The sequence below is a fragment of the Panicum virgatum genome, chromosome 6N (assembly GCF_016808335.1).
Source record: "Panicum virgatum strain AP13 chromosome 6N, P.virgatum_v5, whole genome shotgun sequence".
Classification (NCBI taxonomy): Eukaryota; Viridiplantae; Streptophyta; class Magnoliopsida; order Poales; family Poaceae; genus Panicum; species Panicum virgatum.
The window spans coordinates 37,652,704-37,708,065 of NC_053150.1; the positions used below are offsets into that span (position 1 = coordinate 37,652,704).

At 44.4% G+C, this 55,362-nt stretch overlaps 2 protein-coding genes across 2 annotated transcripts; one reads left to right on the top strand and one right to left on the bottom strand.

Moving 5' to 3' along the window:
• Positions 1 to 28,294: 28,294 nt before the first annotated feature.
• Positions 28,295 to 30,084, top strand: LOC120678719 (annexin D5-like). Its single transcript, XM_039960034.1, has 3 exons — positions 28,295 to 28,821; positions 28,944 to 29,620; positions 29,699 to 30,084. Exons 1-3 carry the CDS (start codon positions 28,746 to 28,748, stop codon positions 29,909 to 29,911), a joined length of 966 nt encoding a protein of 321 aa, XP_039815968.1. The 5' UTR covers positions 28,295 to 28,745; the 3' UTR covers positions 29,912 to 30,084.
• A 6-nt stretch (positions 30,085 to 30,090) lies between these two features.
• Positions 30,091 to 34,857, bottom strand: LOC120678720. The gene is made up of 3 exons (XM_039960035.1): positions 34,460 to 34,857; positions 32,043 to 32,280; positions 30,091 to 30,581 (listed from the first exon to the last, which is right to left on the bottom strand). Exons 1-3 carry the CDS (start codon positions 34,766 to 34,768, stop codon positions 30,442 to 30,444), a joined length of 687 nt encoding a protein of 228 aa, XP_039815969.1. The 5' UTR covers positions 34,769 to 34,857; the 3' UTR covers positions 30,091 to 30,441.
• Positions 34,858 to 55,362: the final 20,505 nt, after the last annotated feature.

Genomic DNA, 55,362 nt, shown 5'->3' on the forward strand with positions numbered 1-55,362 from the left:
GACGACACTGAGCTCGAGCTCAGCTCGGCGTGCACGCGAGGAAGGTTGGAGAAGGGAATGGTTCGGATAGGGACGGGCACTGGAAGTGGATAAGACGGCTCATGGGGAACGAGGTTTGCCGCGACGGCCGACGCGTGGCGACGCCAACGTCGAGGGCCGGCGGTGCACTGAGCACAAACAGGGGAGTCCCAGTTGACCGAGATTGAGTGATTTTTAGCCGACTTTGACCATCCAAATCTCGAAATTTGATATAAGAACTTGAAATTTGGCCAAAATAGAAGTTGTAGAGAACGATAAGAGCTACAACTTTTGTTTTGGGCGAAAGTTGCTTCGAAGCTCGGATCAGAGACAAAAATGCGATCGAACACTGCTAAATCGATGTTTACCGCGCGAACACGATTTACGCTAACGACAAGATTAACTCCTAATTAGCGAATCTAAGCTCATGATTAGCGCTCAGTAACACTGGGGTGTTACAGCCTTCCCCCCTTAAAGGAATCTCGTCCCGAGATTCACGCGCGTAAGTGACAGATAATGAGGGAAGATATTCGTTAACCAAGGATATTAGCACTATCCTAATCTTACCTTCCCCAAACTGACTTACCTTCGGAAACTTTCTTAGGGGTAGCGCATTCAGCGTGAACCATCCCTTCTCGATGGTACCATGTGCCGGACTTGTTTCTATCGCATTGCTTATTTGACCTCTGACCTTGTGTAGATGGTTCATACTGTGCAGCTAACATCCGAAGCAGATTGCTTGAGTCGCCTCCTGACATACGAACACTGGATAGTATCTTTGCCCAGTTCAGATTATTAGAGGTGCTAACCGAATTCAGTGGATCTTTCCAAGTGGATGAACGGCAGTCCCGGATAAAATGGCCGTATTCGCCACACTTGAAACAAGGTTGACACCCGGTGCAACGACATTTCTTCTTTGATCTCATTGAACTCCGAACCGGTGAACGAGTTCTTGCTCTTATAGCTAGGTCGACATCAGTAGTACTCCTAACTTGCCTTCTACCACGTGGAGAGAAGTCTGTGCATGTAATTTCCCATCCACTCAAGTCTATACTGCCTGCGCTGAGCTTGGGAGTCCGACAATTTACCTGGTGATCTTTAAATCCCATCGGAAGTCGCGATGGTGGCATTAAGGAGTCCGAATAAACATTCTGCGTCTTTTCTTGCTTCCAATTTATTTCCGGTCTGGGGTGAGTATATTCTTCAAGTTCTTCGCTGTGCTCACTTTTCTTTTCTTTGGAGCTGCTTCGTAGACAAGGGCGGTCGTACATCTTGCAACAGTGGCAAGGCTCAAATTGCCTCATTGGTGCTTCGGTTATCACGACTTCGGAGGGTAGAAGGTTGATGTGCCCCTGACCAGGGTCCTTCCTACTACTTCCCGCTGCATACTCCATTATTCACTTGAGAAACAGAATAAAGTGGAGGCATCTTTAGCAGTAGGACAACTTCTATTTCGGGAGGACCCACACAACCTCATACACATAAATAGCTATACACAACATTGCATACACGAGTTTCTAGCCCAAGTAAGCAAGGTCGTTTAGGGAACTCAAGATTACACATGCAGTCCAAAACCAGAATTTCCTACTAAGGTGAAAGGAACTTTCTCTAGCCAGAATTCGCACTTGCTGAGTTTAGCATATAGCTGATGTTCCCTAAGACGCTGGAGTACTATATGAAGATACTGAGCATGTCCTTCTTCTGTCTTGGAATAGATTAAGATATCATCAATGAATACTACGACGAATTTATCCAACTCTGGCATGAACACCGAATTTATGAGATACAGGAAGTAGGCTGGAGCATTGGTTAATCCAAGGGACATGACCATATACTCATAAAGACCATAACGAGTGGAGAATGCTGTTTTTTTTGGAATATCCACCGGTCCGATTTTTATTTGATGATAACCAGATCGTAGATCTATTTTTGAGAATATATTAGCTCCAGCTAGTTGATCATCTCGGTAAATTAACCAAGGTCCTTTGTCTACCACATCTTGTAGTCTTCTAGCATTTTCGTCCATTAGTAGTTCTTTGAAAGATCAAACCCCTTGGTAACTTCGGAAGAAAGACTCACTAGATTTAGGTCCGGTATAGAGATTTTTAGGCAAAACGGCGAACGATAGATGCGGGAAATGCCCATGAGGAAATATCACACCAACACAGTGGTATAAGGGATCATAATCAGCAATCTCCATACCAGCGTGTGTCGAGTAGTATAAGCATGTGTTGATTGCTCAGAGTAGGCTCTTGGTTTCATTGTGGCGCCGTCAGGCATACTTTCAACGAGCATCTCTTGTAGAACATATAGATCGTGCATGTATAAGCATTACAAGATGGAGGGATAGCAAGGAGGTGATCCAAAAACGGGGCATAACAAGAGAGCAACAGGGATTAGCTGCCACAGACTGCAGAGAATAAGATTCTTGCTTAAGCGTCACATACAGCTTGCGTCCACCGATGAGATTACCTGATTACCGATCAACAGGGGATTCGGTCTGGTTGGACAGTAACATGAGATCAAGTCCGCTAACCATTCAGGAACCTACGGAAACTATAAACGAAACCAGCAGACACCTGGAACAAAACTGATGTACCTTCCAGAGACTTACCTGATAAAGCAAAGGCGTGATTTACCACGGAACGATTTTGACGCTAAAGGAGAAAAGGAGATTAGCATTACACAAAACCATTCTTTACATGCAGTCAGGGACGCCTCCTGATGACGACAAAGATTTTAAGAAACAACCGGACTCAATTTCTGCGAGACTCTTCGAGTAGAATAGATAATTGAGTGATGTAAGATTTTCTGTTCAAGAAGAAAAGGTCAAACAAAGCAAGGAATGATGCTGAGACAAGGTAATCAAGCCATCGTAGCGCAGAGATCGCAACACGAGGAGAGCAAATGTCATTGAGATTCATCACAAGGCTCATGAATAACAAGTGAGGGTAAAACGGAAGGATGGCTTAGGAGGTGTTTTCGGAATATCCTTGCTCAGGATTATATTATCTGATGAATTACACAAAACATGCTCCTTTATGCCAGTACAATGCCACCATACCAAGGAATAAAGATAAAATGTTTCACCCATAGTGCAAGGCTTGATGGCTCGGATAATGATGCACTTTGGAATGCATGATTGCAATGCTGGTGCAACACGAGGATAAAATGTTCCATGCACAATGGAATGGTGTATATGAATTGATGCATTAGTTATGATGCTGGCCCAATGATGCATATACCATGGTGCAAAGACGATGATGCCCATGTTTTATGCATATAGAGGTGCATAAAATATGATGCATACACGCATGAGTTTGCGATGCACACAATACAACACGCGTCTTAGGACCGTTCTCTTGCGCGAAACTAACCTCTCGTTAACCCTATACCCTTGAGAGGGATTAGAAGTTAGGACACTAGTAAGGTTGCATAAAAGGGGATTGCAGTGAGTTATGTCACATATACCTTGGCACCAGCGCGCTCCTAGTGGTTCAATCATGTGGCTGCAGCACACATGAGACCCTAGGTTCCGTCGTGGCATCAGGGTTATGTAACTAAACACAACTGCAAGAGAAATCGATAGTAGCAACCCAACAGTGCCAACAGCAAGATAAATTAACGAAACCGAAGACACCCGAAGTGTACTCGGACGCATATCCATTAATCAGCCTACGCATTCCCGATCATGATGCAACACAATGCACTGACCAATGAGGTGATGCAGGATGTTACAATGACTCTACCCAAGAGTTATCATTGTCATAAATCTTTGTAATTTCTCCAAAAATTAACTGAGCAAGAACGAAGGTACACGATTTCAAATGTTGGAATCAAAATGCCCAACATTGAGAGATACTAAAAGATCCATTGGAACATGGATCGAAAGGTTTTGTTGACCGACATCAAAGTTTAGACAGCCAAAAGAGAAAGCAACAACACTTTTGCTGGAATAGATTCAAGGTACAGATCCAGAGTTTGGATTTGAACGACAAGCTAGACTACTGGTAAGGTTCTCACAAAAACTCGAATCCCCTAACTTACAAAAGACCTTCCCAACTCAAGATTAAACTAGCAGATTACGTTGGCCTACTACCACAACACGAACCTAGGAAGACATTCAAGTAAAAACAACACATTTTAGTAAAACAATGTAACAAGCAAGGTGATCAACCAACCAAAGATGAGATGATGCATGCACGTGCTATCGTTTCTCACCCAAGCAAGTACCAAATATGGTATACGAATACGACTAGTGGCACGAATACGTACTCTCCTTATATATACTAGTCGTTCCTACGATCAAGGATTTCATAACACGCTTAACGAAGTTAGTGTTCCTGCAGACAAACCAAAACAACAAGAGAGATATAAATATCCATTTCTGGACCCTTCGTGCCAGCACACACGAACGGCCCCCATGTGTTCTACGCCACACGGGTAACGCATATGCAGTTTCCCACATATTCACCCATACATTACCGTCCACTATAGAGACGGCACCCAAACGTTCGACGCTGAATGGGCAGCGCTGCATACGTCATAACAACGTATTCACTTCCCGTACACTCGCCTTACGGGACATCCAAGGGTAGACGTGTCCCAAGGGTCACGGTCATGGCCAACCGCATGACAGGTTTACATCTCGTAACATTGCCTTACGAAATGGCCGTGATTACAATCACACGATAAGAAATCCGCACTCCATATCAGGCGGCAGATAGCGACAGGCTCGTTTGAATTGAGCCTTATCACCTCCTCGTATGCTCATCATACGGGACCCGCGCACGTATGAAACACGTGGGCTATTCTAAGGACTACCAGAATGCTTACATTGCTTACCTCAGCGTAGGTGCGTCGTTACAATATAGTAGTTGTGCACAAAAGTAAAGTTTAACGGGAAGTAATTGCTGGAAGTGCTGGAATAAATAGATACTTAGATGCCACCTAATTTACAACACATAATTAGGGCATACGAACTATCTATCCTATTCCTTAGCGCATCTAGCGTCAACTTTTCGAAAAAAACCCAAAAGTTTTGTAGTTAAGCACTCAAGTAATCACCCCCCAGTGCAATTAGCTCTGATGCCAGCTGTCACAAAACAGTCCAAATAATACCGATCAAGTGCACTAATTAACCTTTTAACTTAAACCTCCGCTACTGCACTTCACCAGTACACCCAGACTGCCTGCTTTAACCAGGATCGATTGCACAGGAACTCTCGCCAAAAGACGAGCACAGGTGATTACAAGCAACAACAGTTTTCAAAATTAACTTACAACCATAGTTAAACAAAAGTCTTCAAAAATTAATTTACAAAAAAATTTTACAAGCCAGGGTTACATATCACAAACAGAGTTCACACGCAGCGGAAAGTACAACTAGTTTGAAACAAGCTTCAAAATACAGTACGATAAATAACGTCGATGACCAAAAGACGAACTTCACATCTTGCCCACTGATGTGAGGCTCACCTGCCTGCACTTCACGGAGAAGACGGAACCCACTCGACTGTCCAACCTGGAGGAAGAGGCTGACCACTCCAGGACGCACTGATTTCCTCGAAGTCTTCCGGAATATAGCCCGCTAAAAAGGGTTACAACCAAACCCTGAGTATTCTAATACTCAGCAAGGCTTACCCGTCTATGGGTATACTTAGCCCATTACCTAGACATGCATAGCTCTTTGGCTCTGGGTTATTTTGCTGAAAAGCTACTAACACTGGATCCTTACTTTCAATATTTTACCTCCAATTGTGTTGATAGCTAGAAACTAGGTTTGCCTAATTCTCTATAGCACAAATGGTTAATCATATTATCTTTTCGAGAACATCAACAAAAGTCCAATTTTTCTCTTTCTGTCCATTCAATCCTTACTACGATGCGACGCATTGACCAAGGCTCTCATATCCGCGAGTCACGGCGAATCGATCCGATTTAACCTTGCAAGGTGGACCTAACCAACACGGCACATATATGCCCCGTCGGGCTATACACACCAACCCTTCACATATGCACACCGAATAGGCGAACTGCCCTGCGACCCGGGACTGCTAGCCCCACCGATACCAACGAAGGGTCAGCCATGAGTTTCTGTACTAGCTCCACTGGTGAAGACAGTATCAAGTCCGCCTACCAGTGCGCATATGGTACTGAGCTTACCGGTTTCGACTACCTCCTACTTCCGGCATGCGGTTAGTACTGTTCAATCCTCAGTCAAAGGGCCAACAACAGAACGGTCCTCAATCGACACAGGCGGAGGCTTACTTTCCATAACTTCCATATCCATAACCAATCCATCTCCGCCCGGTCTCCATGTTTCCTTTCTTTTTCTCAAAGATTCATGCTCCAGTAACTTTTTCATAAGTAAGAAGACCTAATTCTCGCGAGTGACAGGAATCACTCGTCTTCTACCGAATCCTAATTAAGCATTGCAGTACTAACGACCTGTATACTAGCAGAGACACTGAGGAACCCTAGGGATCATGCATCTAAGGTTTCAATCAACTCCTAGAAACTTAAATGCACAATAATTATATAACAAAAATTGAATACTGAAATTAAGGGTTATGCACCGGGGCTTGCCTTGCAGGTCAGCAGGGTTAGTGGTTTCTCCGGGAGCTTGATTAACGACTTCTCCTGGCTGCGGTTCTCCTGCGAAAGGCTCCTGGACCGGCCCGGCAATCAGCTCGTAGACGACGTCGGTTTCAGCGTCTACACGAATAAAATATGCCATGCATGAAACTCATGAAAAGGTACAATGAAATGCAACACACACAGTTAAGGGCATAGGCAAGACTGGTAAACAACATTCCAAAACTATGGTTCAAAGGAAAGGTGCCGTGCTGAAATGGGGTTTCGGTTGCTAATTCCTTTTAGCCCGAAGTGTTTTCCTTCGAAACAACCACTATTAAACTCGCTTAGAGCAGCAGGGATTAAAATAGAAACTTGCTTTGATGAGGTTACACATGCATGAAAATTAAATTAGCTAACATCATTTATTGACGATCGAGAGCATTCATTTTAACCCTAGAAAAGAAATTAAACAGCAACAGATCCACGAACATGCACATAGGTTATGCACCTGCAAATTTTTCAGTGGACCACACGTGCAAAGAGTAAGATAACATAAAATTTTCATGATTTATAGACAAACCAACAACCGATACAAAATAACCTAGCTTAAACGCAAACCCTAAATTTAGCAGGGGTAAAAGTGACATTTCACCTGCACAAGTATTTTTCATATGAAGATCTTGATTTTAGAAACCTAACAAAATTTGGATTGCATTTTTAGGATTTTTCCTTGATTTATTAAGCAATTACAAAGTTTCAGCCGAAAATAACAAAGAAATAAATAACCCCACCCCTAATCCTCTGACCCGTGGGCCCCACTTGTCATTGGAACAGAGGGAGCAAAAGGGGGCGCTCCCCTGCTTTGCCTCGCACGTGCGCCAGGGCCGTGGCCACAGCCAGGCTCGGCGGTGGTGCGGCTCCCGCCCGACGGCGGCGGCCGGGCAGCGGCGCGGCCTGGCCGGGCCGCGGTCAGGGCGGGCCAGCGGAGCGAGGGCGCCCGCGGGGCGGCGCAGGGGCGAGCGCACAGGCGGCCCGCGGCGGCGCCAAGGCCAGGGGCGACGGCGGCTCGCGGCGGCGCGCGGTGGCCGGGCCGTTCCGGCCATGGCGAAGCAAGGCGCCAGCGGGAGGGGGCGGCGCAACGACGAGGGGTGCTCGGCGACCTCGGGGCGCTCGGCGGCAACGAGCAGGCCCACGCAGGGGTGGCGCGCGGCGTGCGCCGGCGGTGCGGGATTCAAGCGGGGATGGGGTTGGGAAGGGAGAGGAGAGCACGGAGAAGCTCACCGGCGACTCGATTTGAGCGGAAGGAGGCCGGAGAGGGGAGTTCGACGGCGAGGGCGAAGTTCGGCGGGCTCGGTGATGACGGCCGGCGGTTGGAAGGCCGATTCAGCCGCGGAGCGGGTCGGTCGGCTCGGGGAAGAGGCGTTGGAGGTGCGGGGTGAGGCGAAGAGGGTTGGGGTGTGGGGAATCGAGAAGGGGCGCGAAGAACAGCGGCGCAGGACGGCCGGAGGACGCCGGCGACGACACTGAGCTCGAGCTCAGCTCGGCGTGCACGCGAGGAAGGTTGGAGAAGGGAATGGTTCGGATAGGGACGGGCACTGGAAGTGGATAAGACGGCTCATGGGGAACGAGGTTTGCCGCGACGGCCGACGCGTGGCGACGCCAACGTCGAGGGCCGGCGGTGCACTGAGCACAAACAGGGGAGTCCCAGTTGACCGAGATTGAGTGATTTTTAGCCGACTTTGACCATCCAAATCTCGAAATTTGATATAAGAACTTGAAATTTGGCCAAAATAGAAGTTGTAGAGAACGATAAGAGCTACAACTTTTGTTTTGGGCGAAAGTTGCTTCGAAGCTCGGATCAGAGACAAAAATGCGATCGAACACTGCTAAATCGATGTTTACCGCGCGAACACGATTTACGCTAACGACAAGATTAACTCCTAATTAGCGAATCTAAGCTCATGATTAGCGCTCAGTAACACTGGGGTGTTACACATACATATTCAAATTTTGAGATACTTTATGTCAATATATCATGTGCTATATCTGAAAGAACATCTAGACTCACTTAGTGGTTGGTTGATTAATGACATATGCTTTAATAAGAATGATTAGAAGGTATCACAGCTGATATATACATGAGCTAAGTCAAGGATATGAAAGTTGAAAAGCGGCTATTCATTTAATATTTTATCTTTTCAAATTGAGTTTAGGAATGTCATACTATCAAGAGGGATATGAACTCTTACAATTTTCTCAAGATGTAATCCTATGTCCATTTTTTTTTTGCAGAATCAATCGATTGGGGGTCAAATGAGCCTCCGGACGAGAATTCACCAGCACCGGCGGCGTCGCAGTGGCCACCTAGCTGATTTAGAGTTGTTCATGATATTTGTTCTACAGACTTGTGCTTGTTGGACTAGACTTGTTTAATTTGTTGGACTTGTGCTTGTTGAATGTTAAAATTATGGCATCGATGTTGGACTTGTGCTATTTGTGATATTCGTGCGATGTAGCGTGAGATATTTGTGTTATTATGTGATATTTGTGGTGGACGTGCCTTATATATGCTGTATTAAATGTCCGGAATGTACATATGTTGTATTTGTGATGATGAATGTGGTTATTACACAATAAACAAAATAAATAAAAAAACAGCAAGCTTTGCCGAGTGTGTTTTTACCCAGACACTCGGCAAAGCAACTATTTTTCTATTTACTAGAAAAAGGGTTCGCCGAGTGCATTTACTTAGGCACTCGGCGAAGTTTGAAACTTTGCCGAGTGCCAGAAGCGTGGCACTCCGCCAAGAGCCAAACTTCGCCGAGTGCCAGTGTGGCAGCACTTGGCAAAGCTCGAAACTTCGCCGAGTGCTGCTAGCTTGGCACTCGGCGAAGTTTGAATCTTTGCCGAGTGCCACGCGTCTGGCACTCGGCAAAGTTTTCGACCCCGTCCCGTTCGTCCCGTTCGCCCGTTCCATTCGCCAGTTTGCCTGTTCGTCCGTCCCGTTTTAACTTTTTTTGCCGAGTGCGGCTTGGCACACGGCAAAGGTTTGCCGAGTGCCTTTCCGGCTTCGCCGGTAGAAGAAATGCCGTGTGCGCTTCGACGAGTGCTACACTCGGCAAAGAAGTTGCCGAGTGTTTTTCGGCCTTTGCCGAGTGTCTGACACTTGGCAAAGTACGCGAGTCCGGTAGTGTATGGTCACAAATACTCCACATGGATGTATATATTTTGCCACATTGGCACATGGTGTGGACGGTTTTATCCATGTAACTCCCTATCCTCTTCACTCTCATCTAAATTTTAGCCATGCATTTCCTGTATCTTTGACATCAATGAAAATATTTAAAAACTTTAACAATGGGTGACAAAGTGTATCAGTTTCTTAAGCCAAGTTATGTGCTAATCTAACTTTGACGAGTGAATTATATGTGCATAATAACAGTAAAGTCTAAAATTTTTGCAATTTCTCTGGCTTTACATATGGTTGATTACGGTAATTAGATAAACCTAGTACTAGTATATTAATACTATTTTTACTTTTTTTTCATTTCTAGTGTTGTTGATATTTTTTTTTCTTGAAGTGCATAGTAAATCATTGGAAAGTACCAAGCAAAGCCGCAAATGTTTCTTTTAATCCTTTTACTTCCAAAACCAGAACTAATGAAGTGTGTATAGTAGAAACAACGACTCTAGCATGATCTTGTCGCCAAACTTTGATTAAAAAAATATATACTTAGTTCATTAAGCTTTTATAATCTTCTCATTGATATTAAAGAATTAAAAGTTGCACGCTGGTGAAGACTTACATGGGCCGTGTTTGGATCGCACTAGGATCCTAGCGCGCACGTTTTCCGAAAAGGGAATCTTGCTTGAATTGGAGTACTAAATGAAGGCTATTTGCAAAAAATTTTCAGAGATGGATGTAACTTTTCGCGACGAATCTAATGATGGTAATTAATTGGTGATTGACTACAGTGATGCTACAGTAATCATCCTCTAATCACGCGGCCAAAGGCCTCATTAATTTCTTCAAGGTTCCTATAGCGCAGGGGTTCTGGAGTTGGTTCTACAAACTGACTTTGTTTGACACCGTAATTAGCGGTCAAAGTTACTACATTTCCTAGTATAGTCCAAACCAAACAACAAGGCCATGAGAAGGGGGGTAAACATAGAGGGTTACGTGCATAAAACCATCCACATCACTTGCTAAGTTGGCAAAATACATCTACGCAGAGTACATGTGACCTTATATGCACACATTTGACATGGTTGGGTAACAGTATGCACGTTTTTCTACTTGTTGGACCAAAGTGATTCATGCATACAAATTATTGTATTGTAGGTGTAATTTACTCTAATTTCTAGTACATAAGAGTGAATGAGGTGGCTTCTTCTTTATTAACATTGATTCGATTTTTTTCATTTTTTTTGATTTTTTGCTCCCAGTCAGCTATATTTTACATGGACTACTCTTAAGTATTCCTTTCCCAATGCATAGGGAGTCAAATTTATTATTTATTGAAAACTTAGTTATATAATTTGTACTTGACCTACAGACTCCTTATTTTGGTACTTCACTTTTCACGATCATACGAAGATGGAATGGCAATTTTTCTTTATTTTAATTCCAAATTTGGGTATGAAGGTAATATCTAGAACTTGAGAGCAAAATTTTTCAATTGGTAATTTTAAATTTAGGTTCTAATTAACTGTATTTCACACATACCCCTTTTTTAGTATTTTAGTGTCTAATGCATATAGAAGTCAAAGTATTATTATTATTATTATTATTATTATTATTATTATTATTATTATTATTATTATTATTAATTCCAAATGTTCCTATTTCATAGGTGTATTTAACTGGACCCTATATTTACATACTTTACTTCCAAGTTCGTTTGGAACCAAACTGCTAATTTTCTTTTATTTGAAGTCTAAATTTAGTAATAGTTATCAATAGTGTTCACATGTGAGGATCCTCAGAGTTGACAGAAACCTGCAACTTGTAGGCTTGAATTTTGCCAGAAGCCCAGAACTTGGTTGACCCTTGCGCACGGATGTCTTAGCATGCTACCGCTGACAGTTTTATTTTTTTCATTACTACAAATATTTTTCCTTTCCATGGTCTTCTTCAGAAACATGATTGGCAATGGTACTACTTAATTCTCCAGTCAATAGTAGCTCATCTAGTGATCTTTCGACCTTTTTTTTAAATCTTTGCTTCAGTCCCCTGTCGTCTCCCCCCGCACGCACTAGGTTCTGGAGCTAGCCCAGCGGGGGCACCGGCCATGCATGCAGCCGTGGGTCTGTGGCTGGGGTGGGGCGGTGGACGGTGGTTGTTGCTCAAAGCTAGCTCACCTAAGATCCTGTCTGGTATACATCGATCGTACCTCCACTGTGATTCGGTTGCAAAGCTCTCTTCCACCGGAATGCATGCATATGGAAGCGTCTAGAACCGAGACCCGATCGACGGGGTGATCATGGCGGCCGGCGGCCCCAACCTAGGTACCTCAGCTCCGAATTGTTTCTTCAAGCCGCACCATCGTTCTGCTAACCTACCGTAAGGGGACCCGGCCTCCTAGGACCATGGGTGCTGGGTGGTAGTGGTAGGGTACCTAGGCATCGCATCAGGCAGCACCCATCTTGTGCACGACGCGTGTGCGCACTGGATCTCAGCAGGGATTCGCCACGCGTGTCCTCCCGGGATCTATCGCTGCCGATTCAGCTACTCGGGCTGATGAAAGCTACCAGGCAACATGGATGAGGATGACACGGATCATCGGAGCCTCGGAGGTCGCCGCCCATGATGATTTGTGCGTTGATGGTCATGGTAGCAGCAGTGACACGTTGCTAATTGCTTGGGCAGTTGCTTCCAATGCGCAGATGGCGTCGCCGTCGTCTGTGGGACGTGTTCTGCTGAACATTCGATCCGGCCGCTGAAGCAGTGATTGCGAACTCTGCAAGGTCGTGGTGCCGCCTGCCTTAATTACAAAATTCACGTAGGAGTGGTAAAGGACTTTAATTTTTAGTTTAAATAATCTAAAGGCCGGGCTTTAAAAAGGTCGGGCTCTAATTTTATTATAATTTTAAGCTAAAAATTTAAGGGTCAAGTTGGATTGTTGTGAAGAGAGCGTTAGAGCTATGATCCATTACCAACCCTAAATCCAGGAGGCAAAGTAGGAGAACCTAGGGGTTGGCTAGTTTACAGTCGACTGTAGTGAGAGGTTCCCTACGGTCAATTTTCAAACTTTTTTTTCATTTTTGGTAACTTTTTGTCGTTTTTTGTTTAAAAAAAAGTTTAACAAAAATTTCATTTTTTTTTGGAGAGATATAAAATAATTTCAAGAAAAAAATTGGGAGAGATGGAAAAAAATTTAAGAAAATTTTTGAAGAGAGACAAAAAGAAAAAATAATGAGAAAAAATTGATAAAAAAGTTTTGCGAAACGAATTGAAAAGATTTGAAGAAAAAAAATTACATCAAAAAAATTGAGCTAGAAAACTTTTTGTTCAGATTGTAAAAAATAAAGAAAAAAACAACCGGCACCGCCGCCGCCTCCCCGCCATCGGCCTCGCCGCGCCGCTTCGCCTCCGGTCATCGCCACCACCGCCGTCGCCGGCCCTCGCCGTGCCTCTTCCCCAGCGCCGCCGCCGTGCCGCTCGCCCTGGGGGACGGAGCTCCCCTAGCGCCGCCGCCGCACCGCTCGTCTGGGGGACGGAGCTCCCCAAGCGCCGCCGCCGCGCCGGTTGCCCTGGGGGCCACACACTAGTAGGGAATCTCACAAATATGACAATTCATTTTTGTCACAGTAGGCTATCGAAACATCACTGAAGATGTTTTGTGACGAATTAGTGACGAAAACTCATTCGTCATGCATATGCCGTCACATTTATCCCACCGTGACGAAATTGACAAATTCGTCATAGAAGTGAACTTTTTAATGACGAAACGGCCTTTGTCATCGAACAGACGATCTTCAGTGACAAAATATTTACGTAATAGTTGATGACCAGATCCGTCATTAAAGGCTATGCCACGTGGCATGGCCACGCCTGCAGCTGAGGTGGCATGTGATGACACGCTGGCGGGTGACGTGGCGCCACCTTGGATGCTGACATGGCACCACCATGGATGCTGATGTGGCACCACACTGTTCAGCCACATGTCACATTTTTATTGGGCCACGTGTCTTTTTTTTATAATTATATTGGGAAATGTATTGCTTTTCATTATTATACCACGTGTCACTTTTTCTTCATCACAGAGGGCATTGCAAAAACGTCACCGAAGGCAATGCAAATTCGTCATAGAAGCCACAACCAATTCATCACAAATTTTGTCAAATCACTTATTAGCATAGATCTCAGATTTCAACACCTCCGGTACATCACAATGAGCTACAAAAGTACAACTTCACATAACTTTGTTCATCATACATAATTGACTCATCATAAATCAAGTTCACTAGAAACAGCTTGTGCACTAGATCTTGGTGCCTCACCATCAGCTACAGTTGCAGCTTTCAAAGTCTCCATATTAGACTGAAAAAATACAAGGAATATTAGGTGTGATATAGAGTAGCAAGTGGATGTGCTATACAGGCTGTGAGATGTGCAACAATAATATAATGCATACATTTCTGATGACCACATCTGATTATCAATACAACACTCGAGTACAACTATTAGTTTGATCAGATATATGAAGAGGAAACTAATGGAAAAATAGTACATATTTGCTAAGCAATGCTCATGCAGTTAAATTACAGAGCCCATTGCATAGATAAATTTTTTTACAAGATGGATTAGAGCAAGATCTAATTTATACCAGTACCAAATAACTGGTGGCGTTGACACAGCTTGACAGAAAAGTAAGGCACAACCCCAACTCACATTTACAATTTCAGGCATTTTGATTACGACTATCCACAAGTCCAGTATAAAGTGTTGCAAGATAGTACAGTTAATACTAGAAAAGTTTTCCCAAGCCTAGGAAAGTGCCTACAGGAAAGACAGGGAACACTAGATTTAAGGAACAAAACTTTCATGTGCACACAACATAACATACAAATTGTCCTATGTTACTTGTTGGAACTAGTTATTAGGGTCCAAACAAAGGCAATAGATATGGCCAACTAATCCCAATATAAGTTGTGGAAGGAAACTTCTTAACACCAAAAATTTCAATGATTAAAATGTTGACATGTGGTGATAACTACTAACCCATGTGCACAGATGAACTATAGATAAAACATGGTTCATGTGCATAGCAGAAATAAAAAAATGGTCATACCATTCCATTCCAGAATGCATTGAAGGTGGAACTCATGTTTGCATACAGTCAACTAGATAGAAAAAGAACAACAAAATGGTTAAGAAGAATATCCACAAAATAGAAGGGTCACTCTCATAGAAAGCTTGAAGGCGAATGTTACATGCATCCTAAATGCCACCCTCCACAAAAATAGCACATACCTAATGCTCTGCCATGAAACCATAGCACTTTAGCTTAGCCTGCAATCACAACAAAACCACAGCTCCTAACTGAATTCTTGCAGACTTGCAATAAAACCAACTTTGCACACGAGCTATTTCTGCAAATGTTCTGCAACCTAATGCTCTGTCACGTTCTTATGTGCATATATACCGAAATTAGTATCATGAATCAGGGGGGAGGTTGATGAGTTAATTAGTGAGCTTACCTGATTAGAGATTCTGCCATGGCTCGTGTTGTCTCTGCAGCAGTACAATGGTCAGCTCAGCAACAGCAAGCATGACATTGACCTAGCAGCAGTTGAGCACAAATTAGAATAGAAAGCCGAGAGGGAGAGAAGGGGATTAGAGAGAGGAAGTAACCTAGAAATCTAGAAAGATGGGATGCAGTGTGATCCATCCCGGAGGAGAGCGCCTCCTGGAGCTCCTCGACGAAGGGCCCGAGGAGCCGAATTCGGCGCGACTTGCGCAGGCACGAGCGGAGCCCGGCCGCGGGGCCAGCTACAGCAGCACGGTCGGCGGCAAAGTGCGACCCGAGGAAGGGCCGGTGGCAGAGGAGGAGGCGCGAGGTGGACGAGGTGGAGAGGACTGCGCCGCATTGAGAGCCACCACACGGAGCCTCCGCACGGAGGCGCCACCGCACGGAGAGTCTGGGAGGGGCAAGGGCGCAGCGGGGTGAGGCGAGGACGGTGATGGATCTAAGGCGGAGAGGAGGTGCTGGTGCTGGATCTGAGCAGGAAAAGAGGGGATGCGGCGGCTGATCTGGGAACGAATGGGATAAAGGAGGTAGGGTTTCTGGCTGGCTAGGTCTTTTATACATCCAACTATCAATACGAATCGTTGGTTCGGAGATGGACGATCAAGATGAGTTGGGCCTTAGCAGAAAACGGCCCAGGAATGTTTTTTTTGACCCGTTAAACTAAATCGTTAATTATTTTTAATGCTAATCTATGTTTAAAATGATCTAAATGTACACCTTATAAGATTCAAAAATTTTGAAAAAATTTATATTTAGGCTCATATGTTTCCCTGCAGCCCATGTTCTAAAGATAGATGAAAAATTCAATTGTTTGTTATTGGTAATTCAATCATCAATCTCCAAATTATCATAGGATAATTGTAATAATATCTAAATTTGTTCAAAATATTCTACAAATTGACATGGAAACATATTTTAAGTCTATAATCTTGCTATAAAAAAAGATGGTTTTGACAAAGTAAGATTATAGATTGTTCACAAATTGGTACATCTCTCACATAGTTTCTTATAACTTAAGTCAAACTTTGAGATTTGAATACTTCACAATACTTTTAAACTCGTGGGAACTTGAAATTTGAACACAACCTTACCTTAACCTTACTAATCATAAGTGTGATTTTACTTTGCCAGTTGTGATGTAGAAAAGTTGGTTTTCTATTTCTACTTTAGAGGAACAAATCAAGCCATATGCAAAAGAATCATGAAATAGCAATTAACATACAAATAAATAGATTTAAATGAAGGGTCATAATTTTAGAAGAAAGTAGGAACAAAAACCATCAAATTTAGAGTTACTATGAGGCAGAAATACTAGTTAGAAATTGTAATTTCGGATTAAAATGAGAAATACGAACTATTTGTGTGTTCTTCATCTTAGATCTGCCATGTGGCATAGCCTGATTGGTCTAACCGGCCGCACGCGGATCACCCCCGGCGGGTTCGATTCCTTCCATCGTTAATTTTTTTTTCTCATTTTAACTCATGGCCCCCGGGCCCCTGCCTCCTCCGCACCCGTGCCTCCCCCGCCGCCGCGCCACTAGGCCACACCAGACCAAACCCACCCCGCCCCCGCCGCCGCTGTGCGCCTCGTGGTCTTCCTTTTCGCCGCCCGCGTCGTGCTCGTGGCCCTCGCCACCGCGGTTCTCGCTGTCGAGATCACCGTGGATGGCTCCACCCCCGCCTCCTCCCCGCTCCGCCGCTTCAGGACACAGCTCCACGGACGCCACGCACCAGCCGGGGACTCCTCCACAGGCGCCGACCTCGGCCTCTCCAGATTCGGCGTGTTCCCCACTGGCGCTGCCTCGATCTGGCCAGGCCCGGCCCTCGCCTAGCTCTGGCCTGGCCGGGCCCTCCCACGACGACGCACGCCGCACCGGCCCTCCTTTAACGCCAGGGACATGGCGCCGTCGATGTTGCCGGTGTCGGCCAGGTCGTCCTCCTCCTCCGTTCAATGGGCCACCCCGTCCATGGGCGACGGTCTAGGCTGGGCAGAGGCGATCTCAGAGTGCACGTCCACGCCATGCCTCGCCGCCACCTCCCTCGGGCCAGGACGACTTTAAGTTCGCCGCCACCGCACTCCAGACACACAGCCATCCAGCCCTCCGGTCATGCTACCGTGGATTGGAGTGTGATGCTGCAAATTGATTTGTTGCAGTCCATGTATTAGAAAGAAAAAAGATTGCAGGTTGATCATTTTCTTTGTTGGCTATCGTCGGATTGCGTTTGCTGGATGTCCAGCTCATTGGGAGACAGTCAAGTTGATCATGGCAGATCGCTCATTCACAACAAAAAAGGACCTCTGCAACTGGTGCCCTGAGGTATAATGGCGAATGGCTTCTAAATTGTTCAGAATCATTCTTGCTGTTAGATTAATATTGATGAATTACATCCCATTGTCCATATGTTGTATGCACAATACACGTAGTTTCCTCATTTTCTTCTCAGTTAATGACCGCGCTGCAGGAGAGATCTCAAACTGTACTACTAACTATCTTCTGCCATTTAAGAAAGATCTTGCTGCAGTAAGATTTTGTTTAAGTTGAAACAGAACTGAATTGCAGAGCATGAGTTCAGCTTGGTTTCTGTAATTAATGGCACGTGATTATCCTGAAATACAGTAGTTGTTTAAGAATATTACCCTTCCAGAAGAACCATTTTGTTTATGAATATTTCTAGCTAGCAAGGAGCTACTTGTTCAGGCTACTCTAGGTAGCATGTTCAAGAAGGCAGAATATTAAAAAAATTAAGATGCAAAACAAAGACAAAGTAATCTTTTCTCTGACTTTGATTGGATACAAAGATAAATTACAAAATCAACTTTTACATCTTGCAGACACACATTGACATGAACAAATGTAAGAAGAGAAGAAGGGGGAAATGAAATGAAGCAAGCTGCTTTCGATCTCCCTGACGGCAAAAGGAGTGAGCAGCCGCTTGCTGCTACCTGGAGTAGTGGTCACTGAACCGCTTCCTCATGGATCTCTGCAATGAATATCTGTGTTCTTTACATTTCTCTATTTTTTTGTCTTTCCAGATTGGTTTACCAGATTAAGTGTTTGTCACTATGTAATTTGATCAGAAGAAGAAATTCATGTCATCTTGAGTAGAGCAGTGGTGTTACATGACCTGTTTCTCTTTTTTTTGGTTTTCTAAATCATCATCAGAGATGTGTCTGACTGATATGCGTCACTTTGACGGTGCTGTACTGCAATAAAAAAAGATCATTTGCTGTGATGTTAGGGTCCACGTACTCATGCTTTTGTTCACAAGCTAAATGGCTCGTATGATCTATGACGAATGAATTCGTTGTTTTGTGACGATGCGTTGCCTTTCGTCATAATTTTTTAGTGCCTGAGCTCCGTCACCAATGATTTATGACAAACTCTAAAATTTCATCATTGATAGACTATGTTTCATGACAAAATATGTGAACGTCACGAGGTAATCGTCATAGATAAGCAGATTTCTACTAGTGACAGCTCTCCAGCGCCGCCGTCGCGGTGCTCGCCCTGGGGGCGGAGCTCCCCCAGCGATGCCGCCGCGTCAGTCGCCCCTGGGTGGCGCCGCCCGCCCCTGCCCGAGAAGGTGCGCTAGATCCAGAGAAGAAGAAAGTGAAAAGAGATAGAGAGGAAAGGGAATGGAGAAAGAGGCGGTCCGCTGTCGGCAGAGGAATTGATAACATCATGTGGTTGTGGGGTCCACCGCATTGATGAAAATTGACTGTGCCTCTCCAAACTTGCGGTCACCCGCAAAAACAGCTTTGGGGAGAACCTCGTTGACTCCATTGCATGTTATTATATTTCTGACTTCTGATGGCCGTTTGGAACTTTGGATGTGGACTACTCTGAACTGTTTGTCCGGTTGTTTGTTCACGTCAATCTTTTTTTTTTTTTGGTCACGTCAAATTACATAGCTCGGCAGAGGCGGAGCTCCCCATTAGTCACGGTGGGGCAGCTGCCCCACCTATCGCAGGCGGGAAGCCCCTAGTACACCTCTCTTGTTTCTCAGGTATGTGGTCGCGAGGAGCAGAGACACTGCATCCCAGCCTCTGGCGGCACTACATCCAACATCGTTTTTGGGAGATGGATGTGCGTGCGAAGGCCAATGGCCCGGTAGGAGAGAGCTCACCAGCCCAACAAATGCCCACGGCATCTGGGAATAATCACTGGCCGATCTAACTCTTGATCCCTAATTTGTCTTGCGGCTGTCTAAGCTATGCGGGTGACGGACAACAGCGAACACGACCCTGTCACCGTCACCGCGTCGCACATCACGGCATCAAGCTACAGCCCTACGCCTGTGTGCCCCTAGAGCGTCGTCGCCGCCGCCATCCTAGCTGCAGCATGCCGAAGCCCGTTGCTGCCGCCCACTGGTACCCTTTGCTAGCTGCACCTCTTTCTGCCGGCTGCCTGGTGCCGCCAACGCGCCAGGCGCCTGCAGCGCCGGCTACTGCAGGCCGGTGCTCTATGGCTGTTCGATCTGTCGGAACTTGTGCTAGTCCATAATCGTCCTAGACATGATGGTCCTAGAACAATCAAGGCACTGTCGCCGATCTCATCACCGGCCCGTCCAGTGACCTGTGAGGAGCCAAATATTTTTAGAGGTATCTTGTGCCCCACCTAAATTTTTGGGCGAGCTCCGCCACTGTAGCTCGGCATACAAATATACAATTGAATCGAATTTGCAGTTTCCCGTTGCTTTTAGTCTCATTGAAAAAGAAGTCTGTAAGGTTCCAATAGCCCTGCTCACTCTCTGACTTGGCTTGTGCTATAGTATGGCTTATTTAGGGAACGGTATAAGATTAGCGAGGTCGAAACTGGATTTACGAGTCCAAAAAAAATACACCGCGGAATTAAACTATGATAGAAATTTGTTAAGTTGGTTTAGGTAAAATTGCCAGCAAACATGAAGTCATGGTGAGTGCTACCTGACATGCCTAATTGACCTTCTTGGCCCCATGCTAAAGCCAGAGGTTGAGAGTAGCTACAATTATTGCAAAATATCTCTCAGCTTCATAATCACTCTCAATCTGATATGTGGCTGATGTTTTTTGTGGGCAGAGCTGATGTCATCATGCTTTAGGGAAGGTTGTATTTGGAGTGTATTTTAATGTCATAATGGTTTTTTTAGTTCTTCAGCACATTTACATGGTTTTGTAGCTCATGGAATCTAAGCAATAAGTTGAGGGCATCAATGGCTAAAAGGATAATCTCTTAATGCATCATTCAACCTTGTTTTAGCCAAAGAGTACAGGTAGTTTTTTTTTTTAAGAAAGCAGGAGGGGCGAGCCCCAGATAGGTTGGAAGGAAAAAAAAAGGAAGAAGTCCATTTCACTGTGCGGAACAATATACTTTGCATGTTTTACCCCCCTATAAACAAAAAATTGGCTCAGTTCACGGTTCCAAATAACCGTAATTGATCAAATGTAGTCCCCAATGAGACTTGTCTTGAAGTTAACTATCAAGTTTAAATTCTTGGGATGGCGGAGTATACCAACTTACAACGAGTTCTCAAGCATTTAATATCAAATCATCCCTAGAGATACAAAGTTGCATGGAAATGATGATGGCAATGTTCTTAAAAAAAAAAAATTCGAACATATGCTACATGCCCTGTAGGGCTGTATCAGCCCGAATTTACCGACTAAGTTAGCAGGCCATCGTGGTCATTTGAACCTTCGCCTTCATTGGTAACTGAGATACGGAGAAAGTGTTTGTTGTTAGACGGATTTAAAAATAATTAAAATTTTAAGTCCACATATTTTGCCCACTCGTACTGGCTTCTGTAGAGCAGTTTACTAACCTCTTTACCACTAAATCTATACATGTAATCTGTGCAGATCAAACCATGGACAAAAATTGAATGTACAAAGCAGTTCTCGATGTCAAGGAAATCTACCCTGTGTATGAGACATGAACTAAAATGCACACTAAGCAATACACAGAAATGAAGACGAAATTTGAGAAATATTGGAAAATATCATACTCAAATTGCATACTAGTTATACTTGATCCTCGATTCAAGTTTGGAATTGTTGAGTTTCGATTAAACAAGGCTTTTGGAGACATAGCTAGTTTTCATATTGATTAAGTAGGTACAACTATAAGAAGTTTGTACAACGGATACTCATCTCATTTGAAATGGGAGAGTCTTTTAATTCTTTTGCTCAAGAAGGTGAGATTGCAAGTTGAGAAAAAGTTCACTCGTATGGCAATTTATTCCTGTGTGATAATGATAACTTTGACATTTTACACTGGTAGAAGATGCATGCACTAAAATATCCAATTCTAGCTGGTATGGCCCGTGATGTATTGCCTGTAACAGCATCTACTGTTGCAGCCGAGTCTGCATTCAGTACGGGTGGGCGAATCATCACTGACCATTAGTTGAGTCGCGCCACGCCGCACGGCGCGACTCCCTGGAGAGTCGCGCCACGCCAGACGGCACGACTCCTTCAAGAGTTGCGCCACGCCGCATGGCACGACTCGCTGAAGAGTCACGCCAAAGCATGTGGCACGACTCAGCCTTGCCAGGTCAGCTGAGCTGCCAGCGTGGCAGGTTGGTCGACCCATCAGCGAGTCGCGCCATGAGTTTTGGCATGACCAAAAGGGTTAGTTTTTGAAAATTTAGATCCAGACAGATTATTATTAAAATTTTAGATTAAAAAGAATTAAAATTAAAAAAAATCCCTTACCTAGTGAAAAAAAGACGTCTGCTGGGGATACTAACTTACTAGGACTGCATAAAGGGAAGCTATACAGAGCTCAAGAGAGCGTCCAAAATTGAAATGAAAACATCTTCAGTCCTTTGTCGCCTGGCTTCAAACGAGAAATGTTGTACCCAATCCCTTATACGCCTTTTGGTCACCTCCATCTTCTTACGATCGCCTTCCAGTAGCAATATCCCTCATCTCTGCCTTCAGCTAGCAGTATCCCTCATTTCGGCAACAACATATCGATTTGGTACAGCATATTAATAGGAGATGTAGGAAATTTGTGTTTGATTGTAATTTTATTCCTGTTGGTCCAAAACCCCCCAGCAACAATTGCAAAATGAGACATCTTCAAATCAAAATCCGGATAGTGCAAAGGAATCCAGCCCACAAGGAAGTCATACACATTATTTGGCGCCCTTTCCCACCCAAAGGCTTCTTTAAAATGCCCCCACACAAATTTAGCCATCACGCATTCAAACAAAATGTGGTCAACCGTTTCTAGACGCCCACAAATGAAACATCTGTCATCTCCATTCCATTGTCTCTTTTTTTAGAGCCTCCCCAGTTTGCAGTCTGTTTGAAATGCTAACTAGAGAAGAAAAAAAATTCAGTGGCATTTTATTTCTCCAGAGTTTTTCAATCTCTCGCTGTTAATCCACATAACGGAGGGTAGTCTGTACATTGATTTTGTAGAGGATGTTAGAAGCGACGGCGAGAAAATGACGAAGAACAGAAAGATCAAACCACAGAACACACGAGGATTTAACGTGGAAAACCACTCCAATGCGAAGGGTAAAAACCACGGACGCCAGCCAGCAAGAACTTCACTGTATCGGGTGTTTGTGTACAACGCCTAGCAGCGGCTTACAAGAGGAATCAATGAACTGTGGAGCAAACCGTCGGAAGTTGTCCTTTTTCTTATACAAAATTTGGATCACATATAACATACTCCACCTTGAGATAAATTTCTTCTTGTAGCATATCAAATCATCACCTGAACACAACAAAGAACAAAACTCCTGGCGCCAAATAGCCTCTTAGGCTAAGCTGTCAAACCAACTAAGCTTGAGCAAAGCTCAAACTTAGCTACATGAACTGGTTTAGTCATTAAATCAGCTGGATTATCATGAGTACTAATCTTGCCTACCTTCAGTTTACCTTGTGAAATAACATCACGAACATAATGGTACTTGACATCAATATGCTTTGTCCTCTCATGAAACATCTGATCTTTGGTGAGGCATATAGCACTTTGATTGTCACAGAATTGATCAATGCAAGAATCAACTCCACACAGCTCAACAAACAAATCTTTCAGCCAAACTGACTCCTTGCACGCTTCAGCAATAGCCATATATTCTGCTTCTGTGGTAGACATAGCAACAACAGGCTGCAAAATAGCCTTCTAACTCACAGCACAACTGCCAACAGTGAACATATATCATGTGAGTGACCTACGCCTATCCAAATTAGCAGCATAATCTGAATCCACATAACCAATGAGTTCCTGATCAGTTCTCCCAAACTTCAAACAAGAATCTGCTGTCCGTCTGAGGTATCTGAAAGTCCAGTGTTCTTTACCAGAATTAGACATGTATCTGCTAACCAAACTCATAGCATATGATAAATCTGGGCGAGAGCAAACCATGGCATACATCAAAGACCAACAGTACTAGAATATGAGACTTTTGACATGTGTTCAACATCCTCATCAGAACTAGGACACTGAGCGACTGACAATTTTAAGTGAGGTGCAATAGGAGTACTAACTGGCTTTGCATCATGCATATTGAAACGATGAAGAACCTTGTTAATGTAATTATGCTGACTAAGAAATAATAAACCAGATTTTTTGTCTCTAGTAATCTCCATACCTAGAATTTTCTTAGCAGCACCAAGATCCTTCATATCAAACTCACTACTCAACAATTTCTTTAATGTAGTGATTTCTTTTCTGCTCTTGGCAGCAATAAGCATGTCATCAACATATAGCAGCAAGTATATAGGTGATCCATCAACAATTTTAATGTAAACACAACTATCATATTCAGATCTTTTAAAGCTATGTAACAACATAAATGAATCAAACCTCTTATACCACTGACGAGGAGATTGTTTCAAACCATACAAGGACTTCTTTAATTTGCAAACATAATTCTCCTTGCCTGGCACTATGAATCCTTCTGGCTGATCCTTATAAATTTCCTCATCAAGCTCTCTATGCAAAAATCCAGTCTTCACATCTAACTGCTCAAGCTCAAGATCATGCATAGCAATAATACTAAAGAAAGTCCGAATTGAACTATGCTTCACAACTGGATAGAACACATCATTATAATCAACACCAAAAATCTAACTGAAGTCTTTTACAACTAACCTTGCCTTAAATCTTGGAGGCTCACTAGGAGACAAATCCTCCTTTCTTTTGAAGACCATTTGCAGCGAACAGACTTCTTTTGCTTAGGCAAGCTCACAATCTCACATGTGTCATTCTTCTCAAGAGACTGCATCTCCTCCTGCATAGCTGAGATCAACTTCTCCTTATCAACAGAATCAATGGCTTCAGAATATGTTGCTGGCTCACTAGCATCCTCCACCTATTCAGCACAACTCAAAGCATAATAAGTCAGATTACACTCCTCAATTAAACGGTTTGAAGGTCCACAACTCCTCTTTGATCTGCGAAGAGCAATAGTTAAATCTAGATCCTCCTTTTGCTGCAAAACAGACTGTGAAACTGGAGGTGAGTGCTGAACAGTATCAGGAACACTATCTGGAACATCATTACCAACAACTTCATTTTCCTGATCATCCATAAGCTCCACCTGCACACTAACTTGTGGTTGCAATTTCTCAACTAAAGCATCATCTGTGGACAAACTGTTAGTAAATATCACAGACTCATTGAAGACAACACTTCTGCTCATGAAAGTCTTTCTAGTTTCAGAATTCCACAATTTATAATCTTTGATTCCGGAACCATAACCAAGAAACAGACATTTAATAGCTCTAGGCTCTAATTTTCCATTATCAACATGATCATAAGCAGTGCAGCCAAAAACTCTTAAGTGTAAATAATCTGCAGGTGTACCAGACCATACCTCAATAGGAGTCTTCTTGTTGAGTGGAATAGAAGGCGACCTGTTGATCAAATAGCATGCAGTATTAGCAGCCTTAGCCCAAAAATGTTTGTTCATATGGGCATTGGACAGCATGCAATGAGCCTTCGAGATGATGGTCCTATTCATGCGCTCGCCCACACCATTCTGTTGCGGAGTGTATGGGATGGTGTGATGCCTAACAATGCCTTCTTTTATGCAATAATCATCAAAAGCATCCGAACAGAACTCTCCACCATTATCAGTCCGAAGCACTTTGACCTTCTTCTCAGTTTGTCTTTCTATCATGACTTTCCACTCTGTAAAAGCAGCAAAAGTATCATCTTTGTTTTTCAGAAAATAAGGACAGACTCTTCTAGAGTAATCATCAATAATGGTAAGCATATAACGAGCACCACCATATGAAGGCTTACGAGAAGGACCCCATAAATCAGCATGAACATAATCAAGTGTACCTTTTGTGGTATGAACAGAGGTATTGAATTTGACCCTCTTGTGCTTACCAAATACACAATGCTCACAGAACTTCTTGCCACTCAGAATGCAGCCATCCAGCAGGTTTCTCTTCATCAATTCTGCCATACCGAGTTCACTCATGTGTCCAAGACGCATATACCAAAGGTCAGTCTTACTAGGTCCAGCATTAGTAATAGTAGCAGCAGCAGAAACAGAACCATGTAAAGTACAACCTCTGAGAACATATAAATTTGAAAGATTTGAGATTACCCAGCAAACATACAAGAGAACCTTTAGATACCTTCACGACTCCACCTGAACCGGTGTATTTGAGTCTTTCTTTATCAAGTGTACTCAACGAGATAAGATTTCTTTTCATCCCTAGTATGTGCCTCACATTCTTCAGTGTGCGAATCATGCCATCATGGGTCTTGATCTGAACAAAGCCGATGCCAACAATCTCACACGGGTTATCATCTCCAATGCGCACAAAATCACCGTTCTGCAAAGACTCATAGGAACTGAACCAATCTCTGTTAGTGCAGATATGAAAGGAACATGCAGAATCAAGTATCCACTCATCATGACCAGCAACACAACCAGCAAAGACAACCAAATAATCTGACTCAGAGTTTTCACCAGCCCAAGCCTCCTGGCGACGGGCCTCCGCTCTGCTCTGTCGGAAGTTGGCCTTTTTCTTGTACAAAATTTGGATCATAATATAACAGAGGAGAGCCTAGACTGCTCCAATTTCCATTTCACCACATTTTTTTTCTGAACCCAACAAAGACTGACCATGATTTCCTAATGGAATCGGTCATGTTCTGATAACCAAGCTAAGGATCCCATCAATCACAATACCAGAAAATAAGAATGCCCATGCTTATAATTGTTGGCGCCAAATTAGGGCCAACACATGATTGCGCTCGAACACATGGCGTCAGGAGGAGCTCGATGCAGCTCTCCTACGTAGGGCGGTCAGACCGGTTGAGGGGACCGGTTAGACCAGTCGCCGGTGAGAATCAGCGATGACCAACGAATGCTCGCCCGGGAGGGACCCCGTCAGGGCAAGCGCGCACAGGATTGTTCTAGGGTCGGCAGGCCACCTAGAACGCCTTCAGACATCGCGGATACAAAGAAAGAATAGCAGATGGAGGTTGGAAGAGCTAGGGTTTGAAGAAGACGAAAAGTAATGCAAAGTAAAGAAAAGTAATGTATTAATATGTTTTTTATCGATTGGATTCACCTCAATCGGCTGTGGCTCTTTATATTTATAGGGAGGGATAGTCTTATCGCATTAGGAGTCAAAACCCTAATAAATTTCATGCTAAAATACAACTCTTAACTCGGTCTGGACTATCTGGACCGGTCTGACCGCCCCTGTAAACCGGTCTAACCAGTCTGCTCGGGGTGCAGAACTTTCCGAAGTCATATCTCTCTCATCCGGAGTCCAAATTGGATGTTCTACATATGCATTTCAATCGTCTCGACGAGATCTATGCAATGGTGAAGTCCATTTTGTTTTTTGAGCAACTTGACCAGACCGATCTGGCTGGTTTGGAGAAGAGGTCTGACCAGTTCCCCTTGCTGTGCCAATTTTGGTCATCAACAATAACCTCAAACTAGACGCTGGCAGGCAGTAGTTGCAAATTGTTCCCTCCGTCCTAAATTATTAGTTATTTTAGTTTTTTCTAGATGCATAGTGGTAGATTTTACTATACACCTAGATATATATTATATCTAGAGGCATAGCAAAATCTATGTATCTAGAAAATGAAAAATAACTAATAATTTGGAACAGAAGGAGTAGATACTAGCAGGCAGTAGTTGCAAACTAAATAGAGCAAGAGCTCATGTTTTCTTGCTCCTGGTCTTACTTTGATAGTTTTTCCTCCTTCCCAACAGATTAGTCTCACTTTCAAGTACTGAAGGCCATTATGAAGGTTGAAATAACTCAGCAGTAGTGCTCAAGGAGTACAGAGCTCATCATAACAGCACGCAAGATTGGGCAGAAGAATCACCTGAGAACGTTGACTGACAGCCGAAGAGTTGTTGCCCTAGTTCTACATGTCCAAATCAGACTTGAACTGCAGCTCGATGCTGCTTGCTGATCGTGCGGTGGTAATCTCTGCACGCTGTTTCTCCTCCTGCGCGTGGAATCCGAAGGGAGCTGACGTCAGATTGGAAGCATCGAGAATGACATGCATCAGTCTGGAACAGCTTCCTTTTGGACTCCAGATCAGCATTGAGCAACTGGAATCTGATAGTCAGTTACAGAAGTCGCAGATTCTATTCATCGACCTAACTGAGGACGGTGAGATTCGGGGTCCATGGGAATTATGAAGGCCGAAATTGTTGACGAGACTAATGAGTCCATTGGCTTCGAAACTGCAGAACACGTGAAACAAAAATGAACAACAACAAATCTTATAAAGATCCAAAACAATTGAAAATATTTGTTATTTGGATTAGACTCACCGTACCACTCACACTGAATCCGCATGTCAGGGTCGAGGGAGGTGGGAAAAGTGTAGACCCATAGAAATCACGAGTTGCAAAATATTTCTCAAAAAAATAATTTATTTTATCACGCTTGTTTGCTTACCCGCCCGCAGCCCGCATACCTGCTCATCAACTCCCCGTCAATCTTGCCCACTGCTCATGTCTCCTTTGAAGCAGATGCAATGGTGGCCCCATCCGTAGTCGGAGGAGGCGCTTGCCAGCTTCGGCGGCAGCAGATCTGGGCACGTCTCGATCACAAGACGCAAGCTTTGCTTGGCGCGAGCAATACTCGGATGGAATCATGGCCGCGCGGCTCCAAGCTCCGTCAAGCGAGCACCAACCGAAAGGGAAAGGAGATGCTCCGGATAAGGACGCATCAATCTTCCCCGGCGATTCCGTGACGGTGGCGTGGGGGCGTCCACCACCCGCGTCGATCGGACGCCATGGATGTCATGTCCCCCAACTCCACATCGGTGATCGCCGCTTTAAAAAGCCCTGCCCCCCGCGCGACGAGGGAGATCACCGGAGACGGCGGCGCCGCTGATCGCCCCCGCACCCGTGGGAGCCGAGCACGAGCCCACCACCACGACACGCTCGAGCAGGATGGCGAGCCTGACCGTGCCGCCGGTGCCGACGAGCCCCCGGCAGGACGCCATCGACCTCCACAGGGCGTTCAAAGGTCGCCGTCGCCGGCTCTAATCTGGCCGCCAGCCCGCCACGGCGGCTCGGCACCACCACCAGCTCTGATTCTGAACAAGAACAACACTGAACTGAGCTGCAGTTGCTGCTGCTGCGATGCAGGGTTCGGGTGCGACAGCACGACGGTGATCAGCATCCTGGCGCACCGCGACGCGGCGCAGCGCGCGCTCATCCAGCAGGAGTACCGCGCCGCGTTCCACCAGGACCTCGCCCGGCGCATCGCCGCTGAGCTCAGCGGCCACCACAAGCGCGCCATGCTGCTGTGGATCCTGGACCCGGCCGCCCGCGACGCGACGATCCTGAAGCAGGCGCTGACGGGGGACATCACCGACCTCCGCGCCGCCACCGAGGTCATCTGCTCCCGAACCCCGCCGCAGCTCCAGACCCTGCGGCAGGCCTACCGCGCCCGGTTCGGCTGCCACGTCGAGCACGACGTCGCCGAGCGCGCCTCCGGCGACCACCAGCGGCTGCTGCTGGCGTACCTGGCGGCCCCGCGGTGCGAGGGGCCCCGGCCCGCGGCGGCGGCGGAGGACCCGGAGCTGGACGCGCGGGACCTGTACCGCGCCGGCGAGCGGCGGCTGGGCACCGACGAGCGCGCCTTCATCCGCGTGTTCACCGAGCGCCGGCGGGCGCACCTGACCGCCGTGGCGCGCGCGTACCGCCACATGTACGACCGGCCCCTGGAGGCGGCGGTGAAGAGCGAGACGTCGGGCAGCTTCCGCTTCGGCCTCCTCACCATCCTCCGCTGCGCCGACAGCCCGGCGAGGTACTTCGCCAAGGTACGGCGCCGGCGCGGCGTCCATGGGCATGGGCTGGCTGCTTGTACCTGCTTCTGACCAACGGCGGTGGTGGCGCAGGTGCTGCGCAAGGCGATGAAGGGGCTGGGCACGAGCGACTCGGCGCTGATCCGGGTGGTGGTGACGCGCGCGGAGATGGACATGCAGCACATCAAGGCGGAGTACCACAAGATGTACGGGCGCTCGCTCGCCGACGCCATCCACTACGAGACCTCCGGCAACTACCGCACCTTCCTCCTCTCGCTCGTCGGCCGCGACCGCGCCTACTACTGATCACCGCCGTGTCGCAGCTCGCAGGACGGTGTGCCCGGTGCTGCCTCCATGGCTCTGGCTCCAGGCTATGATCTCGTACGTGTATCTGCACACGCCGTAATTGATCAGTGATCAATCTTCGCGCACACTGTGCTCACTGAATTGGTTTCTTCCTTCCGTCCTCAGTTTCAGCATCCTCATGCAGACCAAAAAACGGATCCATTTATTATTCATTTCCGATGCTATGGTCATATGTACATACAACAAGGCCCAATTTCACAGCGTAAAATAAAAACATAGAGCTGTATGCACAAGCAGCGCTGACTATTCACCACAAGTTCATCCGTTCACATGCCATACACAGAAGAACAACGTGTATCGGCTAACATCGCAGAGCTATTATATTATACACCGAGTCACCGAGACAAACCAAAGCTGCCGCAGCAGGCGTGCCGTCCTCTACACCTCTTACAAACCGGCAATCCTTGTAATTCACATAGATCAAAGGCTCCACACAAAGGATGTAACCAAAGCCGGAACTAGCCTCAGCCTCAGTCTACAGGCTTCTGGTTCACGTGCCGCGACGCGGAGTAGGACTGGATCGCCGAGCTCGTGACGCCGATGGAGTGCTTCGTCAGGTCCATGCTCTTCCTCGCGGCGAACCAGATCACCCAGAAGAACCCGACCCAGCCTGCATAGCACGCATTTTTTCCCCAACATTAGCACACGTGATCCAACAAGTTCTTGGGAGATGAAGATCTGCTTTCGGACCTAACAAATCTGAGAAAAAGATAATTCTAGTGGCAAGGAAACTGCTTTGTCAAAACAGATCAGTCCGTGTTTAAATTTCTGCATCACGACCTCCATGGCATTTCTGAAGCGAATCATAACTGTAGCTATTTTTTCTAAAGTTGTTCCACTTTATTCCCCATTATCCCGATCTAGTTTCGAGCTTTCGTGCCTACTTATTCTCCACGAATTTATGCAAGTAGTGCCATGCTGAATCATTCCCAAAAGTAAAACTAGAAATTGACAAGAGATTCTAGACTATTGGTCAGTTTCAACTTTACCTTTCAAAAAGGCTCTAACATGAAGTAATGTCTAGGAGAAGAAACTTTTTCTTTTTGATGGCTCTAAGAGATGTAAGATGATAATCACTGTTATGGCTCTGAATTGATATCATTAACCTACTTGATCACACAATTTAAACTGCGGCTGTTGCACTCGTAGTTTCCAGTACTTCAGTTCTACAACTTTCTTCTGTTATCGAAATTCTTTTATCTTGCAAGTTCATACTATTCACATCTTAAAGGTTGACTATGCATTAAAGCAGGACCCAGTGTAAGAATTTGCATTTCACCGTGAAATTTCCTGAACTTTAAACTACCTAGCTCCCACTCGTTTTTCAAACATACTGTGAAGAAGTTTCTCAACTTTGCAAGGACTAATTCAAACCCTCTAAATGGTTCTCCTAGAAAACAGATTGACAAAGAGAACACTACAACCTGCTAATAATTTGTTAAAATTACATAGTAGATGTCTAGATGATTCGCCTGACTAGAAAACATCACAATCAATCAGTACTAACTATCCAACAAATTATATATTATAGATGCCCCCACATGATTGTCCTAACTAATTAGGAAACAATGCCAAAGTAAACTCTGCAATATGTATCAAATGATTCAGTGCAATGTTATGGCACAATATGCATAGTTTTCCTTTCTGTGTTCCTCCAGTATTAATAGTTATTCTTCAAAAATATTCAAATATAACACTATTAAAAGTTACTTTTACAAGTGTATTAGTGAGTAAGCAACACATGGTTCCGCTAATTCAATTTAGTGCACGATCATATTGCTCCCTAGAAGAGCACAGAGAGGCAGCACGAACAGGCAAACCAGTTTCTAATATAATTTCATTTTACAGGCAAGAATAAGAATTTGAGATAATTCAGTTGAAACAATAAAGGTTTATCATATATTCAACATTACTGTCTAAATTTACTTACGATGCCGAAGCGCATAACGGCTTGAATACTGGTTGGCACTATGCAGTTAAAGTCTTAAGGCTGTTACGCCTGAAGGTGGTTCGTGAATTAACAGATCTATAACACCTCAATCTTTTTTACAGGGAAAGAGATATGACTTACCAGTAGCAATCATTACTCCAACAATTGCTGAGATAACCGTGGCAGAAATGGCAAAGACAGCAACTGACACTGCTCCAACATACACTGCAACTACGCAAGCAAAGAAGATAGCCAAGAACCCCCCGGCAGCTGCCAATGACATCAGGACCGAGACAATGACGGCATTAGCAGTCGCAACCAGCAGGAAGAACATGAAAATGAGGAGGCCAGTCAATGTGATAAGCGTGATGGTCCCGACCTGCCACATCAGGAGCAGATGAAGTGAGGATAATTAAATCCCTGAGAAATTTCAGCTATTCCTAAAGATGGTGCAACCGAGGAAGCATGTAAGAGCATCTCCAAGAGTGTCCAAAACTCATTCCTAATAATTTGATTTTGGATGTGATTAAAAAAAAAATCAAGCTCCAACAGTTACCAAAACAAACTCCCAATATTTCCGCCTAGCCAAAACAGGCGACATCAGTGGCCAAATTTCCACGTACCATCCGAACTCCTAATCGGTGATTCCATGCTAGCCTAGGTCCAAAATCAAGCTCACATGTCATCGCCCATTCATCCGGCTGGAAAACAGATTCTTCGAGGCACCATCAGCACCGGCCACTGCACGCCAAGCCACTGCATTCCTTCGTCCGGGCGGCTCGGATTGGGCATTCGGGATCGGTTCCCACAGAACTTCGGTTCCTAGATAATAGGTACCGATCGGTTCTTTCTATAGACAGGAACCGAGCAACTTCGGTTTGGGTTAGTTCTGTTCGGTACCGGTACTAACCGAAGGAACCGAACTTTCAGGATGAAAAAAAAACAGAGGCACTGGGGAGGATGGCCGGAGCACTGGGCGGCCAGGCACGCCGGAGCAGGCTTGGCCGGGGCACTAGGTGGGCGCCGGCGGCCGGCGGTGGGGGAGGGGACAGCCTCGCGAGCGCTCGGTGGGTGGTGGCGGCCGCCGGCCTGGCGAGGTAGCCGGGCAGGGCTCGAACGGCGTGGGGTGGCAGGGAGCCGAAGGCTTGACGCCAGGCGACGGGCGGGGACCAGCGGGCGGCGGCGGGCGCTCGCGCCAGGTTAGTGACGCCGGGCAACGGGCGGGGCTGCGCTTGGGGGCGGGGACCAGCGAGCGGCGGCGGGCGCTCACGCCAGGTGAGGAGCGCGGCTCGGGGGGCGGATGTGGTGACGGACTGATGGTGGGTGACTGGGAATCGGTGGGGGGATGGGGTGAAAAGAAGGATTAGGTTTTCTACTTGGGCTTGGGCTGGTTAGATTGGGCCTTATTGGGCTAAATTTCGGTTCCTCGGTTAACCGAGCCCAAGAACCGAATTAACTGATAAACTTCGGTTCCGCTCAACTGGGAACCGAAGCAGAACCGAACTTCCTCGGTTCCGGTACTTTCGGTACCGGTTCTCGGTAAGTTCGGTTCGGTTCTCGGTAAATTTTGCCCAGCCCTGCGGACGGCGGTCTCATGCAAGCGATGTTTGGCATGGGGAGGACTCCTACTTCCCAGCCACGAAGGGGTGCACATTGTTTGATCTCAACTCCTTCTACAGCTCCAATCAGCTTCAGCGGCAGGGCCGTGGCAGCGGCAACTATCGAGAGAAAGAGACGAGGTAGGAAGAGACTGCTCTTTTGTGGTGGGAGAGAAGAATGAGAGAGAAGAGGTTTCCCTAGGAATATACAGGTTGCAGCTAGCTTCTTTTTTTTAAAAAAAGTTAAGTTTCACTGTCGTATAATGTGAATCAAACCAGATTGGAAGCAAATGAAAATAAATATGCATAGATAATACACATAATAATACAGATAACAAGGATACATAAGTATCAAATATTTACTAGTATAATCTGGAATGATACACCGAAATTATACTCACAAGCTTGGTCGGTAGGACGGAGGTCCATCTTTGATTACATGGTGCTTTTAACATTTTTGGGAACTAAAAATAGGGTCACTGTTGGAAGGATGAGTGGTTTTTGTGCCTAAAATATTTTGGCAAGGTCCCAGTATAGAATTATTGGGAGTAAAACATATTAGAAACTCTTCCTCTAAGGAGTACAAATAAGTGCCACCTCAAATTATGGTCACCACGCACAAGTTAGGCTCTGATGGGTTCAGCTAACAATGAGATCTCCATACACTTTGACTTGGAAATTAGAATCCAGCCGATTCTTCATTTCTCTCCACAGAACTTCCATGATAACAGAATTTAGCATTGCAAAAGGGCAAGTTGACAACTGTGGCATCAAAGGCTACAGATCTAGAGCAAGATCGGTTACTACTAGGCAACCGTCTGTATTTAAGTTGCGCACACCAATTACAAAACCCAGTCAAACAAATTTAGCGAACAAGGCTGGAAAACCTATGCTCAATGGACGGATCAGGAAACGCCGCCAGCGAACGGGGGGGCGCACGCGGGGGGTGGGGGTGCTCACCGAGATGACGAGGATGGCGCGGAGGCCGCTGCCCCGCCTGGTCCACTCGAGCAGGTCCCGAGCCGAGTTCCGCGACGCCCCCGGCAGCCGCGGGGCCGCCTCGCGGGACGCCGACCGCAGCCGCCCGAGCAGCGGCTCGCCCCCGCCGGGGGACGACCAGACGCCGTCGAGGAAGCCGCGGACCACCCCGGGGAGCGTGTCCGTGCCCTCCCCCTCCTCGCCGCCGCCGGAGGCGGCGACGTCCACGGGGCGCGCGGCGGAGGCCGCCTCGCCGTTGGCGGCGGGCTCGGCGGGCCCGTACACATCCATCTGGTTGGGCGGTGAGGGTGGACGGTGGAGACAATGCCACTGCTGGGTCGGCGGCGTCGGATTGGCAGATGCGCTGGGGATTTAACTGGAAGAAGGGGGGGGGTTTTAATTTAAAAAGAAAAAGAAGGGGGTTTTGGAGGGACACGTGGCGGAAGGAGTGGCGCGGCCACGCGCCACGTCGGCTGTCGGGTGGGGCCCGCCTGGTTCGCGTCCCGCATTGGAGGCGAGGGCTGGAGAAGCTGGAGCTGGACTGGGCCGGGTGGGACGTTGCTACTGGCGCCTGGCGGAAGGAGCGCGCTTCGACGTGTGGCCGCCGCTTCCGTCAGTTCGGAATTTCGGATCAGGTCGAGCTGAATTATTCGGCGGGGAGGTTTTGTGAGTGGTCAGGTTACGAGTGAATGAGGCCAGGCGAGAAATGTCGGCAGCTTCTTCAATAATGTCCGCGACATTTTTAGGCCTCGAGAGTTTGTACTTAATTAATTTACTTCCTCTGTCCTAAATAGACCTGGGCATCCTCCGGGCCGGGTCGGGTTCGGGTCGGGCCAAAAAAAGCCCGGTGTTTTTTCTAGCGGCCCGTGCCCGACCCGACCCGGTGGCCGGGCCGTAAAATTGAGCCCGCACCCGACCCGACAGCCAGTCGGGTCGGGTCGGGTTCGGGTCGGGTCGGGCCGGACCTATGTAAAATGTCGGGTTCCTTCGGGTTTTTTCGGGTTTCGGGTCAAAATTTTTAGCCCATGCCCGGCCCGTCAGTCATACCGGGTCAAAAATTTTGACCCGAGCCCGCCCATCAAACTCTTCGGGTCGGGTCGGGTCGGGCTATTTTCGGGCGGGTTGGGTCGGGTCCGTCGGGTCGGGCAGCCCATGCCCAGGTCTAGTCCTAAAATATAAGATATTAGAAAATTTAAAATCTATACCCAAAAAGTCTTTTAGGTCCAATCTCTCAACTAACCAGAAAGTAATAAAAGGATTGAAAAACTCCTAGATTTCCGTTCAACAACCAATAGCTAGCTGATAATCTTGCAATTAAAACCAAAGAGAGAGCTAATGAAGGATACATACGTCTTTATCCCTATCTCTTTATTTTGTTAGCAAAAAGCTACAATGCTCTACATTTCAGGATGGAGGAAGTATGTATTATACTCCTCAATTTTCATTTAACGTATTTGTTTGTCATATGTTGAAGTTAACAAAGTTTGATCAAATCTATAAAAAAAATACAGCAACAACTATACTACATGATATATGCACTATCAACATAGGGATAGGGTCGCTTATGTGTATTCATAGGGGTGAGAGTGCGTGCGTTTTTGAGTTTCTACGTATGTACTATGTTTTTTTTAAAAAATACGTATTTCATAGTGGATTCCATAAAATAAATTTGGTATTCTAAATGGTATTATTTTCTCTACAAATTTTCTCGAATTTGCCTAAGTTTTACTTATTACAAACCTAATATAACATGCAAATAAAAAATAGAGGGGTATTATTTTCTCTACAAATTTGCTCGAATTTGACTAAGTTTTTTTTATTCCTCGTCTTGATCCATAGCTGAAAAATGTTTTCTTTGGGGAGGGGGGCTTTGGGGGCTCCATAGGATGCACGGGGTAGGGCTAACCTCCTTGCCCGACCCAGTCCAGATCTGCTCCTAGTTTTCTATATATTTAATAAATGCAAATGCAAATGCATTGGAATTAGAAAATTAACATCCTTTTAAGTACTTGATTGACTCCATATACTTCTTTATACCATATATATTTTCTTGTTATTTAATATTGCAAATAATTAGATAGATTTACTATAATCTAACATGACACTCTTTATAGAAATTTGCAGGCTAAACGAACACTTATTTTAGAATAGAAAAGTAAGTTTGGAATGTAGTACTAAATCTTACTTCATCTCATTTCTTTTGTTGAGGGTAGGGATGTAAATGGTACGGATATTTTCTAACCGTATTCGATTTGATCCGGTTTGGAAGGGTTTTTATCCGTTCGTATCTGATTTCGGATATTCAATATTTGTAACCGATCAGTATTCAGATACTAAAAATTACATTTTAATGATGTCGATATCCATTACAATCATATTTGGCAAAAACTAATACTATCCTATCCGATCCATATTCGAATAAAATATAGAAACAAATACAATATCAGCAATATCTATTGGTATTCGATCTGTTTACATCCCGAATCGAGGGGTTCAATACTTCATCGCATAAAATCAAAAGAACGCAACTTGGGCCGGCCTCCTCGAGGAACAAAAGGATTGCGGACCTTCGGCCTGCATATAATGTATCTTCCTTGGGCCATCTCGACTCTCGAGGTCTACTGAGGCAGATGGGCCTCCAAATTTATGGTCCAGATGCGTCCTCAGATTCTGTCTTTCTTGCAGATTCGCGCGCGTGGGAGACTGGCATCTGCACGAGCGTGTAGCATCCATCGGTCGTGACACCCTACGTGCAGCAGAGTACGTATACGCACGGGTTATCCGAAGGAATCACATGGCATCCGTAAATTAAACAAACAAATACGCACGCTCGCACACTGCTACTGTGCATCTTTAGCTTGCTTCTCACCAAAACCTGTACGGGTTGGTCAGCACGCCCAAGTGTATCCCGTAGGGATTTCAAATGATAATGAGTGAAAGTGCTAAATTCTAGTATTAGTGTAATCAAACAGAAGTGTTAATTGGTTCGGTTAAAGTTTAGGTATGATTGAAAAACTTTAATAAAGATATGAGTGTTAATAGGTTATAAATTTTAGCCCTCTCCTTCAAAATAGCCCTAACTGCTGCTGGGGATTCATTCCACGGATTCGAATTCTTTCCTTTAATTTCCTTTAATTTCTACCCACGAACGATTGTCTTCCTTAATTTTCCTTTTTAAAAAAAAATCTTTCTTTATTTGTTCACCAATGTCGCTGCCGGGTTTACACGGCTGAGCCATGTCGCCGGCCGGCGGCCCTGGAGCCCTGCTGCCGGAGGCCGGAAGGTGACTGGTCCCCGTCACGACGCGCGCGCGTCCAATGTGTCCCCGGCCGGTGACGATCAGTGCCGGAGTCATTCTAGTATTAGTGTACCCAACGGAACTCCTCCCCTCTGATCAGAAAGGACTCCCGATTCAATTCAAGACAGCTAAGCTAGCAGCAGGGCAACCGTACGTCATGCTGCTCATCAATAGCTCGATGACGATGGATTCCTTCCTATAATTAAGCAGACACCTGATCTCATTACTGCCCTAATCACGCCAGGTGGATCCACTAGTACTGCGCTTGCTTTCTCATCGACCATCGGTTGCCAGGTCGGCCATGCAGCGCGGCCATAGCAAATGAACACCGGAGCACATGGTCCGACTAGATGACTCTGCGGTCTCGGCCTACCATGGCCGTGTTTGGTTTGGCTCGAAAAAAATTTCGCCAAAACTTTTTACATCTTTGACCACTAATTTAGAGTATCAAATAAAGTCTAATTACAAAACCACCTCCACAACCCCGTGAAAATCGCGAGGCGAATCTAATGAGGCATTTGACCGCGTGATTAGAAGATGGTACTGTAGCATCACTGTAGCAAATCATCAATTGATTACCGTAATTAGATTCATCTCAAAAAGTTACATCCGTCCCTGAAAAGGTTTTGCAAATATACTACATTTAGTACTCCATGCGGAAGTTCGTCTTTTTGTGAAATTTTAACGCGACGTTTTGCGAATAGACACAGTACAGTAGTTGTCAGTTCGATTCAGGCCCGTAGCTGTCTCAGATAATGTATGATAGAATTCATCAGAGGACGATGGAGTGTACATACCAAATGGTGTGTAATCCTCATCCCCCACATGCATTTGGTAGCATACAATCAGCGAGTCAAGTACTACCAACCTGAAGAAACATCAGCCAGCCAAGGAGACAGAGAGAGCATCACATCAGGATGCAAGTCTGACACCACACCTCATCTGAAGATGATGATGATGATGATGATGATAAGCACCACTCACTACTAATTGTGCTTACTGTGCACGTAGAAATTGTTGGCACCACCACAGTGCGCCCTGGTCCTGGACCCCAACTTGAAGACGTAGGAATCTAGGCAGAAGTGTTTGTCCAAGACGGCAAAAAGACCAGGAATCTAGGCAAAGGACGGGGGGTTGCAAAGCATTACAAAAGCAGCAGAAGAGGGCCGCAGAGGCATGGCCTATCATAAGGCCATCATGGCCAATGTTTTTTTGTCAGCGTCAAGAAAAGAGCTGAAAGGGGGCAGATGGAGTGGTCTTGGTAGGCCACGATGCATTCATCAATTCATGCATGTAGAGAGAAAAAGCTCAATCGTAGAGCAATGGATTGCGGAATCATTTGAACTTTTGAAGGCACTGCAGCCTTTTTTTTACTCTCTCTCTCTCTCTCTCTCTCTCTCTCTCTCTCTCTCTCTTTCTCTCTCTCTCTCTCTCTCTCTCTCTCTCTCTCTCTCTCCCCGTGTGTGTGTGTGAGTGTGTGTGTGTGTGTTAAATGTCGATCAGGGATCTTGCTCTCTTTACTCCCTGCGGCTGCGGGCTGTGGCCTCACCTCACCATTAGGAGAGCTGGAGAGGCCCAGCTTGTACGGTTCAAGCATGATGCATCTCTATCATCCATGGTGCTTGTTTACATCTCCTCTGCAAACCTTGCTGACAAAAGCGAGAGCTCATGGCCGGCAGAGGACAGCAGCAGAATGCCCTTCAAAATTCATTCAGCCGGCAGAAACTTTACGCCACATGACCCCGGTCATTTTTCTTTTCATTTTTTTGTGCTATCTACTACGGATGAAATGCAACTCTCTTCCGTGCTTGAAAAGTATGTGCCGCATTCGGATCGTGTCAATGCTTTACCAAATTAATTATTTTTATTGCAAGTGCATGTGGTGCCGTTTTTTCGCCTAAGCAAACTGAAAATGCATGACAACATTTGGGAAAAGTGACTCGTCACCAATGACAGGGCCTTGCACTATCACAGAACAGAAAGTCCAGAAACTAGCTAGATATCACCTGGCGATCCTGTTGGCACCTTTTTTTTTGCACGTGTCAATCTTTTGGGCAGATGGCTGATAAGAACGGGATGACGCTGGAGTAAAGAGAGGCTGAAGCAAATTTGGCTTTTGAGACAGAAAAAGGCGTCGCAGTTAATGGAGCTAAGGAAAGAGCTGGCGGTTAAAGTCAACAAATTATCTTTTAGATTTTTGTATCATTCGGTTAGGCAAAATTTGTTTCGTGTTTCACAAGTTATGATCTCGCCATATTGGCAAAGGGGTCTAGATTTAGGCTATAAATAGCAGACCCCGGCATTTGTAAAATTTGGTCAACCACATTCAAACAAAACCTAGTGGCATGGGCAACCTAGCTAGATGACATGAAGATGAGAGAAGAAAACAAAAATTATTCTATACTCTCGTCCTTACAATCTTAGAGGTTCCATCTGTCATCCTCTCATTTCCTCGAACTACAAGAAATTAATTAGCGATATGTTGATCGCTAGCGACCATTCTCTCTCCTTGCTTTATCCCTCCACCTCAAACAAGGCTAACGACTTAGCTCACCACTTGAGCCGCCCTAACATCATCATTGTTCTTCTATCCTAATTTTAGCTCCGTTGTCCATTCCATTTTCATTATTTCATTTCCAAATTTAATTCTTTATCTATTATATTTGACACATAATTTTTAGCTTCTTTTCTCAAAATTCCTATAAAAATTAACTACCAATTTTATTAGCCTTAATCTTAGATTTAGCTATTTATTAATCATGTTTGGCATGAAGTGTTTGTAAACTCATCTTACCTCAAATTTGGTTATTTATTATTTGTATTTGACCAATACTATTTATTTAAATTCTTTTCTTCCTAATTTTCTCCTTAATTGGTATACAACCAATTACTTTTTTTCATTTTTAATTCTTGAATTTATCTATATATTAATCATATTGATGTGTACTCTTTGGTCAACAACTAATTTCATTATGCTTTTAGTCTTATATTTATTCACTAATAGTAAAATATTTTTATTAAGTGCTAATTTTCTTATTTTTAAAATCTCAAATTTAGCTATTTATTAACCCCATTCTATTTACTAATCATATTGGAAATGGCTCTTTTGTCATGTCCTTTCTTTTAAAAATAATTAATTCAAAATTAGCTATTTATTAATCACATTTGGTATGGACTCTCGATTGAGTTTCCTCCTTATTTTTTAGTTCCAACTTTATTTGTTTACTAATCGTATTCGGTATGGAATCTTTTGTGATATACTAGTTCTTCTTATATTTTTAATTTTTAAATTAGCTATTTATTAATTATATTTTATATGGACTCTTGATTTAGTTTAGGCCGTTAGATTTTTATAAAATCTAATGGCATAAATTTTTCTCTTTTTAGATTAACGTAGAAATTTCTAGACCCTCTCTTCGATAGTGGTGACTTTTTTAACACTCTCTTATTAAAATAATAGATAGATACATATATCAATATGAAACAGCAACAACTGTGACATGGCAGATCTCCTGCCGTTTCACATTAGGAAAACGGTATATGAATAGGATGCATAAACTATTCAGCAGACAAGGCACTGCAAATCTTAACAACACACCATGCTGTCATGTTCTAGTACATCTGTCGATTATATACGCAGCAAGAAACAGATCGATGTACAGATGTGTCCGTCGATGTCGTCGAGTCCAGTACCGCTTAGATCTTCTTCATAAAAAAAAGGTCGTACAGAGACATGACATTACCAAATTATTTAATGAGTGGTGCGATCAGTCGCCAATATATATATATGCACATTCTTACAGCTAACTGGGGTACCTTTTCAATAACTTCGGCAATGGCTTCTATCTGACAATCTGTACCGGAGCCTCAAGTTATTGTTTGATCTGCAAGATGAAACTTAACCAATAATTTCTATAAAAATGCATTTTAATAAAAAGGTAAATAAATAATTTTAAAAACTTTTTAAGATGAATCTAGCTAAGTTTACTCCGATCTTACATTGCCAATCTATTATTTCATATATTAATGGTTGAAGTTAAAAGAAGACAATTGGCAAGCAAGAGTTGTCTAAAACAACATGTATATATTTTGAACCGATTTGGAGCACAATAGCAGAATAGCTAAAAGCATTACTTTTATTGGATAAAGAGTAAAGTGGTGGTATAAAGGGTCTCAAAATTTAGTCCAGATAATCTAATGATCGGGTTCTTATCTTATACAATTTTAAGCTAAAAATATCACTATAAGAAAAACAACTTTTTGTCTCTCCATGTTAGTACCAGTCATAATTTGGTCTAGTACTAAAGCTAGCACGAAGCCATTTTAGTACTAGGTCTAATTTGAAAACACATCGAGCCATTTCAGTACCAGGTCAAAATACCGACCAGTACTAAATGTCATCTTTTAGTACCGGTCGGTGTCTTGGTCCGGTACTAAATGATCATCCATGGGTTACTTCAAATGGAAAGCATATCTACCTACATCACATGTGTTGTGTAGGTGAGATTGTAAGGAAGGGTTGTGCGAGGCTTGAGATCATAAGTTCGAATCTCAGGGTCTGCGCATGTGCACATTACACATGAAATTCGCGTGACTTGTGACGATGGTATGCGGGCCCTCCTGGATGTTTTACCAATTTTCTTATTTTTTTGGGCACAAAATTATTTAGTACCAGCATTTAGTACTGCTCGGTAAAAGGAGGGTTGTTGGGTGTACTAATGCTAGATTTTCTAGTAGTGTATATAAGTGCTAAGATTGTGAAGAGAGCACTAGAGACTAGAGACATGATCCATTACCACCCACAATAAAGGACTCACGCTTCTTAGTATGTACTATATACTACATTATTGGGTATTAAAGGTAAGGGAAACATCACGTGTTTTGGTCCCTCCACCACCTGAGGGTTTGTTACGTTTATATACCCTGGTTGCAATAATTAGCATTTTGGAGTTGTAAATGTAGTTTTTTTTTCAAGTAACTTTGCTGTAAAAAAAAGAAGAAACAACTCAGGCGTTTGAGTCATCACATCATCAACCACACACATGCATGATTGGGTGTTCACACATGCGCATGAACGTACCCGGCCGGAGCAGTTAGCTCGGGGCCGGGGCCTCTGGCCCTATGGTACCTGGAGTCTCCATCGATCGGACAAAGCCACTCTACGGCCAGCAGGCCACAGACCCAGCTCCGGAGAGTCCCAGAAGGGCAACAGTTTGTCTGAATCGATCAAGCGTAGCCATCTGCATGACTGCATCTACACAAATAAACGACGACCATGCATGCACGATCGAACGAAGCAGCAGCAGCAGCAGCACAGCAAGGCTCCAGGTGACATCTTTGAACAGGACCGGGCAGTACACGGGTACTCGGGTAGTACTACGGCTACTACTGTGTGTTTCACACTGTGGCAGAGAGCTACAGAGCAGAGGCAGAGAGCTAGGGACGATGACACACACCATCCAGCATGGCAATCAAAAGCACATGGTGTGGTCCGCCCACCAGCATCGACCACACCGGCCGGGAGCAGACGTCCAATAATGATGTGCTCGCCGGAGCCGCCGGCCGCAGCTGAGTTGTGGCCGGGCCGGCACTACTGCAGAAAAGCTTTTTAGGGGCGGGTAGAATAGGATTTGTAAGGGCGGGGGCGCCACCCGCCACAGTCTGACGCGGCTAAAAATCAAGTTTTACAGGGGCAGGTACAAGACCCGCCCTTGAAGATCAATTTCCAGGGGCGGGCCATGGCACTAACCGCACCTAGAAACTCTTTTTTAGGGGCGGCCCACCGCATGAGCCACCCCTGAAAATGATCTTTCCAGGGGCGGCTGACGCCATCACCCACCCTTGGAAAACATTTTACAGGGGTGGCTCAAAGTATGAGCCGTCTCTGAAATTCATTTCCCGCCAAGTCAAAATTTGAAATTCCATTCAAATTTATGTTTCCCGCCAATTTATTATAATACGTTTCCCTCTGTATTTAATTATTCTATTTTTTATTTCCCTCCCATTTTCACCTATAAAGCAATTGCACCATTCGATTTAGGTTTTCAAAATTCTATTTCTGTTTTATTTAAATTTGTGTTTCCCGCCAATTCTATTTTGATTCCGGAATTTTTTGATCGATGATGAATATATTTTCTAAACATTACTAATTACAAATTCAACATAAAATCATATAAAAGTATCATTACATGCATCATTAGATTACATCCATCATAAAAGTGCGTAGAGTACAGACATCATTTACATTGAGAAACGCTAGTAGAGCCGGCCCGAAGTTTTTGATTTTCCCACTGACGGAGGCTTGCATATTTTGGGTCGAGTGATAATTCATGCTCAGGGTGAACAAATTCTCCACCTATATGGACCACTTAATGCAAAATGAAGTGACATAAATCGTCGACTATAAAAAGAAGTTGTTGCTCATGGAGTGGACCATTGTGGAGTGTCCATTGATCCTGAAAATAAGAAATCCATTCCAAAATTACAATATGCAAACATTTACAATATGCAGTTATGCATCTATCCTAGCAAAGAGTAGATGCTTACCAGTTCGGGATCTTTTATGTACCTCCCGAACTCCCTCACGTGCTCGCACACGTAGTATCCACAGTACACGGAACCTGCAGGTTGCTTGTGGCATGGATTGTGTGTGCGCATCACCATATTTTTTTCCCTATTGGGGGGTGTTCTCCTCCTTTGAGCACGTAGTGCCTGTAAGACCTGTTTTTTAAGAAAAACAAAAGGAATAATTAGTTATTTATGTATTCAAGATTCAGCATGAAGTCGAAGTATAGGATAACGATTTTGCAACATGTTGAGGATGCCCTCGAATTCCTTATAAGTATTCGGATCGATATCAGCGGAGTCAAATACTAGCATACGCCCATGCTTTGGCTTGATCATAAATACAATCCAATGATTTCTGCAAAAATATCATATATGATTTCTTAGTCAGATATTCGAAGGAAGTGCATGTTATACCAAATCATTGAGACTACACATACCGAAAGTTATATGGTGCCCATATGACATCCCTGTCTTGCCACTCTTGAAACTGATGCGATATGTACGTAGCAACTATCGTAATGGTTTTTCTATGTTCCTGCTTCCGCACTTCATTAATTTCCTTGTGCGATTTACAGTTTTTGAATTCATCGTGGTTGTCGTTCCACAACATTAGCCCTTTATTTCGCTTCTCAGCAATAGCTAACGGGTCAAGGAATGCGACCTTCATACCTGCCTTATCCGCTTGTCGTTGCATCATCATGTAGAACGAAATATCACAACTAATTAGATATGTATGTATATATAAGTATAGACCATTGCATATAAGATATGAATTTGGATGCGACACTTACATGCACCAGAGTCTGATCATTTCTATGTTAATTTCTTTGAGGTGGAACATTTCTTGGATGTCTTCGAAATCAAACATGATATCAGTGATACCCTCAGTTCGTAATTTGAAAATTTCCGGAGGGTACCTAGCCCAAAGGCTTGTGAGGTGAAGTCTACATGCCATTCTGTACCAAGTGTGCATCCTTTTCATAAAACCTGGACAGTCTTGCAACAAAAAGTGGAGTAGAAAATCTTTACCATACTCGAATTTTTTCGGGCAATCCGGTAAATCTGCTATGTCATCAACCCCAATTTTCCTAATAAAGTCGTGGTCAGTGCTGGGCTCGGAAATGCCCGGTCGTCTGGTGGCACTAGAATTTGAAACATTTTTTGACTTTTCCCGTACCTTATCCGTTGACTTTTCCTTTAACCTCTGCTTGGTGTTTGCGGCGTGCCATTTATTTACAATATCTGAGTCCTCCTTCTGGTATGACCGTATAACTCGATGGACAGGGAACCCAAGTAGTAGTAGTAGTAGTAGTAGTAGTAGTAGTAGTAGTAGTAGTAGTAGTAGTAGTAGTTGTTGTTGTTGTTGTTGTTGTTGTTGTTGTTGTTGTTGTTGTTGTTGTTGTTGTTGTTGTTGTTGTTGTTGTTGTTGTTGTTGTTGTTGTTGTTGTTGTTGTTGTTGTTGTTGTTGTTGTTGTTGTTGTTGTTGTTGTTGTTGTTGTTGTTGTTGTTGTTGTTGTTGTTGTTGTTGTTGTTGTTGTTGTTGTTGTTGTTGTTGTTGTTGTTGTTGTTGTTGTTGTTGTTGTTGTTGTTGTTGTTGTTGTTGTTGTTGTTGTTGTTGTTGTTGTTGTTGTTGTTGTTGTTGTTGTTGTTGTTGTTGTTGTTGTTGTTGTTGTTGTTGTTGTTGTTGTTGAGCCGGTGCCGTGTGCGCTCGTGGTGGTGATGCTTGAGCTACTGGGGCCGGTGAAGGTGGAGCTGCTGGTGGCGGTGAAGCTTGAGCTGCTGGGGACGGTGATGCTGGAGCCGGTGGCGGTGATGCTGGAGCCGGTGGCGGTGATGCTGGAGCTGGTTGCGGCGATGCTAGAGCTCGTGGTGATGGGGCCGCCGGTACATAATTTGCAGCCGGTCGAGTCTGATGTGCCGGCCCTTCTGGTGAAACAAGCAGTACGATATTACGTTTGTGCCACAGAATGGTGATGCCAATGCACTCTCCAAGTGTGGTCCTCCCATCCAAAGTAGGGATGTCTATCTCGTTGTCCTCGTAGCTTGTTTTCAGTAGCTCATGCACTCGCACACATGCATATAGGGGCAGGATTGGTTTTCCATCAAATAAACCCGCCATAGGATCCACGTGCACTTTGGCAACTTCCCTCGTCTTTCCAGCTCTGCCTATTGGATAGAGCAGCATGCATGGAGTAGTATTTGTGATGCAATCCACCGGATATGGTTGTACTGTGGTTGAGGCAACACTGCTCTGAGCACAGGTCGTATTCGCTGGGGCTAATACCGGAGGGGGCATCGTCACCATCTGGCCGGATTGTTGCTGCCCCAATTGCAACGGATTCATCCATATTTGCCCTGATTGCTGCTCTGCTAATTGTGCAAACATTTCCTTAAACTTTAATTTCGCTGCTTTCTCGGCCGCTTGTATCATCTCTTCCTTGTAGCGGTCATGCCTCTTGTAGGTAGAGCGGTCCTCCTCGAATCCATCCCTAAAGGTCAACTTTGAGGACACGCCTCTGATGCGGCCTCCATGCTCTTTGGTCCCAATGGCTGTACTAAGCACGTCCTTGTCCCTCTTGACGCTGAACTTTCCTTATTTCTGAAGCTCGGTAAGTTCGTACATTTTTTGTGCGACGGCTTCAGTCTCGGGTTTGTCAAAATGTGGCTTGCCTTCCACTATCTTAGGCTTCCTGGCTTGAAGCCAGAACATGGCATGCTCAGTAAGGCCTTCAAAAGGGTCTGGTTTCCCTGCGGCTATTGCAGCCTCTCTTTCACGGCGCCATTGATCGGCCTTCCTTTGGTATCCACCTGGGCCAAGATGGACTTTATGTACATTGCTCGTTGCCTGCTCAGTATTTTTCTTGCTTAGCGCTAGAGATTGTTCGGTGCTCTTTTGCCGAACAAACTCTTCCCATTGTGCTTCAGTGATTTCCTAATAATCCGCAAATGGTGTTCGGCCCTTTTTGACATACTTAGTGTTGAGTTCGCTCTTCCACCGGCAGAAACTCTCACCCAGCATCTTCTTAGCATAATGCCTCACCCTATCTTGATTTCTCTTGGCAAAATAAATGTTTGCCTCAACATCTGCCACATCGCCTCCTTCCTTCCCTCAGGAACTGTTGGCCAATCGGGGATCGTTGGATCCAAAATCATCTTTGTCCTTATTATTGAACCGATTGCGTTCCTAAACTTTGCGCAGACCTCTGGAGGCTCTATGGGCTCGCCTGCAGCACTAATTACGTTGACCACCCATTGGCCTTCGGGGTATTTGTTTCTTCCCCGCTGACCCTGTTTCCTTTTATTCTGGCTGCCAGAGGAAGTTGTTTGAGGTTCCGGACCAGAGCTTTCATTGCCTTCAAGTTCTTCCTCTGTTGCGTTTGCACGTTGGCCTCGACGTCTACTTCTTCCTGTCGCAGCATCCTAAATGGAACATACCCGAATTCATCAACTTATTACGCGTCTTTCTTGAAAGTGTACAATAAATGCTTGATTGTAAGTCTTTACCCGTGCTGGACTCGGAACGTAATCTGGATCAAAATCCGACAATGAAAACCTTTGTCTTGGAGGGATCAGATGTGGATCTATAGGTTCCAACCACTGTCCTGCTACGAATGCCCCTTGTCCATCCCGGTCAACTTTGTCATCCCCACTTTGAACTCCGGCATCGTCGTCCCAATCCATCTGAGAGGCGAGTTGTTCAATTTCCTCCTCTTGCGTCATTGGCGTTTCCCTTGGCGGGGAAGATGGTGACGGATTAGACATTTACAACTTCTACATTAAACGAGGATGGCCAAACGAGTTTAGTCGTGTCATACGATGGCCGGCATGCGACAAGGGAGACGTGAATGGAATGCGACATTAAACGAGTTGTGTCATGCGAGGATTTATATATACATACAAGAATATTGCAATAAAATCATATACACAATAAAGTCCTCGCAACAAATAATAAAGTCAATAATTTATATATATACACAATAATAGATTATTCAAGTCAATAATGCTAAAATCCTTAATTCCACCACTTATATATAGGGGTACAACAATAACGTCCTTTAAGTCCACAATTAATATATATACACAATTTGTAAGACTAATAAATAACTATAGAAATTATTTCTAGAAATTCTAGAATACATTTATCAACATATATAGAAATTATTTCTTAGACTAATAAATAACTATAGGAATTATTTCTAGAAATTCTAAGGTATATATATCAACATATACAAAAATTATTTCTAAGACAAATAAATAACTCTAGGAATTATTTCTAGAAATTCTAAGATATATTTATCAACATATATAGAAATTATTTCTTAGCCTAATAAATAACTATATGAATTATTTCTAGAAATTCTAAGATATATATATCAAAATATATAGAAATTATTTCTAAGACAAATAAATAACTCTAGGAATTATTTCTAAAAATTCTAGGATACATTTATAAACATATATATAGAAATTATTTCTTAGAGTAATAAATAACTATATTGTTCTAGGTTGTATTAAATTTGAAAAAATAACGAAACTCTTTCAAAAAAACAGGGGGGAATAATACATCAACCAATAGTTGATTAATAGGTCTGATATTCAGAATACAAGAGAAAAAATACGATTACATGCAATCCGATTTGAAATAACTACTGATTTAACCGGTTACAATTCTCTTTTCTTGCGTGCCCATGGCTTGTCATCTTTTCTTAAGTTTGCTTCTATAATCTTCATCTTTTGGGGTAGGTCTGTGAAGAGGTTCATTTCATTGTACTGATTATAATCTTCCACATCGTTGATACCATTAACCCCTATGATATCTTGTTTTTCTGGGACAACAACATGCTTTGCTTTCTTTGCAGGGTCAGTTACGTACAGAACCTGTGCGACCTGTGAAGCAAGTACCCATGGGTCATCTTTGTAACCAACATTATTGAGGTCAACAATCATGAGTCCGTAGCCATCCACCTCAACACCTCTAGGGTGTTTGACCCAACGACACCGAAAAACCGAAATTTGTATATTGTAACCATAGTGCACTTCCCATATATCATCTATGACGCCATAGTAAGTTATACTTTGGTCTGTTATCTCGTCCAAGGCTTCAATGCGGACACCACTGTTTTGGGATACAATTTTCTTGTCCTTTGCGGTAGTATAAAATAAATATCCATTAATATCATACCCTTGCCACGATGTGACCTGGCTTGATGGGCCTGCTGCTAATCTTTTAATCGTTTGTTCTTCCACGATCTCCCCATCTGGTAGATCCAGGTCCTTCAACCATGCAGTCAATCGACGCTTGTGCTCTCTCATGATCCAATCATCCGAGCGGCCATTTGATTCGGCACGAATTATGCTCAAGTGTTCATTGAGTAAAGGTGTCATTATCGCGAGATGCTGCAAGATGCTATAATGTGCTTGTTGCGCTCCTTTAAAATTCTTGTCAATAAATGTTTTCCTCTCAACTGTTCCAACCCCTTCCAACCTCCCAAAAAAGCGTGGAATGGGCAAACCAATGGCTACTTTATCATTTAGGTAACCAAGGCAACACTCGATTACTTCCTCAGTACTGTATCCCTCGATCATGGAACCCTCAGGGTAAGCATGATTTAGTACGTATCGGTTTAGAATGGACATGAAACGCTCGTACGTCCACATTTCGTGAAGGTAAAGTGGGCCAAGTGCACATATCTGGTCGACCATGTGAATCATTAAGTGCTCCGTTATATCAAAAAAAAACCGGGAGGGAAACACATCTCGAGTTGTGCCATAGTCTCCCCAATAAATTCTTGGAGATCATTCAATTCATCTTCGTTGATCACCTTTTGAGAAATTTTGTTGAAGAAATAACACATCCGAGTGATTACCATCTTCACGAATACTGGCTTGATCGCTCTTATTGCAATAGGGAGGAACACCGTCAGCAAAACATGACAATCGTGACAATTATAGCCGCATAGCGATAGATCTTTCATGGAGACTAGTTTCTTTATGTTGGATGAAAAATGACTTGGGACTCTGACCCCCCGTAAGCTCTCGCACATTGCCTTCTTCTTATCATGTGTCAAGTTGTAGGAAGCCAGGGGAAGTTCATATCTTCCATTTTCTTTATCTATAGGGTGAAGATCCTCCCTTATCTTCATGACTACTAAGTCTTGACGTGACTTTAAGGCATCCTTTGTCTTTGCTGATGTCTCCAGAAGGAGCCCAATCGTGTTACCAAACACATTCATCTTCAGGTGCATACCATCGATTGCATGGCAGACTTCAAGATCACTCCGATACGACAAGTACTTGTATAAGATGGATTGTTTCTTGAATGGTATGCCTTCGATTGGTGCCTTATCTATATTTTTCTTCTTTCCATCTTTTGTCACCTTCCCATAGCTAACCTGGATGGTCCTCACCATTCTGAAAATATAGTGCCCGTCTCTTTTTACTGGAGCAGAATATAATTCAGCCTTGCCATCAAAAAATGTGTACAACTTCTTACTTCGGTATCGATGTCCTTCCACCAAGAAGTGTTTGTGGCCAAGGTAAACTAACTTTCTAGAACCTTCCAGGAAAGATGATATGGTCTCATCCACGCAGACCGTGCATCCCGTCCTACCTTTGACCTATCCCGAAAGGACAAATAGAGCCTGGTAATCATGGATGGTGGTGAAGATAATAGCTCTTATATTAAAGGTCTGTCGTGTAAAGCCGTCAAACATATTGATACCCTCCTTCCAAAGAGTTTCCATCTCTTGCATCAAAGGCTCAAGGAAAACATCAATATCGATGCCAGGACGCTTGGGTCCTTGTATAAGGATGGACAATAGAAGATATTTCCTCTTCTGGCACAACCATGTAGGCAGGTTGTACATCGTCAAGATCACCGCCCAAGTGCTGTGAGTGCTAGTCCTATCACCAAACGGATTCATTCCGTCCGTACTCAACGCAAATCTAACGTTCCTTGGGTCCTTTCCAAATTCCAGATAATACTGCTCATCGAATTTCTTCCACTGCCGAGCATCAGCTGGATGTTGAAGCTTTCCATCGCCCTTCTTGCGCTTATCTGAATCCCACCAGTTCATCAGCTCAGCATCCTTTGGGTTGGAGAAGAAACATCTTAGGCGGTTGGCAACCAGGAGGTACCACATAACCATCGCCGGAATTCGCCTCTGCTTCTCAGAGATGACTAAAGTACTATCTGGTGCCTCTGCAACACTATTCGCTGCACCCTTCCTCTTCCTTTTGTTTCTGTCTCCTAGACCTTGATTATCGCCGCCACAATAACCAGCATTATTTTTGTACCTATTTGCAGAACATACAGGGCATTTGTCCAAGCCTTTGAAAGGATCCCCATGATATAAAATACAATGATTCGAGCATGCATGAATTTTTTCCACACCCATTATCAACGGGCTGACAAGCTTCTTTGCTCGATATGTGTTCGCAGGCACTTTATTTGGCTTCGAAAGCAATCATGCCAACAAACCCAGGAGATCATTGAAACTACTATCTGACCAGCTGTGCTTAGCCTTTAGGGTCAACAGCTCAAGTACAAAACGAAGAATGGTCTAGTGTTTCGGACATCCTTTAGACCGCTCATATATATTTTCCTCTGCTGATTTCTTCACAATTTCGAAGTTTTCTAACCCCTTAGCACTACCAACCAACAGCTCCGCTTTAGTATGATGCAAAACTGGCTCAGAAAATCACCATCATCAAGTTCATTGCTATCATTATCACTGCCAAGATCTATTGGACTCTCGTCGACACCATCAAAATGACCACCACCAACACCTTCATCCTCACAGCCAGCATCATCAAAGGCATCAAATAATATATTAAACTCGGGCTCTTGCATTATTTCATCGATTGAATTCTCTCTCCGAGGTTGTTTTTCTTCACCATGCTTATTCCAGATCATGTAGTTGTCTACAAAACCACTAATCAACACATGCGATCTAATTATAGTTGTGTTGCTGAATACTCTCAGATTTTTGCAGGTTCTGCAATGGCAATGTATCATCTGTGTCTTCTCAATTCTTGCATGGTTTTTCACAGCTTGAATGAATTTATCTACTTCTCCACAGAAATATGCATCCGTCCATCGTGCTTTGTACATCCAAGTTCTATCCATCTCTAAACACCAACAATAGAAAAACAATACATGATTCAAACGAATTAAAACAAGCTCTTAAAAATTTACGAAATATATGCCATAATTCTAGGGTTAAAGTCTTGCGTTTTCTGAAAGTATTTTGTTATTCTTTCGAATTTCACATAATTTCAAATAAGAAAAATAATAATTCGGGTGAAAACATAGGATGGAAAAAATATCTTGCATGTGTAAAAATATATGAGGGAAATCATATAATTTTCTCTCTCCTCTAGAATTTTTGGAAATATGTTCACATCTAAATGAGGCTAAAACTTAAAGATTGGGCCCAAATAATTACCTAGTCATGTGCTCCAACTAAAATAGCGTAGATTTATCCAAAAAGTTAAAGCAATTCGTGGCTCAATTGTTAAATCCACCTAATTTAGATCTACGTCTAGCTAGAGGAATGAGAGCACAATTTGACCATTAAAATTAACCCAAAAGCTTAGAAAAAAACATAGAATTAGGTGCTACTTACCTCCTAGAGCCTCCAACTTCAAGGAAATCGAGTTTAAAACCTCTCCCCCCTGTATTTATGATGCATGAAAAATTCGGACAACACCTCCCCCGAGAGAGCATTGTCCTGTCGGGAGGAGGAAGAAGGTGGGCAGCCAGATATTTATGGCACTTTTCAGGGGTGGATGGCATTACCAGCCGCCCCTGAAAATAGGGCGCATTTCCAGGGGTGGCTGATGGCACCGGCCGCCCCTGGAAATCTGATCTTCAAGGGCGGGTGACGGCACCACCCGCACTTGAAAATGAGCCCTGTTTTAAGGGGCGGGTGGTGCCGTCACCCGACCCTGAAGAGTCATATCCAGGGGCGGACGAAATGCTACAATACCCAGCTCCTGTTATAGGAGCGGGGTACATTTGCACCCGCCCCTGGAAAAAAAAACGGGGCGTCCCTGAAAATCATTTCTGTAGTAGTGCGGGCCGCCGGATCGGAGGAGCATGCATGGGTACATGGACAAGTCGCCGCCGCCGCTGCACTTGTATGTGCTAGCACTGTTCATCATTTTTCCATGTCTATTTCTCTCTCATACAGTCAGGAAAGAAATACTGTTAATTAATTTGTGGGGGCGAAGCAGATGTCGATCGCGATCGATTCGCCATTTATCTGACTGCTGCTTTGTGTCCATAGAGAAAAGAAAAGAGAATAAAGTGATCATCCAGCAAGCGCAAACGACCCATAGGCCATAGCCAAAAAAAAAAGTAGCACCCAGGACCAATTAAGACAGAAGCGACCTTAACAAAATGCATGTTCGATCCGGCCACTTTTTTTGGTTGTCCGATTTTTTTTTCCTTTTTAGTCCTGCTGATGGCTTTTGTAAATCATCCTGAGCAAGTACATTTCTATACGTTAATACGTCAGTGGTCTTATAGATCGTCTCATGCAAGTGTATGTAGGATTTTTAATTAGGTGGCGGGGAAGAGCGGGAGGAGAGAGAACATTAATGTGGTTATTTCGTAAGACAACCACCTCAAGGCAAGTACATTGCTACAACTCAGCATTCTCATATGTTGTCTCATGCAGATCCATTTAAGATTTTAATTTGATGATGTGGAGAAGAGATGGGGAGGATAGAGAATGAGGTGGTTGCTTCGTGAAACAACCGCCTCATAGGCTAAAATTAAGGACTTTAAGACAGCTTACTCATTATTGTACGAGTAATTGTTGTCATACTACTCATAATATTCATTCTTTTCATTCCACAAACATAGAGATATAGTACTACTATGAGACAACGAAAACGACAACCTATTGTAGAGATTGTCTGTTTAATCTTCTTAATATGACATGTAACTGCATGAGACCGCCTATTCGACAGGTTCAATGTACTTGCTCTCATAGGCTAAAATTTAAGACTATGAGATCACTTTCTCACCATTGTATGAGTTTTTGTTTGCCATACAACTCACAACATTTCTTCTTTCTGTGCACAAATTATGGAATTATATATATACCATGAGATAGCTTATAAGAAAATCCATTGTATGTATTGCCTGTTACATCATCCCAAGATGCCGTGGCAATATATTAAACCATCTATTAGACTAGACCAATGTACCCCATAAACCTCGTTTGTGGTTTGTAGTGTAATCGTTGAGCCATAATATAACAAAATGCAAGAAAAGTCAGTACATACTGCTTGAGAATTGAGACGGGATGAATAGACGAAGAAAATGGCATCCTCCTCCCACAGGATTAAAATTAACCGACAGAGATAGATAGACATCTCCATCACTTGACTAGCTAGATTTTTTTTCATGTTCCTGCAAAAAAAAAGGAGTAACAAAACCATGTGACAGGAGTCAGAAGCCCTTCATGCATGCAGTTTGTCCCGTGAAGGCATGATGCCGGCCGCGGGCAGCAGGCCGGCCCGGTGGTCTCTCTGGCCCGGCCACCGTGCATGTGGCCGCCGACGCCAGGCCATCCGGGCGCTAGCTCTCGTCTCACGTGAGCGCGCGCGGTGCCCCCCCCCCCCCCCCCCCCCCCCCCGTCAACCAGCCGGCCGGGGATCGGATCTCCTCGCCGCCGTACCTGCCGGGTGCCGGCCGATCCTCTTTGCTCCGCGTGGAAGCCCGGCCGAGTCCTCATCAGGCGTCCGGCCGGGGTCGTCGCCGATCTCCATCGTGGTGGAATTCTCTCGTGCTTCTCCTTCCTCCGACCTCCCCGTACTCCGTGCAGTGTCACGTAGCACCGTACCGTTGCCCCGTGGGGCTGCCGCGGTGGGGCCGGGCCAGGAGGAGATTTGCCCCGGCCCCTAGGAGGCTAGGACCATGGGGACCGGAAATTTGAAGAAATAATATATATGTATGACGCACATACAAATTAAATTAGCAGCCTAAGATTATACAATCTTACCGTTC

Excerpts from the sequence above, each read along its gene's own strand:
- LOC120678720 (XM_039960035.1), bottom strand. The coding sequence starts at position 34,768 with ATGGATGTGTACGGGCCCGCCGAGCCCGCCGCCAACGGCGAGGCGGCC. Across the intron at positions 32,281-34,459 it reads GCGCCATCCTCGTCATCTCG|GTCGGGACCATCACGCTTAT; the intron begins GTGAGCACCCCC and ends CTGATGTGGCAG. Across the intron at positions 30,582-32,042 it reads TGGAGTAATGATTGCTACTG|GCTGGGTCGGGTTCTTCTGG; the intron begins GTAAGTCATATC and ends CGTGCTATGCAG.
- LOC120678719 (XM_039960034.1), top strand. The coding sequence starts at position 28,746 with ATGGCGAGCCTGACCGTGCCGCCGGTGCCGACGAGCCCCCGGCAGGAC. Across the intron at positions 28,822-28,943 it reads CCTCCACAGGGCGTTCAAAG|GGTTCGGGTGCGACAGCACG; the intron begins GTCGCCGTCGCC and ends GCTGCGATGCAG. Across the intron at positions 29,621-29,698 it reads CGGCGAGGTACTTCGCCAAG|GTGCTGCGCAAGGCGATGAA; the intron begins GTACGGCGCCGG and ends GTGGTGGCGCAG.